Source organism: Saccostrea echinata, unplaced genomic scaffold, assembly GCF_033153115.1.
Source record: "Saccostrea echinata isolate AGI-Se365-2 ecotype Australia unplaced genomic scaffold, CSIRO_AGI_Sech_v1 ptg000024l, whole genome shotgun sequence".
NCBI classification, from domain to species: domain Eukaryota; kingdom Metazoa; phylum Mollusca; class Bivalvia; order Ostreida; family Ostreidae; genus Saccostrea; species Saccostrea echinata.
Window position 1 is genome coordinate 410,852 of NW_026889773.1, and position 61,462 is coordinate 472,313.

A 61,462-nucleotide genomic window follows, 5' to 3' on the forward strand; every position below is an offset into this window, starting at 1 on the left:
AGTAACCACCACCCACCCCACCTCCTTATTTTTTGAATATTGTGTAAATTTATCCAATAACATGTAACTTTGATTGTATTAGTATTGCGGATGTGCCCCATCTTTTCAATCACATTCTGTATATTATGTAAGAATATTGAGCCTACTTCAGAGAAATACTTTATTATGTACATCACATTTTTGATAAATATTGCATAATGGTTTGAGAACTATGTTTAGTATGTTTTGCTTTGTCATAATTGTTGAGAACTATGTTTAGTATGTTTTGCATTGTCTTATTTGTGTTTACATATACATGACTTGTTTGATTATCCTGCCATTTATTTGACTAAATAAATGACCTCTTCTATTCCTATACAGAATGTTATGTGTTGTCTTTATTAAGGAGGTTATGTGTAATCAGGTACCCATAAAAAGTGTTAAATGTTAATATTGGCTCAATTTTTTCCTGGACTTTCAGAATATACATGTATTAACTATATATTTGTCACAATATGATGAAAAAATTCATAAGAAATAATTTAATAGATATTTCAAAACCAGCATAAAACATTTCACTGCAAAAAACAGCTCTGTGTGCAACCAGCATAGAAAAATAGGAATCTAAACTTAACAATACTGTATATATTTCAAAAGGGAAAAATTGATCATTTTCTTCTAAAAAAAAACCTTCCGCCACAAAATATAGTTCCTGGCTTAATCCTATTTGAATGGAATTTAATCGCAGTTTTTTCATTGGATATAGTTTAATTTGCATTGTAGAATCCAGATTTAGTGTTAGAATTTAAAAATGATGCAGAATTTTAGAAATAAAGGTCCAGATCAAAATCTGCTCAAAGCTCAGGATCGAACCTCCTTAAGGTCAGACTATGGAACGCCATTATCACATTACAAAAGTACATTACTTGGTGTGCAGCTAATTTTACATGATTTAAAAAAAAATACATGATGACTTAAATGGTGTCTTTGGAAAGTTTAAATTCCACACTTTTTTTTGATATTCTTATTTTAATTTTGTGTGTGTGTAGGGAGGGGTACCCAAACTAATGGAACGCCTTGCTGTCTTAAGGTGTGGTACATCATATTACATGGTGTGTTGTATATTATAAAGGGTTGATTCAATATAATTAAATGGTCACCACTACTTGTTCAAGGGTGAAGGACACATAATACATGGTGCTTTCTATATAATAAAGGGTCGGTTCATTATCATGTTGAATGATCACCGCTACTTGTTATAGGGTGACAACATAAATGGTGCGTTCAATATAATGAAGGGTCGGTGTACTATGTTAAATGATCACCACTACTTGTTATACGGTGATTGGTGTGTTCAGCATAATAAAAGGTCCGTTTAGTATGTTAAATGGTCATCAGTCCTTGTTGTGGGGTGAAAGGTACATAATTTAAATGGTGCGTTCAATATAATAAGGGGTCATTTAACCACCGCTATATATTTGTTATAGGGTGAAAGGCACAAAATACATGGTGCGTTCAATATAATAAAGGATCGGTTCATTATGTTAAATGGTCACCGCTACATTTTATACGGTGAAGGGTGTATAATTAATTGTGTTCCACAGAATGAAGGTTTAGTATGTTAAATGGTCACCACTCCTTGTAATAGGATGAAAGGTACATAAATGGTGAGTTCAATATAATAAAGGGTCGGTTTACTATGTTAAATGGTCACCGCTATTTGTTGTAGGATGAAAGGCACATAACAAATGGTAATTAACACATTTAAAAATGCGTCAAGTACATTAATCAATGTGCAGCTAATTTCACATGGTTTTAAAAAACCACAGTTCTCTTTCAGTATTCTTATTTTAATTTTAATTTATTGATTTTCCAATTTTATTTTAATATTTCATTTATTTTTTATCTTAGTTCTAACTTCGTGTTTTTCCAATTCAATTTTTCATTTCATTTTGACCTTTTTACAGACGTTCCAATTTTGATTCTTTTAGAATTAACCTTAAAAAATTTATTTCACTATATACACCTGCTTTTATTTCAGTAAAAAAAATGTGTAAAAATACGAATGTTGGAGTTAGAAAGTAAGAGTAAGTAAGTTAATAAAAAGTTAAAATATAAAAGTTAAAATGCATACTCCCGATGAAATTTTCTAAGCAAATTAGGACGAGAGGGGGCGCTGCGACCTCTTATGCACAAGTTGAATATACATTGAGGTCTTGTGCAAACTATCAACGAAACGTACCGTAAAAAATATTTTCCCGGAACATTTTAGGAGTCGGCCATTTAATTCTGAAAGGGAAGCTGGCAAATTTTTCAGTCTCAGATTATTTATTTTTATATCAGTATCGGACAAATTAATTATTTCAAAGATGATCTGGGACAGATTTAATTTTCCTGTTCATGTTAAGTTAAAAAAATCTATTTCAGGGAGGTATCCAAACTCTTTATTTTCTGGGGGACACAACAAGATAAATTTATTTATTTTCTTCCCAATGGGGAACTATTATTTATTTCTAGAATCTCCCAGCAATATTAGATAGGTATTTGACGTCACAGTTGCATCATTGGAAACGTGGATTCAACCTGAATAATAAAGCAAATTTTAAACTAAATTTATGTTTGGAGGTGAAATATTAACCCTGTTTTTGAATAACCATATCATTATATAAACCAATCATTATTTGTTGAATAATATTCTTTAGTGTATCAGTTCTAAATATTTCACAAGGGTTCTTAGCCGATATCCAGATGCTACGGGAGATAACTCTTGAGTCACAAAATTTCATAAAAATGGCGGTCTGTTTTGCAAGAAAACTACTATTGAAAATATTTTTCGCACTGATTTTATTTTTTAAATTGAAAGATGAAAATTTTTTTGAATTAGTTCGGAGTGAATTATAGATTTGTTGAAAATGTATTAGAATTTACAGTTCTTTGTTTCCGACCTACATTCAATGGTTTATATAGGGGAATTCAAGAACACAAAACAAAACGATATTTTAGTAAATAAACTATTTTCAAACAAATCTTCAATTACATTATTTCACATGGACTACATTGATATCGTTTTCAATAAAATATCAAATATTTGTCACATTTGATGTGCCGCCTATTAATACAATTCTGCCTGGTTTTCTGATGGACTGCCTCTTAATAGATCTATTCAAAACCTCTGGTAATGCATGCTGATTTTTTTGTCTGCGAACATCTGATGGTACTATAATTTTAAATTTTAAGAATATCTTGAAAAATTATCAGTAGGTAAGGTACGTTGCGTATGTCCTTAACATCAGTATTTCAATGGTTTACTTTTGTTGTATATCGATTTCTTTTAAATCTCATTATGTACAGGATCAGAATATTGAGTTGTTTAATAAATAAGCTGAGAACCCGGACTTCTCTCTTAGCCTCAACCCAATAAAACCCCTCAGTATCAATTTTCCCTTCGAGACTTAAGCCCAGTTCACATGCGCTTAGAGGTGTAAATATTACATTGCTTATTAATATTATTTGAATAAAATCACCTGCATAAAGCCTTGCTCTCACCAAAAGACTCAGCAGATGTTCATATATCTGGAAATTTTTTTTTTAAAAAATTAACAAACATTTTAGAAGGAGATGATAATTTCTTGTGTCTTTAAAATGCTTTCCAAGAACATACAAGTGCAACTTTAACTGTTTATGATCAATTTATGGTTATGAGAGTACATTTGGATATATATACAAATCAGGAAACTTCATCATTACCTGATGGAGAACAATAATGGCCTCAGTTGACATCTGAAATTAAAAGAAATGATAATTAACATGAACAAAAAAGGACAACAGAAAAAAAACCCATTCATTTCTTTAAAAAAAATGTCTGAAGACACACATACAGTCATTTCTTTATGTGGACTGAGGAGGTTCCTGGTCTGCCTGAAGGTGTTTCTGAAGTGAGTGCTGGGTACAAGAGATGTCAGTAGGCAGGCCGCAGCACTCCTCACTCTAGCACTGTTATTGGCCAGGAGATGTCCATCTGACTCAGGACCCACTGACTGGCCAGTCTGTTTCCGGTCACTCGTACAGACATGCTGAGAACAACACTTTGTCAGCTGAAACATAATATATAGAGAATTAGGTCATGATTGTCCTTACATTCAAAGTACAAGTATGTCCAATAACAAAACTCTAAAATCAACTTCACAATCATTTTGTCTGTGTAATACTAATACAGTTTACTATAGTTTACAACAGTTTGCTACATACCTCCCAGAATTTCTGCAGTACATATTGAGTGAAGGGAGGGAGGCCTGGGGGACCAACCTCCAAATTCCACCAACATCGATATTAGCTTGAAAAATGGCTGCGAGTGCTGGACATTGAAAATCTTTCATGCATTAAGACTCAAAATCTCAGATAAAGTTGAACTGAAAGCAGTAAATTGAATTTAAAATTAAAAAATGTTTACTTTAAATTATTGATTGGTACATCTCCACAGCTAGTTACTTGTTTGACTCTAATAATCATTGATATTGAACAACATATTATATAAAGATGTGAAAGTTATGGAATGAAACTTTGAGTTCCTTACCTCGAAATTTAATTTCTTAATAGCATTGAAAACCATCTGAACCAACTGAAAAAGTATATATGAATCAAGTAAGAAAGAGCATGACGACTTCATTAATTTCAAGCTTTAGTGCTGTAAATCTCATATTTCATGTGACTTTAATTTAACAAGACAATTATTTGCGATACATGATTTGTACTGAAATACCTGGGGTAGAGTGGGGCCACAAAGGGGAATCATTTTTTTCATTGAAATATAATGGAAAAATCTTTAAAAATCCTCTTCTCTAGAACCACTGGGCAACAAAAGCTGAAACATATTTCGAAGCATCCTGGGATAGTGTAAAATCTTTATTGTTCAATTCATGGCCTCTAGGATAGGGTGGGGCCACAATAGCGAATCAAAGTTTAGCATTGAAATATATTGGAAAAATCTTTAAAAATATTCTTCTCAGGAACCACTGGGCCAGAAAAGCTGAAACTTATATGGAAGCATCCTGGGGTAGTGTAGATTTTAAATTGTTCAATCATGACCCCTGGGGGTAGGTTGGTGCCACAATAAGTATCACAAGGGAGAAAATCTTGTGAAGGACAGTAGGGCCAAAGTTACTCAGGTAAGCGTTGTGGCACATGGGCCTCTTGTTAAGTTAACCCTTGGTTTAGACCACGAAGGGTACATTCTATTCCGTAGACAACATCAGATAATTTGCAGTTCAGATTTTCCTAAGTTTTGGTATAAAAGCTTTCTCCAGTATGATTGCTACTAAAAGAACAACTTGTAATCAAAAGATCACAATTTTTACGATTTTTGGCAAAAAATCTCAAATTTTGAATAAATACAAACTGCGCTTAAAATGTGATTTGATTGATTCTTATGTTTATACCATTTAAGCAACGGATTCAGTTTTCCGTCATTGCTAAAAATAAACCGTACTGTATCGTTGATATTTTGCAGATAATGTACAATTTCTGTACATTTTCATAAGAAACGCCCGCTAAAAGTGTTCTGTATCGCAGTTATTTTTTGGTTGCCTTCAAAGGAAAACTCGCCGGGTCATGTCACAAAAGTTACTTCCTATGGTGTTTGGATAGGGCCATTTGCAAAAGCTCAACAGCGCGTTCAGAAAAACACGACATCGCGCTAACACACAACACGCCATCACGCTAACACAATTATACAAAACACGTCATTGCGCTTATACACAACACGCTGTAGAGCTAACACGCTTTCAAACAACACGCTGTTGCGCTAACACAACTTTACACAACATGCCGTCGTGCTGTCACACAACACGTCGTCGCGATAACGCAACTCTACACAACACGCTATATCCTCATTGTGATGCCACTTTAGCGCGAGTTTCTCCGTGTATATTTACACAAAAATGGCTTTCAAACCAATTTCCCCGCCTGGCGAAGTGGTTAGAGCGTCTGCTCTAGAGTCGCAAAGTAAGACGTTGATTCTTACGTCGCGGGTTCGAATCCCACTGTGGGACGTGGAGACCGGTCCTTCGGATGAGACCGTATAAACCGAGGTCCCGTGTCGCAGTAGGTGCTGGCACGAAACAGATCCCTCACTGCTCAATGGCCGTAAGTGCCGAGTATAGGACAAAATTTGCAGCTCTCCACCGGCAAGTGGTGGCGTCTCCATATGAGTGAAAAATTCTCGAGAGGGACGTTAAACAACATACAAACAAACAAACAAACCAATTTCACAGTTGGCTTAGTAGAGAAACACAGCAAATGTAAATATTCAATGATGTGTTAGCGCGATGGCGTGTTGTGTGTTAGCATCACGACGTGTTGTGTGTCAGCGCGACGGCGTGTTTTCCTAAACGCGCTGTTGAGCGTTTGCAAATGTCCCTATCCGGACACCATAACTTCCACTCATATGTCGACTCGATGTATCCCACTGAACTTGAAATAAAAGACACTGCAGAATCTGCCACATCTGTCTCATATTTGGAGGTATTACTGAATATTGACGACAATGGCCAACTATTAACTAAATTGTATAATAACCGAGATGATTTCAGCTTTTCCATCGTCAATTTTCCTTATTTATGTTGTAATATTCAACTATCACCTGCATTTGGTGTTTACATCTCTCAACTTATTCGATACTCAAGAGCATGCTTCGAGTACGAACAATTTTTAAACCGATTAAGGCTTCTGACAGATAAGTTGATATAACAGTGATTTTAACAACCAAAATTGTGAAATTCCTAGCCCCAGGGTCATGGTGTTAGGGCGGGGCTCTATTGATCATATAGTGAAAATGCATAAATTCTTTAAAAAATCCTCCCCTGTACATAATGCAGATAAACTAGGTGCATGGTTATAATGATCAAGGGTGCCTCTTCCAAAATAGTGAAATTTGTGGCCCCAGCGTGAGGGGTTCTGTGGAAGGGGGGCTCAATTGATTATTTAGTGAAAGTGCATTATTTCCTAGAGAAATCATCATCTCCTTCTTGGTATTTAGCAGATAAACCAGGTATATTGTTATGATGAGCAAGAGCACCTCTTCCAAAATTATGAACATATTGGCCCCTGGGGCAGGGATTCTGGTGTTAGGGCGGGGCTCTATTGATTATATATTGAAATTGCATTCTTTGAAAATCTTCTCTGTCCCTGGGTATTTAGCAGATAAACCAAGTATATAGTTATGATGAGCAAGGGGAACTCTTCCAAAATTGTAAAATTTGTTATCCCAGCGTGAGGGGTTCTGTGGAAGGGGGGTTCTATTGATTATATAGTGAAATGGGACAAAATTTTAATAATAATCTACAAAGATTAAGAGAGGCAAATGTGAGGGGGAATGAAATGTGTTAACTAATAGTACTCTAGAATTATTGTACTGTTTAGTCCGCTTGAGGATAGTGACAAAGGGGAAAAGTACAGGCAAATAAATAGATCAACTTTAAGTTTTGTTACTGAGAACTAAATTAATATTTTGCTGATCCCTGATCATCCTATTTCTTTTGCTTTTGGTCGACATAGCTTTATTTATCAGCTTATTTTGTTTTAATCTATGGGTCTTTACATTATATCAGGTGACCATTAAGGCCCTTGGGCCTCTTGTTTATTGTATATTTCATTTTTCCACTGTGTCATATTGTATCAATCAAAACATATTAATATCACTGTTATACTTTCACTTTATTAGTGAGAAAAATAAGAATCTAAACACCGCCAAAAATGCGTACATAAAATACAATTTATTTTTTGAAAAAAGTATCTTTTTTGACAGTAGGAATATTAAAAATTCAGTCGAAGCTGCCACGTTTATTAAAATGAACGTAAAAAATTGGCAGTAATGGAATAAAAGTAAACATTATAATCTACATGTATGTAAACAATCACAAAAAACACCTCTAAACTTTGTATAAATTGAATTAAATGCACAGGAATAAAAATTAAAATTAAATAAAAGCATAAAATATTTCTTTTCAGTAAACTTTTAAAAAACTGAGCACACATAGGAAAAATATGCCTAAACACGTACATTCAAATCAAAATTTATGTTCTCTCTCGCCATATAATAGCTTGAATGAAAAATTACTACCTGAAACATTATCATGAGTTTTGCCAGTCTTGTGGACATTGTTTTTACATAATGATTTCGGACATGTCTAAAAAAAAAACAACGCCTTTAATCACCCTCCTTGCTTGATAAAAAATGCTAAAGAATTATATAAACTAAATCCAGATTTCATTTTTTCTTTTTTTTTTCTTTCTTTCTTTTTTTTTGGGGGGGGGGGGGTGTTTTTGTACAAAATTATTGCTGATCGTTTCATAGACAAGACGGCGGAACATTAACTGGGAAAATAAGGAAATGGGTGGGTACGATTCGGTCCGGGTGAATGAGAAAAATGAGAAAAATGGATAGAAATTCAAGTTTGACATTTTGACTTTAAGAGATGGAAATGGCATTTATAAGTTGCATATTTCCAATCTTGCCAGTTAATGTTCCATGGTCTTAAGGTTCACTGTAACTAGAGTTAACATAATGAATAAAAATAACATGCGAATTATTACATTTGTCACATAATGGTTATTATTTTTTCTTTATTTATTTTATAAGTTAACTTTTTTCAGAGTTCATTGTACACAATTAAACAATACAACAATAATGTGTAAAGCCAAGTTATGGAGGCAGGGAGGCATCAGATGAATACATTATATTACATCCGCATCTATTTTCTTCGGGATCCAGAGCCACCACTTCCTGTAAAAATTTTTAAAAATATTTTAAGAGAGCTCTGAAAAATAGTCTCTGTACCAGTATGGTTATTTTAAATTCGTAAAGCAATATGAAAAAGTCAACTTGATTCCCCGTTTGACAGCCAGTTTTTTAAGTTATTGTACCAGCATTACTCTTCGGTTCTGCAGACTGGGGCCTTGACAATTTCAATATTTATTTGAAAATATCCTTATTAAAGTATATGGTCTATTGCGAAAAAAAGCGGTCTTCCTTTATATCTTGTAGTATTCATACTGCTTTAAGGTATCCGATCCATAATAGCCTCAGATTCAATGAATCTGAATGCATAACAGATATATTTGGCTGAATACTCAGTATATGTAGACATAATCTTCATGTTTTAGTGTCAATATGTAAGAGCGGAATGTGTCCTAATTTTTGACCTTGTCCTGTCCTTGGAGAGTTATCCCCCTTTGCTTTTAATCAATAAAAATCAATTCTAACAAAAAATCTATCGGGTAAAAAATTAGTTTTCAATCGTTTTTCTATTCCTAATAATTGAATAAATCTTTCCACCACAGCATTTTTTTGATATTCTTAGTATTTAAATTTTTATTTTCAAAAATTTACTTGTCCCCATAGACCTCAATGCATACTTCATTAATTGATTACTGCTTAGTTAATTATATTTTTGAAAATTTCTCCTGGTAAATCCTTTTCTACTCTAAAATGCTTTGAATTAATTTCCGAGTATTTAATACAGGATGGATATTTAAGGTTAGAAAATGAAATGGTTTATTGAATGCCGAAGCTTTCCGCACAATTTATAAAGAAAATATATGACTCAGGTGATTCAAGGTATTGATATTACATTATATCACCTTGTAAAACCTGATATCTTTGTATATCTCCACCCTGCTCCGGGGACAAATTTGAACAAACCTAAATCAACTCTTCACAAAATGCCTGCAATTAATTTTGTCATTTTGATTATTTACAATCTATTTTAACCTTTTTGCTGTGATGTATCATCAATTTAACCATCAAAAGTATTTGTCAGTATTTTGAAATGAATTCATTTTTATTTTAATTAAAGTTCTTAATAAAATTTGCTAATGTCGTTTAAACTAGTAAAGTTATGTGAAGAACTTGGGCTGGTCTGACATCAGTATTGCCTGCCCAATGATTGTCAGAGTAATGAAACTGATCATATATGCCATGCCTGTCAATAAAGAACAAGGTTCACTTGGGGCCTTTTTTGGCCCTGTGAATTTACGAAAAATCAAAACCGCTCATATCTAGTTGAAAATACAATAAAGAAGATGGGTGAACAAGGCGTGCAGAATGCCTATAGCTTCAGATATTTTAAAAAACATCAATTTGTAAATTAAGTATTTAAAGTAAAGTTCTCATTATTGAAATTTATGAAATTATGATCAACAAAACTTTTCTGAGAAAAGAAAGATCTCGGAAAAAAATATTCTTTTATTAAAAAAATAAAATGGTATTCGTGGAATTAAAAAACAATAAAAATCTGGAGTATCATTTTGCTTTAAGACTAACACGCTAACCACTACGCTACACAGCTTCTGATGAATAGTGGCATTTAAATCATGTTTGTGATATGACCCTTAATGGACTTCAAGTATTTCTCGGAAAGATGCGAATGCCCTGTCATAAGAGTGTACTTTTAAGGTTAAGTGGGCCTTTGCTCCATGTTTTTTAAACCAAAAAATGTATATTTTTATGTAAACTTTTAGGATTAACTTTCAATTTGTTTAAGTATGAGAAAATGATCCTTTTTGCCCTCTTTAATATGTGTATGCTATTTCGTAGGCAAATAATTTCAGTCACTATGAGATTTTTGTAAATTGTAAGAATTTTACATAAAGTATACTTTAATGTTAGATGAAATATCAAAGAAAATTTCGATATAATTGAGATTTTATTTTTTACTTCATGTTTTTCGCACTATAGGCACTTCGCCCGCCTTGTTCACCCATCTTCTTTCACTTGGACTCTTGGTAACTGCATATCTATTAAAATTGGCGTAATTTTCTCACTAGTCCATGTATTATGGCATCATTAATTTCGTAATTATCCCCAAATTCTGAATTTATTTTTAAAAATGGCCACAAATATAACCTGTTTTTCAATATTTTGCATATACCCCAACCTCTGATCTAACATGTTTAATTATATAATGAAAGAACTGTTTCAGAAGATTATAATCCATCTTTTATTTTTTGGATCACAGGGTGGACACATATTTTAATTCTTTATTGAAGGTGCTCAAATACACCCATTTTCTTCAAAATTAAAAAAAAACCATAGCAATTTCACAAAGCCTGTTTTCCAATACCTGGACTCTCAGGGGAAACTTTTTTTATAGGAGATGAGAGGACTAAGTCTCTACATAATATTGATATTTGAAAGGGGACATTGGGACTTAGTCAGTTAATCGGTATATGGGCAGGGCCATTCTATGGATGAAGTGAACCTAGCTTTTTGTCGATAATTACATGCAGAGTCACGACCAAAACAACAAAAGCTAGTAGATACATAAATGAGGATGGAATGTCGAAATACCCCAACATTTGTTTGCAGATGTTTAAAAGTGCACTATGTCCTGTAACCGTGATTGTATGAAAGTAAACATACCTTGTACAAAATATCCGGTGCCTTGAAAACTTACATTCGGAGGACCTGTATAATGTAATAGAATTATCAAAACCAAACTTAAACATTAGCAATGAACAATGCAAAGTTGTAATTCATTAAACAGAGTCAATTCACTTACCTGCACCTGCTGGAGTACTAGTTAAAAGATTTGGAAAATGAACTGAAACAAGAAAGTTTTATCTTGTTAGCATTAATAAAAGATTTACCAAGTAAATCCTATCACATTATTTTCTCTTTTTTCCCCCTAAAACAGTGATATTTATCGGCGGTAGTCATTCCATTCGATGCGTAAGATTAAAGTATCAAAATATATATAAACCTCATATTACTTCCCATTCATAACATGCGTCCAACAGAAAGTAGCTTCTAAAAAGAATAAGTAGGAAATAGCAAAGACTTTACTTTTAACTGAGTACATGTCGTTCAGTAGACTAAAAGTTGCTTGGGAAATTATTAAGGCGCATCATTAAGTTGATTGCTGACCGACGTGTTTATACTAATTATGGGTTCTATTAACTCAATTTATAATTTAGCAATGTTTTGCCAGTGATAAAAACTACCTTAATTGAGAGTTCTGAAACAGCAATTTTTACGCCATAAAAAATCCCCTGGTTCACTGAAACAAATTTTGTCTGGAAATTGTAATCTTTACAGCCGGTGACCCTTAACTTGATAAATTATTTTAAATCAAGATATACTTTAGTAGATCGAGATCATATGCAATTGCTGACTTCTACAAGACGGCTAGACATAAAAGTCTCATATAAGCTTTTCTCAGTCACCTCATCCTGAACCTACTTCCAATATTTGTTTAATGTAAATCATATACGGTACCAATTTTTATGCACTAGATGCGTATTTCAACAAATTATGTCTCTTCAGTGATGCTCATGCCGAGACGTTGGAAATCCGAATTATTTGAATAAAAAAGACTTTGAAGAGCTGAAAAAAGGTGCCAAAAACTGGAGACAAATACGTAGAAGGATCAGAGGTATGCATGAAGGAGATAACCATTTAAATACTATATAATGATTGAAAAAAAAGAGACAATTTACATTTTTCACGTTTAATTCTATACAAAAGACCTTTTCATTCCATAGGTCCTTGCACACTCATAGTTTTTGTACAGTTAGTGAGTAACATATTTCCCCCCTTGATAGTCAGTAATTTTACTGACCTTAATTTGGGATTGATCTACTTTTACAAACCTTAATTTGGGATTGATCTATTTTTACAAACCTTAATTTGGGATTGATTTATTTTTACTAACATTAATTGGGGTATTTTTACTGACCTTGATTTGGGATTAATCTATTTTACTGACCTTGATTTGGGATTGATCTATTTTTACTGACCTTGATTTGGGAATGATCTATTTTTCCTAACATTAATTGGGGTATTTTTATTGACCTTGAATTGGGATTGATCTATTTGACCTTGATTTGGGGATGATCTATTTTACTGACCTTGACTTGGGATTGATCTATTTTTACTGACCTTAATTTGGGATTGATCTATTTTTACTGACCTTTTTTGGGTATGATCTATTTTACTGACCTTGATTTGGGATTGATCTATTCTACTGACAATGATTTGAGATTGATCTATTTTGACTGACCTTGATTTGGGATTGATCGCTTTTTACTGACCTTTTCTGGGAATGATCTATTTTACTGACCTTGATATGGGATTGATCTATTTTAACTGACCTTGATTTGAGATTGATCTATTTTTACTGACCTTGATATGGGATTGATCTATTTTAACTGACCTTGATTTGAGATTGATCTATTTTTACTGACCTTGATTTGGGATTGATCTATTTTAACTGACCTTGATTTGAGATTGATCTATTTTTACTGACCTTTTTAGGGATTGATCTCTTTTTACTTACCTTGATTTGGGAATGATCTATTTTCAATCGTACCATCAGCAGCATCAACTTGTTCCCTCAGTTCTCTACTTTCATTTCTTGTCTGTTCTAGCTCTTCACTCAAATGTTGGCATTTGTCCTTTAGGTCAAAGCTTTCCTGGTGATATTTGTCACGTTCTCCTTTTAATTTTTCATTTTCATCTATAAAATTAAAAATATTATCTTCTATATAAAGAAAAGAAGTGGCGATATAATTTTTTACTAAAAAATTTCCACCCTGCCATATCATTCAACGGGTAATTTTTAGCATTTTAATACAGTCTGTATCAAAACAATGCAATTTGCGATTGTACATGTTTTATACGGCAAATCCCCATGCTAATCGATGGAATTTTACTAAGCATACTTTTTTAAAAGTTATAAACGCCTTTAAAAAGTTATAAGCACCTTTTGAACATAACTTGATATAGTAAACAAAAATTTCTAGCGTTTGCATAAATATTTTCGCAATGTCTTTGCGTTTACATTCATCAAATTAGTTTAAACAGGACTTAATCATTTGATCATTAATCAAAGCGGATGTGAGTGAATTTCCAACTAGGGGGAATATGGTAATCATTCTATTGTGTAAAAGTTGAACCAAAGGATATGTAAAAAGATCCCTCACTGCTCAATTGCCCTGAGTGCCGAGTATAGGTCAAAAATTTGCAGCTCTCCACCGGCAAGTGGCGGCATCTCCATATGAGTGAAACATTCTCGAGAAGGACGTTAAACAACAAACAAATTTGCAGGATGGGACATAAAAAAACCGAGGCCCCGTGTCACGGCAGGCGTTGGCACTATAAAAATTCCTTACTTCTCCACAGCTCTAAATGGCAAGTTGAATCAGTGAAGAATTCTCGAATGGGACATTAAACAATATACAAGCATTAAATCAATCTCGGTAGACTTGTAAAAAATGGGACTTTAAATCAACAATAAATTATCAATCGATCAATCTCGGTAAAGACTTTTAAAATGAGTCTGAAAAGTAATCAGTATAAATTAAAAAAATATATTTCCTGAAAACAATTTGAACCTTATTCATATACCTTAAAAACTGTTTCCACATTACATATTATACTTACAAGTAAGCCGATCTACCTGCCGTTGAAGATCATGTGCACAATCTTTAAAAATAAGTAGTAAATTGATGAACATATTTTATTGAACTTAAAAATTATTTTTTGTGGGGAATTTGACGTCTTTTATTAACATATCACATCAACAATTCTTTAAATGGAGATGATCTTAAAATAAAAAAGAGAATTTGAATCATATTTTCATCCTACATTGAAAATTGTTTTTGTTTTACCTTTTTTCTCTTCCAGCAATCTCCTGTTGCTCTCCGCGAGAGAACGGTAATTTCTTACATCTGCTGTCATGTTTTCTAAACGGTGGCCATTAGAAGACAATAATTCATTGATATGTCTGTTTTTCTCTAGATAATAAAATATAGTAAAGGTATTTAATTTAGCAATGGTATTTAAGAGTATTTACTTTCAAATATGGTAATAGGCTTTATTATTTTTCAAAAAATTTTTATATCTTACGCCAAAATACAATATCGGTCGGCAATAAACCCGTTTGTCTATACATTTTTTTAATATTTTTGTTGGTATATTTCGTACAATTTATTCTATCTTTCACTGCACTGCAGCTGAAGTCAGATTATTCTTAATACACTTTTCATGATACTTGCTATTAATTCGATAGAATTTGGCATTCCATACAAAATTAAGCTTTGTTTGATATATTACATTACAATGTTATGCAATTGACAGCAAAAAGTAATCGAGTAAAAACTTTACCTTCGTTTCACTTTGATCAAGAGGTAAAGTATTTAGATTAGTGACACGTATGTTCTAACTTATCGTTCGCGAGGATCTTACCTTTTTCCCTCTGTAACTCTAAATTTGTGTCTTGCAAAACTTTATAGTATTCCTGCAAATGATCGCGTACGTAGCCTGATTCTTCCAGACATGCACGCAGACGGGTGTTTTCATCTGAAATGGAGTTTTATCTTTTAAGTTTGGTGACATAAATTTTATGCATATTTGTTTTGCAGTTAAGACACTTATCATAATATCTCTTTGTCCATAAAACATAGATTTCAAAACTATTGCATATATATCATTAAGGGAAAAAAGTGCAAGTTCAGCAATAAATTTTTATTCACAATTGATTTTTTATATTGAATAGATCATGTCAGCATCAACAATTTGTCTGTAGCTTTCGATCAGTCTTATATAAATCCTATTATATCCAACAGAGTATCAGAATAAACGACAAGTGTTTTATGATTTATAAATGGATTAATTAGTGGAGTTTATCAAGTAAAGCATGAAATCGAAGCTAAAAAAAATGATATATACTCAGTATTTCCTTCAGTGCTGCCCCCTAAACTTTAAAATTGTATGGTTATTAGTTTTTTAAAAGATATGACTTTTCCCCAATAAATAAAAAAGGTCCCATGTTGAGCATTAGTTCGCTCTAATTTTATCAAATGTAACCTTTGATATATATAAAAACATAATCACCTAAAAGAGACCGCCTGTCTTCTTCTGCTTGACGTTTCTCCATTTCCACTCTTTGTAAATTTAATATTCGATACGCCATTTCCTGTTGACTTTGAATGGCCTTTTGCATGCATTCTGAAAATGCAATATCTCTATTCAGTATAGCAAATGAACAAAATAAGCTAAAAACTATTCAAATTTATTAAAAGTATATTTCTGAATCTTAAGAGCGATCTTTTCTATCAATATGGTTTGAATTCGAAGAACTTTAAGAACAGATTCAAGAATTATTTTGCAAAACGAAAAACATATTCTAAGTTATAGCGTATCGCCATTGCAATTAACGTTCATGGACGTCATTATTTTAAAACGTTATTTCTGAACCATTAAGGAAAGTTAAAATCACACAACTTAGTTTATTTCAATCATAAGTTGTGTCATTTACTTTTAAAAGCATTACATACTTTTATTCTTAACAGAAACTGACAAACAATAGGCCCATGGGCCACAACATTCATCTGATTCACATTGGTCCTGTTGCTCTTAGAAGAATATTATCTAAAAGATTAAAAGGTTTTCTTTCCTTTAAAAGATTTGTTTTTATACTAAAGTTGAATAATGAATATTCAGTCTACCTGATCAATACGCAGGGCTCACTGAGGGTTAAACCGGTCAACGGGGGATTCTTACGCCTCCTAGGCATCTGATCCCACCTTTGGATTTTCCAGGATTCCGTGTTTTATGCCATGTTCACAGATTTGTATGGTTTGAAGTTTTATTTTTGAGATATCACTTTCGATATCTTTACCTTTTTTATTGTGGTTCAATCCTACCCCCTTGGGGTCATGATTTGAACAAACTAAAATACTTGCATATTTTAAATATCACAAATCATGGCTCTGGTATTCTTGAAAAAATTTAAAAGATTTTTTTTCTTCTGTGACTCTAACCTTCCCAAGACAGGGAATTGTACAAATCTGAATCTGAAATTCTAAGGATGATTGCATATCAATATCACTAATTATTGCCCTACTGATCTTGAGAAGAAGAATTATAAATAAATATATTTTTTCCTATATATTTCTATGTAAAATTTTGAAATCTTATTGTTGCCCAACCTTATCCAAGAGGCAATGATTTTAACGTATCTGAATCTGTACAACCTGAAGATGCTTATAATATCAATATGACTGATCAAGATCCAGAAGTTCTTCGAGAATTTCTTTAAAAGACTTTTTCCTAAACATTTTCATGTAAAATTGTTGTCAACTTTACTCTCAGGAGTCATGCTTTGAACAAACCTGAAATCTCTATTACTGGAAGATGTTTGAAAATTAAAATGGCTGATCATGGCTCTGCTGTTCTTGAAAAAAGTTTTTTCTCTATTTATTCTTATAAAACAGATTTGAGCCTCTTATGGGGTTCCCCCGAATACCCTATACAGCATCCTATTTTCACTATATCTCAATTACTTTCTCTTGAAAGATTGTGTACCTCATCGTTTTAACACTGAATACCTTTTAATAATAATGGTTTTTGGCAAGTTTGATTGAAATTGACCCAGTAGTTCTGGAGCAGCTGAAATTATGAAAAGTTTACAGACAACAGCCGTCAGGAAAAATACTGATCAGAAAAGCTCACATGAGCCTTTGGTACAGTTGAGTTAAAATGTGAGGACACTAGATATAAAAGTTCTCTGACAACAAGTCTTGTACTATATCCTGTTTTAGATAAGCAGAAAAGAAAAGAATAAACTTAAAATTTTATAAGGACGGACAGTAAATGTCCTTTCTTGTTTATGCAAAATTTAATTATGCTAAAGTCAACATATTCGTACCATTGGCATATGTTTTTTCGGCCTCCTTCATTGCTAAATCGGCGTTAAGCTCCATTATCTTCTTATCACGCTTATTTAAGTCTCCTGTTGATACAGTAATATATAAAGAACAAGTTAACAATGAATTCTTCCTCTGATTCATGTAAATTTATGCTGGATAAATTTGCTTTTGTAAGTACATATAACAGATTTACCACTTAAATGAAGAATGTGGTCTTCAACCTGTTTCTTCTCATTCATTATGTCCTCCAGTTCTCCTGACAATGAGAAATGATAGAAAAATACGTCTATATTTCTCTTGAAAACAAAGAGTTTATATACTAGTTTACAATGATAATTATTAATTATGATTAAATATATCTTGAAATCCATTTTTTACACCCTGTCCCCTTTCCTTGTCTTTACATTATTCTAAAACAGAGCAAATAATTTCTCTGAAATCCTTAACTGATTTCTCAACGGAAAGTAAGTAAGTGTCAGTCAAAATGGCTCCAATTTAAATATTCATTTAGCTTTTAGACAGCCTTGACTTGGTATACTAGTATTCTGATTTTTTCAATTAGATCTAGTAACTAAATTCATTTACACACACTAAACAGACTTTTCTTACTTATATTAAAATATCTAATAATTTACACTCACAAACGTTTCCTTTCTTTAAATTTGTTCATAATATGATTACTGATAAATATCCAGCATCTTGGGCTCTCGTTTAACATATCGTTATTTTATTTATATATATACTAATCGTCATTAGATGTATTTAAATCAATAACACTTATACTAATAAACAGCCATTACAAGGTAATAACTTACGCTTAGTTCGGGTGAGTTTAGATTCCAAACTTTTATTTTCTACTTTTTTTCCTTCCAACTCACCTGCAAAATTTATATTGCATCATATGTATTAGATAAAATATATGCAAACTTATTATTATAATGAATAATGATAGGATATATACAGAATTACACACTTATTGTTTGCGCATTTTGGTTCCGTAAACGCCGAATATCATCCGTCAGTTTATTTATTTGTTGGTGTTGGTTTTCTTTTTCTTGATTTGATTGAGCTGAAAAATGAAATTAAAATGTTTAAATGCAAATGCATTTTCTTAAAAGGAAGAAAATATAAAAGTGAAAGCAATGGTAATGTTAGAAAATACAAAACAATTCGTTTAATCTACCACTGTAGTGCTCATTAAGTTCTGTTAAAAAATTCAATATTTAAGTGCATAATTGACGACTAAATCAAGTCATAATTTTCTCTTTTTGAATAGGTCTACTTGATATTTGTTACTAATGTGTTATTGATTAAGAGCATGTTTTTATTAGTAAGCTTTACCTGTCAGCATTTGTAATGCTTCGTGTAGTTTTGATTTTTCTCCTTCGTGCTGTTCTTTCGTTGCTGTCAGCTCACTTTCTGTTTGAGCAAGTTTTTCTATGACATAAACAAAACATTTTTATATTTCCATCCCTTTTCTCTGTGATGACTCTGAGAAAGTTTAAGTGTGTTGATTTCTCGATAATTACAACAGAACGTTAATCGCCGAGTGAAAGGTCAACTGCCTAATATGAATGTTAATTTCCCGCGGTTGCTACTGTGTTCGACATCAGTGGGCAGTGACTTTGGAAATTAATATTGAATGCCTTCTGTACTTCATATCTATTACCCATCTGATACCTTTTGTATTTATATTTAATTTTTAATTCACATATAATTTTAAATATATATTTGATGGAAATGCCATTTACGATAGTTGGAAACAAGGGATAATTTATGAATAACGGGCTTCGACTATTTTGCAAATTATCCAATTTTTCAACTGTCGTTGATGCCTTAGCATACCTAACAAAGTAAACAATGATTCCTTAAACATTTTCAAACAAATTCTATATAAAGCAGTGTAAAATTTAATTGTTCTCTTTCTTCTTATCTCTCTGAATCACGAATAATACTGGCATTATATTTGTAGGAACTCATATTTTACTTTGAATACTTCAACTTAGAAAAAAATTAACCCCTCCCCCCTTCCAATCCCCAAAATGAAAGAGTAAAGAAAAAACAAAGCAAACAAACAAAAACAAAACCAACAATCTTTCCTCTTGGAAATCCCCATACACAGGTCTTTTATCTAAGGTTTACAAACCTTTGGATAAATGGAACTGTCTTTCTAATTGCTCTTTCTCTTGTCCCAATTTCTCCAAAGAAACTTTCGATAGAAAAAAACGAATCAGAATTAATAACATAAAAAGAGATGTCAGTAAGTATTATAAAATGAATAAAAACTGGGAAAAAAATTATTAGCAAATTTGAAAATAGTTTTTAGTTTAGAAGTCTCTGATGGAATACTGATGACAATGTGGGAAACTAAGAAATGTAATAAAGAAAAAAAGTTGTTTTTTTTTTAAATAAAAATCATTTTGCTTAGTTATTTTATTTAAGAACAAAAATCATACCTTTAATTTTTTTTGCCGCCTCTTCTTCTTCCAAATATTTGTGAAGAATACCACCGTTGTCTGCTGTAATCATCAACAGAACAATACCTTCATGCATTATTATTAAGAAATCCCAATCCCAGCTCTTGAGAAATTCAAAGCATTAGCTATTTACTTCAAAGGAACACGTCAATTAAAAAAGTTCATTTGTTGTAATAATATTGTATCTTTGGACTCTCTTGAAATTGTTAATACGTTTATGATGCAGTACACCATGACATTATATCGAAACAATTAATAAAACTTAAGAAGTACTAGTAGATGATAGGACATACAGATCTATCAAATCAATCCTTGGAAAAAAATCCTTCGGGAAAAATATTTTTAACAGTGATGGAAGACGGAAAATCCAAGAGGATCAAGTGTATAATACTCGAAATTTTAAAACAAATTCTTCATTCTACCTTCAAATTTTAGTAGTACGGTATGCAATTATAATATGAAATTCCTCACCACATTGTTTCTCAATCTGACTTTTCAAATTTTCCATTTCTTCATTAGCCTCCTCTAGTCTCTCTAGAAATTATAATCAACTTGGGAGATTAAATAAACTAGAAAACTCCTTTTCTTCATCAAAGAATTTCACTTCTACTTATGGTAATATAAATCAAATACTAATTGAAGAACACTTTAAAATAAGTATTTATATTCCATATTTTCTTTGTATTCAAATGTACTCAGTCTTTGAGATTTTATTACTCGATATGGTTCAAAACATCTTGAAGGCGTAAAAAATGAGTAGAAAACCCAAAAGAGACTAACACACAAAGAAGTACTCAAACGTGGCTTTTTTGCCTTTAAAACAGGTTAAATTAGACATAAAAATTGTAATTTATGAAGGCAGCAAAATATTCTAAAGCAAATTTAAAATATCATTTAAAGCGAAAACATACGCTGAAAATTTTCTTCTCTTGTTTTATGATTATGTAAATCCTCCTTCATCTTCTGAATTTCTGTTAATCTTTTTTCTCCAATGCTTCTCTCTTGGCTGAGAGTATCTGTTTGTATTGATAATTAAAAAACACAATGTAGCTATTTTGTCAAAAACAAGATTATTGTTTACTTAAAAACCTGAAGAAATATACGAGTTTATATTAATGATTAATGTATACCTGCTATTTGTCCCCCCTTCTCTCTCTCTCTCTCTCTCTCTCTCTCTCTCTCTCTCTATATATATATATATATATATATATATATATATATATATATATATATTAGGGATGTCAAATCTGTCAATATTTGATAATCGGTTACTTGGACGATTTTCCGATCGAGTACCCGGGTACTCGGAAAAAGTGTTTATACATGTAAAAGTTTGAGACCTGTTTACCACATCGATGTTTTCTTTCGTTTATAACATGTTATAATGCATGTACATAAACATGAAGACCAAAGAAAACGATTTTTTTTACTTAATTTATTTATTAAACAAACACAAAAGATATGATCAATTAATACACCAATAATTACAAATGCTTTACAGTTCTTATTTATGAAGACAATTTGGTCAACGGAAGAGAAGGACGCAACTTTGTAATGATTAGACTAGCGAGAGAGAATATCTTTGGGAACAGTGGGGAATGGACTCTGTCGTGATCGCGAGTCGTATATTATTTACGTTTGCTAATGTTTTCTTTGTGATAACTCTGAAAGATAAGTACAGTTGTATGTTAATTTCTCGATATTTACATCTCCATCCGTTATGCATAAATTATTCCACGTTTCCAACTGCCGTTGATGCCCTGGTATGCACAGCAAACTAAAAAGTGATCAATTCCTTTGATTCCTTTAATATATGGTTGTTTCCACCCTATACGCTAAATTTACTATGCACATGCAGGTGCCTTTTAACATTTTTTTTTAATCTTCGGTTATTTATAAATATTTCTTCACTTTTGAACAGTCTGGTGAATTGGTAGCGGTATTTCTATGTATGTCCGATTTCGTTTCCGTATGCTAATTGAATAAGCATAGAATAATTAATAGATCATAATTAAACGATGTTCATTGAATACAAATAAAGAAAGCCATCTAAAAATTAGGGTCACAAGAGGTGAGAATGGCTGTGTGTAGTGTCTAGTGATTAATTACATGTACTGTATATACACGAACACAGCCACAGGCGATAACGGGTATTAACTGGTGTAGGTGACGGTAATTACTGTGTAGACATGGACAATGCATATTTAAATCACATTTTTTGATAGGTTTTTAATAAATATATGCACTTTGAAATATGAAAAATATACATCGGAGTAACCGAGCACCGATTTTAGTATTCGATACTCGGACGTTGACATCCCTAATATATATATTCAAGAGGCAATGATTTTAACGTATCTGAATCTGTACAACCTGAAGATGCTTATAATATCAATATGACTGATCAAGATCCAGAAGTTCTTCGAGAATTTCTTTAAAAGACTTTTTCCTAAACATTTTCATGTAAAATTGTTGTCAACTTTACTCTCAGGAGTCATGCTTTGAACAAACCTGAAATCTCTATTACTGGAAGATGTTTGAAAATTAAAATGGCTGATCATGGCTCTGCTGTTCTTGAAAAAAGTTTTTTCTCTATTTATTCTTATAAAACAGATTTGAGCCTCTTATGGGGTTCCCCCGAATACCCTATACAGCATCCTATTTTCACTATATCTCAATTACTTTCTCTTGAAAGATTGTGTACCTCATCGTTTTAACACTGAATACCTTTTAATAATAATGGTTTTTGGCAAGTTTGATTGAAATTGACCCAGTAGTTCTGGAGCAGCTGAAATTATGAAAAGTTTACAGACAACAGCCGTCAGGAAAAATACTGATCAGAAAAGCTCACATGAGCCTTTGGTACAGTTGAGTTAAAATGTGAGGACACTAGATATAAAAGTTCTCTGACAACAAGTCTTGTACTATATCCTGTTTTAGATAAGCAGAAAAGAAAAGAATAAACTTAAAATTTTATAAGGACGGACAGTAAATGTCCTTTCTTGTTTATGCAAAATTTAATTATGCTAAAGTCAACATATTCGTACCATTGGCATATGTTTTTTCGGCCTCCTTCATTGCTAAATCGGCGTTAAGCTCCATTATCTTCTTATCACGCTTATTTAAGTCTCCTGTTGATACAGTAATATATAAAGAACAAGTTAACAATGAATTCTTCCTCTGATTCATGTAAATTTATGCTGGATAAATTTGCTTTTGTAAGTACATATAACAGATTTACCACTTAAATGAAGAATGTGGTCTTCAACCTGTTTCTTCTCATTCATTATGTCCTCCAGTTCTCCTGACAATGAGAAATGATAGAAAAATACGTCTATATTTCTCTTGAAAACAAAGAGTTTATATACTAGTTTACAATGATAATTATTAATTATGATTAAATATATCTTGAAATCCATTTTTTACACCCTGTCCCCTTTCCTTGTCTTTACATTATTCTAAAACAGAGCAAATAATTTCTCTGAAATCCTTAACTGATTTCTCAACGGAAAGTAAGTAAGTGTCAGTCAAAATGGCTCCAATTTAAATATTCATTTAGCTTTTAGACAGCCTTGACTTGGTATACTAGTATTCTGATTTTTTCAATTAGATCTAGTAACTAAATTCATTTACACACACTAAACAGACTTTTCTTACTTATATTAAAATATCTAATAATTTACACTCACAAACGTTTCCTTTCTTTAAATTTGTTCATAATATGATTACTGATAAATATCCAGCATCTTGGGCTCTCGTTTAACATATCGTTATTTTATTTATATATATACTAATCGTCATTAGATGTATTTAAATCAATAACACTTATACTAATAAACAGCCATTACAAGGTAATAACTTACGCTTAGTTCGGGTGAGTTTAGATTCCAAACTTTTATTTTCTACTTTTTTTCCTTCCAACTCACCTGCAAAATTTATATTGCATCATATGTATTAGATAAAATATATGCAAACTTATTATTATAATGAATAATGATAGGATATATACAGAATTACACACTTATTGTTTGCGCATTTTGGTTCCGTAAACGCCGAATATCATCCGTCAGTTTATTTATTTGTTGGTGTTGGTTTTCTTTTTCTTGATTTGATTGAGCTGAAAAATGAAATTAAAATGTTTAAATGCAAATGCATTTTCTTAAAAGGAAGAAAATATAAAAGTGAAAGCAATGGTAATGTTAGAAAATACAAAACAATTCGTTTAATCTACCACTGTAGTGCTCATTAAGTTCTGTTAAAAAATTCAATATTTAAGTGCATAATTGACGACTAAATCAAGTCATAATTTTCTCTTTTTGAATAGGTCTACTTGATATTTGTTACTAATGTGTTATTGATTAAAAGCATGTTTTTATTAGTAAGCTTTACCTGTCAGCATTTGTAATGCTTCGTGTAGTTTTGATTTTTCTCCTTCGTGCTGTTCTTTTGTTGCTGTCAGCTCACGTTCTGTTTGAACAAGTTTTTCTATGACATAAACAAAACATATTTATATTTCCATCCCTTTTCTCTGTGATAACTCTGAGCAAGTTTAAGTGTGTTGATTTCTCGATAATTACAACAGAACGTTAATCGCCGAGTGAAAGGTCAACTGCCTAATATGAATGTTAATTTCCTGCGGCTGCTACTGTGTTCGACATCAGTGGGCTGTGATTTGGAAATTAATATTGAATGCCTTCTGTATTTCATCATCTATTATCTATCTGATATCTTTTGTATTAATACTTAATTTTTAATTCACATATAATTTTAATTATATATTTGATGGAAATGCCATTTACGACAGTTGGAAACATTGGATAATTTATGAATAACAGGCATCGCCTGTTATGCAAATTATTCCATGTTTTCAACTGTCGTTAATGCCTTTGCATACCCAACAAACTAACCAGTGGTTCCTTAAACATTTTCAAACAAATTCTATATAAAGCAGTGTAAAATTTAATCGTTCTCTTTCTTCTTATCTCTTATATGAATTACGAATAATACCTGCATTATATTTGTAGGAACTCAATTTTTACTTTGAATACTTTAGCTTAGAAAAAATATTACCCCCCCCCCCATTCCAAGAAAAGAAAGAGTAAAGAAAAAACAAAGCAAACAAAAAAAAAAAACCAACAATCTTTTCTCTTGGAAATACCCATACACAGGTCTTTTATTTAAGGTTTACAAACCTTTCGTCAAATGGAGCTGTCTTTCTAATTGCTCTTTCTCTTGTCCCAATTTCTCCAAAGAAACTTTCATAGAAAAAAAAACGATTCACAGTTAATAACACAAACCAAACAGATATCAGTAAGTATTGTAAAATGAATAAAAAATGGGAAAAAAAATGATTAGCAGATTTGAAAATAGTTTCTAGTTTTAGAAGTCTCTGACGGGATTTTGATGACAATGTGGGAAACTAAGAAAAGAAATAAAGGAAAAAGAAGTTTTTTAATTAAAATGATTGAGCCAACTTATTTTATTTAAAAGCAAAAATCATACCTTCAAATTTTTTTGCTGCCTTTTCTTCTTCCAAATATTTGTGAAGGATACCACCGTTGTCTGCTGTAATCATCAACAGAACAATACCTTCATACATTATTATTAAGAAACGAATTTGTGTTCAATACAAAAATATCTATTGCTTCCATTAAAAAAGTATTTATTTTAAACAAATATTCAGTCAATAACCTATATTTTACTTTAATAGTGCACACAATCGCAGTTCTTAGGAAATTCAAAGCACTATTTACTTTAAAGGAACACTCAGTTAAAAAAAAAGTTCATTTGTTGTAATAATATTGCCTCTTTGGACTCCATTGAAATTGTTAATACGTTTATGATTCAGTACACCATGACATTATATCGAAACAATTAGTAAAACTTAATAAGTATTAGTAGATGATAGAGGCATACCTATCAAATCTTTGGAAAAAAAATCCTTTGGGAAAAATATTTTTAACGGTGATAAAGGACGGAAAATCCAAGGGGATCAACTGTTTAATACTCGAAATTTTAAAACAAATTCTTCATTCTACCTTCAAATTATAGTAGTACGGCATGCATTGATAATTTGAAATTCCTCACCACATTGTTTTTCAATCTGTCTTTTCAAATTTTCCATTTCTTCACTGGCCTCATCTAGTCTCTCTAGAAATTATAATCAACTTGGGAGATTAAATAAACTAGAAAACTCATTTTCTTCATCAAAGAATTTTCACTTTTACTTATGGTAATATAAATCAAATACTAATTGAAGAACACTTTAAAATAAGTATTTATATTCCATATTTTCTTTGTATTAAAATGAAATCAGTCCTTGAGATTTTATTACTCGATATGGTTCAAAACATCTTGAAGGCGTAAAAAATGAGTAGAAAACCCGAAAGAGACTAACACGCAAAGAAATACAAAAACGTGGCTCTTTTGCCTTTAAAATAGATTAAATTAAACGTAAAAATTGTTATTTATGAAGGCAGCAAAATATTCTCAAGTGAATTAAAATTATCATTAAAAGCGAAAACATACGCTGAAAATTTTCTTCTCTTGTTTTATGATTATGTAAATCCTCCTTCATCTTCTGAATTTCTGTTAATCTTTTTTCTCCAATGCTTCTCTCTTGGCTGAGAGTATCTGTTTGTATTGATGATTAAAAAACACATTATAGCTATTTTGGCAAAAACAAGATTATTGTATACCTTAAAACCTGAAGAAATATACGACTTTATATTAATGATTAATGTATACCTGCTATTTGTTCCTCATCTCTCTCTCTCTCTCTCTCTCTCTCTCTCTCTCTCTCTCTACATATATATATATATATATATATATATATATATATATATATATATATATATATATATATATATATATATATATATATATATATATATATATATATACACTTTCTTATAATTATTGTTACAAACATTACTTTAAAAAGGTATGTCCCCTGTGGAGTTACGTACCATTCAAAGAACGTAATTCTTTTTGTAGTTTCTCTATTTCAGCCTCCTTTAAACCCTTTTCTGTTAAAAAAAAAGAAAGAATGAGAACCTGTGAGATCAGAAAGATCAACATTTTATTTAAGTACGTTTGTGTATTGTTAAATGTGCATGAATGCATGAATATACCTGGTAGTCCTCTTAAGATATACCCGGTAGTAAAATATGTAAAAACAGAAGAGGAAATACACTAAATACTAGTAGTAAATGGTTTTGTAAAAGAATTGAAGTATAAACATTTGCTGGCTTTTTAAACTTAACCCATTAGGAAACAAATTTGAAAGCCATTTTCGTTTAGAGTCATGCATAAAAATAAACACGGAAAAACGATAAATTGATGTAACAGTGAGGCGACCGAGATGTAAACACTAGAGTTCCTAAGGACTATTTTATAGCTTCATTCAAGTAATAACTGTCCTTTTTTTGTTTTATGATATGATCAATAAATTTGCTCATGTGATAATTTGCGTAAAATTATCACGCCAGCAAACTGAGTGAACATCATTAAAAAAAACAGACAATTTTTCCTAATATAACATTTTTACCTGATCCTTGATTCAATAAAAAAAAATATTTTTATTCCATTATAATACATGTAAATCTCAGTATTCCCGCCAGTAGTATTACTAAAGGCCCTTTCACAATTGGCGCACGAGTAGAAGAGATAAAATATTCGTGCGACTGAAAAATTTTAATTTGGATCGTAAACTGTTTCCGAAATAATCGCATATGAAAAAGTATTCATACGAAATTCGCATAAATCTTGCGATATATCTTGCGTCTATATGCAACTGGTGTACAATGAAAGCGAGTGTTGTAAGATAATGCGATAGGATCGCGCGAGTGATCAGGTTATCGGACGGTTGAACGAGTGCCAATGCGATTGTACGTGCAGCGCTCGTGTGCTCATGCGTTCCATGGTACGAATGCTCGTGCGAGTCAGAGAGGATATATATACCGCCCGTTTCCGGCGCTCTTCAGTTGATATTATTGAATGCAAGAGAAGATGCTTACACAAGGTATATATACTAGTGGCAAAGCATGATAAATTATGCAATCATAGTAAAACGTTACAAGATTACATGAGACACGTTGGGCAACAGTCTCATATTCGCAAAACACACGCATACACAGCTGTGATTCATCTTATGACCTTTAAAAATCGTGCATCACTCTTGCGAGTACACCAAACGTTGTAAGACGTTCGTACTAATGTTCGTGCGCTGCATTGCGAAAATTTGGATCGCATTCGGTCGCGTCTGAATAGTGTGCACGTCCACTATTTTGAGGAGACTTAACTCGACCTCTAAAAAGCATGCAACGAATGCGAGACCTCGCACAACGTATGCGAGAGCTCGTGCGAAGCTAAAACATTCCGATCGCAAAGTGTTGTAAAGTGCTCGTGCGCCAATTTGAAAGGCCTTAAGCAACACACAGCGAGAAATCATTCAGTTCTGTTCATGCTGAGCAAATTGCTTTATGAGGTAATAAAGTTATTACCTTACTTGTGGTTTTATCTCGGACAAAGACATTGGAACATGTAAACATCAACAAGAGGCCCAAGGGCCGTAATGGTCACCTGAGTATAATACAACACTGTTAGTATCCATAGAAGTATAAAGCAAAATTAACTGAAAGATGAAGATATGTTGCCTATGAAATTAAACAGATATGCTTTATCACTTGCCTTGTGCTACAATTTACACAGTACACTTGGCTATTTTGCTACATTAATAATCTCTATATCAATCTTTTATATTGTTTTGCAGACAAGAATCCGACTTTGAGCATGTGTTGCTCATTTATTTTTATTTTGTCCATATATAAAACATTTTTTCTTGTATTCTCATTCAATCAAATACATATGTAACCTGCTAATTAAATTACATGTATATACTAAGATGGCTTGATTAATACAATTTAGCAAAGGGGAGTAACTCTCATTTGTTTCATTTATTACAAGTGTAAACTATGTTTTTCTATGATACCCAAGAGCAGAGAAGAGACACATTTATTTATATTTATACATTTACATTAATTTTTTTATTATTGCATTTAGTTTGCTTAATACTCAGGATGAAAGGAAATTTTCAGAGCAATTAGGCATTTTCGCAATCATCAGAGCCCCGCTAAAACGCCAGGACCCCTGACCCCCGGCTATGAAAATCACAACTTCGGAAGAGGTATCCTTGCTCATCCAAAACATGCCTTAGTTCATCAGCTTAAGACCCAGGAGCAGAGAAGATTTTAAAAGAATCAATGCATTTTTACTATATAATTATTAGAGCCCTGCCCTAACACCAAAAAATCAAAGCAGTAATTCATTTTCACTATATAATAAATAAGCACCCCCCATGGAACCCCTGACCATGGGGTCACATCCTTAACGATTTTGGAAGAGGTGCCCTTGTTCATCATTACTATGCACTTACTTTCATCGACTTTCTACCCAGGAGCAGAGGAGAAGATCTTCAAAGAATGCATTATCAATATATAATCAACAGAGCCCTGCCCTGACACCAGAACCCCTGACCCAGAGGCCATGAAATTCATAATTTTGGAAGAGGCACCCTTGCTCATCATAACTATGCATTAAGATTGTTTGCTTAATACCCAGTAGCAGAGAAGAAGATTTGTTTCATAAATACTAAATAATGCATTTTCAATAAATATTCAACAGAGCCCCACCCTAGCATCAGAATCCCTGACCCTTGGGACATGAATTTCACAACTTTGGTAGAGAGCTCAATGTTTATTACAATCATGCCAATAGTTTGACTTCTTGATGTTCGGAAGTAAAGATGAAGATTGCATTAATTTTGTTGGTTTTAGCCCCCACTCCTCAGGGGGCATGGGCTATGAATTTCACAATTTCGTTCCCCTTCACCAATACATGCTATATGCCAAAATTGGTTCAATGATTGAAGAGACTAAAGTTGAAAATGTTCAAAGCTGAAAATATTTAAAAGTTTACCACCGACGGACGACGACGAACGAAATCAGATAGCAATAGGTCATCTGAGTGACTCAGGTGACCTAAAAATTCATGGACCTATGCATCACCTGTGTGTTAAAAAGGTTACTTTCGTATATTTACATACCTTCATGTGCCTTGGTCTTCATTTCTAAAAACAAATGATACATATCATTTCAAACATAAAAATTATCATGAGATTATATATGTTTTGATCTAATGCAATAAAATGCACATATAGCAGATCAAATTTGCAAGATATATTAGCATACCTAAACATCATAACACAATAGATAATAAGCAAATATAAGTAACACACGTCAACTAACTATTAATTGGAATGGGAACTCGGTAAATAATGAATCTCTACTTACCATTTAATTGTGTTTCAGCTGTTTCCAGCTCCAGAATTCTATGCAGTAAACGGCTATTTTCATCTAGACAAATCAAAATCAATTTCCTATTTTTACACAGATGAGAAAATATCTTCTGAAGTCTGTTACATATCGTAGGATTTATCAAAGGATAAGCATTTATTACAATCATTTATCCACATGTAGATTGAAAATTGAATTAACAAAGCGATACTGTTCACTGAAATCAAAAAATAGTGTGCCAGATTTTATTGAAAATGAAAAAAAATGTTGGAAGTGATGTATTTATAAACAGTCAGATGGACATTTTACTAAAGTATATACCGGAAAAGTCAATAATTGAGAATTGTGTACAACATATCATAATTTTAGTATTTCCATAAAAAAAATGAATCAATACCAGTCTTTTTATCGTTCTCTCTGGTAAGTTGTTCAATTTGTAATTCATAATCCTCCATTTTTTCTGTTATTAAAAAAAAATACTTTTTAAGTGTAAGTAAATTTGTAGACTTGATAGAAAGTACAAAGAAGGGAAAATTTTCATTATTTACTTAAATTCAATCATACACGTACATACCTTGCTGTAAATTGATATCGTTATGCAAATCCCTTATAACTCTTTCGTCTGAGGTACATTCTAAAAAAACATAAAATAATTATTTTAATGAGGTTTTTTCCTGACTTTATTTCAATAAGGTATTCAAATTTTAATGAACTGTAAGTGCGTGTGGATGCTTCTATTGTCTGTGTGTATAAACGCTTCTTTCTTTGTCCAAGTTATTAAGAGTCGTTGAATTTAAAAAAGAATCTCACCACGATCTTTGTTTTGTAGATTATTCAATTCCTGTGTCCAAGCAGACATTGCATTATTCTGAATGAGACGATCTGTTTCCTGACTTGGTCCATGGTCAGATGCGAGGTAACTCATACCTGCATTTGTATATTAAAAAATATATTATTACTCTCAGCAGTGTGGCTTCGACTCATAGGAATACATGGTGTGGTCGCTACGACCAATGTATTACATGTAAATTTGTTTTATAGGCTATACCTATATACATATTTATGGTATACGTGTTTTATTGTTAAGGATGACAGAAATTCTCAAAGCGTGAAATGTAAAAACTGCAGTGCACTACTTGAAATATCAATTCACAATCATGAGCTTTATTTTTTAATATGTACATGAACCTTTATCAGTTATATGGGTTATTTCTTTGTTTACTTGTTTGTAAGAGATTGTAAGAGTATTGCATTGATAATATATCATGATGATGGTGATACAAAATTCCTCACCACATTGTTCTTCAACCTGTCTCCTCAAAGTTTTTATCTCTTCATCGGCCTCCGCTAGTCTCGCTATAATTATAATATTTTTTTCAACTTTTACTTTTGGAATTAGTTATGATTATCAACAATCTGAAACAAATCATACAATTATTGAAGAAAATCTTTATATCACTCATAGTCCCGATTCTCATCGGATGCAATAGACCTAACCATTTTGTATTATTACTTGTTGTATTTGAAGAAAAGTTGAAATACTGAATAGATGTAGTTTAGAAAAATGATATCCACAAAGAAGAGGACCAGCTGTGATACAAAACATATATTTTTTTCGTTATAAATAAAATTCAGTGAATTTACGTTGCTGTATATATCCCGAAGGCTGCATAATAACCTGGAGTTTAATATCAAATTCAAATTTTAAGGCAAAAACACACCATAGAGTTCTTCTTCTGTATTTTGATGTTTTAGTAATTCCTCTTTCATCTGTTGAACGTCTTTTAACCTCTCTTCTCCACTGATTCTTTCTTGGCTGAGACTATCTGTTAAGTGTGTATATGAGAAAACTACGATACAATTATTTGTCTAAAAAAGACTAAAAAGTTGAACTATGGTATATCGAAATCAAACATCTATATCTCCTTTACCATTAATATGCATATAATCAATAATTTTGTTCTGCGTTATTATAATTGTTATAATTATTTTAAAAACAGAATGTCTGCTGAGGAGTTAATACCTTTTAAAGAATATATTTCATTGTTTAATTTTTCTATTTCATCCCCAACGAGAATCTCCTCTGAAAAAAATACCAGAAGTTAAATTAACTGATATCCATATATATGGATATACAGTAAAATTTGACTTATTCGAAATAACTAACTGCAAAGAATTGGCAGCAGAATTAGACAACATTCCAGATAAGACAACATTTTTAAAGGACAGAATTTACTTAATGAGACAAATGAGACAAAGTAAACATCGTGTTTTGCAAGACTTTGGAATATAAATCATATAATTGAGAAAAGTTTTACTGTAGTTTTGTGCATTAACAAATGTTAGAATATTTAAAAAAAAGAATCAAACTATCAAATAGTTATATAAAGAAGTCATTTAAACATAATATTTCACCAAAAAAAATCCACATAGGAATCAATTTCTTTAATATCTTTCGTTTAAAACTTTTTTAATCGCTATATTCTTAAAATCTTTTTATTCATTCAGATTACATGAAAATTAAAGAGGTATCTAAGAAAAATAATTTTAAGGTTCTAGTTTTTACTGTTTTAAGGGAAAAAAGGGGGAGTTTCGATAAGGCTGTTTTTCGGCCCCTCAAGAAAAATAATGAAATTGTGATATGTTGTAGATAAAAGCGTTATCTTCCTTAAAATATGAAAAAAAATTATACTGCACATTTTCTGGTCACGTGATAATTAAAAATTTAAGTATACCCTCTTCCCCATATTTTTGGAGGGGTGATATTTAAAGGGGGTAATGAAGTTTATTTAACGTCAAAATCATAAATGAAATATTACGAATGTGAATAAAAACATCAAATAACCAATTTCAATATTTGAATTTACAGAAAATTAATGATGTTAATTTTATTTGAATGCGTTTTAAAGTGCAAGATTTTTCTCGTATTTTAATTGTAACTCTTCTTTCAAAGAGGATGAATGTAACATATAAAACGTATATGAATAATAAAGACAGGAATTTTCAAAAAATGAATTAATCGACAGTTTATACTTCCACTGAATAATCAATATTTTACATTTTCCCGTACGTAGAAAAGCAAATGTAAAGATATATAGACAAGAGATAGATAAACTTAAACTGTCATTGACAGGTGTTTGACACTGCTTGCAACACATTTTTATCAACTAAAGTTATTGTGCTAAATATAGTATTAATAAAATGTACCGTAATTTCATTAAATTGAATTTTTAAAAAAATCTTGAAATTAACAGATTTCGGAATTCGGTACGATTAAAAAATGCAGTTATTTATATTTTTAAAGTATATTTAAAAGAATCATACTGCAATTTACATTGTATTTAATAATACCAGGCGTATTACTACCAGTCAAAATATTTTATCAAGCTAGTAATTATTAGTCCCATACCGGTGAAGCCGGAGGGGTCTATAAGTTTCCTCATCGTCTGTCCGCCTGTTTGTCCGTCCGTCTTTCTGTCTATCTGTCAGTCTGTTCCACTTAGTTTTTTGCACTTTTCTCTAAACTCTTGCAGATATTGAGCTGGTTTTGGTATTTATAGTGTATCCTGATGAGAAACAGAGTTTGAAATTCAAGTTTGAATTTCGTTAAATTCTGCTTCATTGATTTTTGACGGAATATTACAAATTCAAAAAAAAAAAGGGGGGGGGGTCGGCGTTTTTTGTTTTGTTTTGTTTTGTTTTTTTTTAAATCGCATATATTGAGCTGATTTTTGTTTTGGTATATGTGTTAAACTTGGGTTATAGATCAAGTTTGCATTTTCTTCCGCTTCAATGATTTTTTTAAATAGGGCATTTTCAATTTTTTATGGAAACCAGGTTATACTTGGTGTGCCGATAGTGGACTATTATTGCTAATGCAATGCTTACAGAATGTATGAATAAATAGCCAAATGATAAAAAAACTAAAATACATTGAGTGCATGTCTTCTATTCATTCTTAAACTTAAAAATATTTACGCACATAAAGAGGTGCATTATGTTTTCAGCAAAATGAGACAATCCAGGCAAGCGAGGACCTACATGTAATTCCTCGCGCTTCCCAACTACCTTTTGATGCTTATGTTGTTTCACCAACTCTAGTCACTATTTGATTTTCTAGACCATAGCCGCAATTTGTAAATACCAAATGTATATGTTAAATCATATCCTGCAGAAACGTACAAATCAACATCAACATCCAGTCTTAAAATTAATCTACGCTCCCTACATGTAGACCACACGGAAATATATATGAACCTTCTCTAACAGATTGAAGCGATGAGAGTTTCTATTCAAAGGAATGGCTATAACCATATCCATGATAAAGAACGTTAATGAATGGACTTATTCTTAAACTTCTCTTTAGTTCAGTCAGTCATTCGGAAAATGTCAGATCCGGCATCTGTTACAGTTCTGGTAATGTGTAATGCATCATCGGTGCATATTTCTTCAAGATAGGGATTATAGTTACATGAAAATGAGACATGTTCCAAAATATATACCCTGAGCATTCATCAAGAAAATGTAAGTCAGATCTAGCATCTGAAGGAAGTCTGAAAGTGTGCATCCGAAGATGCATCATGAAGCACGTCTTCTCAACAAGTGCTATGGCTGCACTGCTCCATAAACATTAACCTGCTTTAAAAACATTAACCTGGACATTCTTTAACTGAAAATGCAGCATCTAAAACCCTACAGATGACAAGAAAACACACTAAATCAGGCGACTCTGATGATATGAAAAAAAATGATTAAAAACTTTTAATAACCTATACGCCTATAACGATGGTATTACAAAAGCTCCCCCAACTTCGTGTAGGTGAGCTAAATATGTGACGTTAACGTTATACGCGAGCGACGAAATAAGTAGGGAAATAACTATAGGATACGATTATTTTTTCTTATTTAATATTTTCGAGAGTTCTCTTTGGTTTAGAAAAAATATGCTACTTTTGGCTTAGTATTTTAACACGGTGTCAGATCAAGTAACCAGGAGCTTCTAATTTTAGATATGCAAATTTTAGACAATTTTCAATTTTTGGATATGAAGTGCACATGCGACACTCATCATATTTTAAGATATTAGTGTGCAGAGTATATTCTAATTACTGAGCAAAACTAGGTGAGTGTCCCTCATGCACTTCATATTCTAACCATCGATTTATAAATGCCACCCTCTTATATTTTCCCATTAGCCTAATGTTAAAGCATTTGAGGGTACATCTAAGAATGTGCCAACTCTTGAAATATAAATAACAAAAATTAACATATATTTCTTGAATTCTAAACAATTTTGAAAAAATAAAACGAAATTTATTTTTATGAAAATAAGTGGGCCGATAAGCGGCCTTATCGAAACTCCCCCTTTAGGATCCAATCATTTCATATTCCGTATTAGATTTTAACCGAATTAATACAAACATTTGTTTTGCTGTTATTTGATTAATTGATGAATTTATTCATTTATTGGTGATTGATACGAGAATGTTATCCATAAGATTTCTATTTTTGGTGTTTCAGGGATAAATAGTTGGAATTTCTCAATATGCATATTTTGATCGTCAATAATATGAACCAATGCTCTGACGTTATAAGCATTATAAATGGTCAAGCCAAATATATTTTTGTGTTTACAAAACGGATCAATTACTACACATATTAAGCGTCAAATATTAAGTCATTCACAGTTTATCCGAAATACTAGTATATTGTACGGAGCGATTCTCCATAATGACTTTAATCTAATAAAGGCACGCATACATTAAAGTCCTGGAATTTCTCCAAACGTCATGACAAAAGTCTTAAATACCATAAACTTAGACCAAAACAAAAAAAATGGTTGCTATGCGTCATGGCAAGATTGAAAAAAGCATTTTAAAACAAGTTTAGAATCTATTAAGTTTGAAGCTATGCAGAAAGTGACAATGACTGCTTCTTAGAGTTTAAGACCTTATGTTTTAACTACACGGTAAATGTATCCTGGAAACCAACTATCACATATGTTACTATGGAAATAAAGTATTGAAAAATAATAACTTTTTTCACTTATTTTGATGAAATCATACACTGAAAAAAAGCAATTATAGGTTGAAAGCTCCCAAATATTAAAGAAAGATTCCTGTAACATATTCAAAGGAAAAATGTGATATTTCTCATTGGTTGGGATTGGTTGCTAAAAAGGTGAATTTCTTTGGGGTGGGGGTGGGGGGATATGCATGTAGATTCCCAAAACTTTTACGATTGATATTAAAATTTGTATCGTTTCATTGGTCTTTCGAGAATGAATACTATTCGTTATCTTCATATTTCATTTATGAGTTTAATTATTAAATATGTACATGAACCTTTATCAGTTGTATGGGTTATTTCTTTGTTTCCTAATGTGACTCAAATTGTAAGAGTATTAAAATGATTATATATAATGATGTTGATAATGATGTTGATACATGTATAAAATTCCTCACCACATTGTTCTTCAACCTGTCTCCTCAAAGTTTTTATCTCTTCATCGGCCTCCGCTAGTCTCGCTATAATTATAATATTTTTTTCAACTTTTACTTTTGGAATTAGTTATGATTATCAACAATCCGAAACAAATCATACAATTATTGAAGAAAATCTTTATATCACTCATAGTCCCGATTCTCATCGGATGCAATAGACCTAACCATTTTGTATTATTACTTGTTGTATTTGAAGAAAAGTTGAAATACTGAATAGATGTAGTTTAGAAAAATGATATCCACAAAGAAGAGGACCAGCTGTGATACAAAACATATATTTTTTTCGTTATAAATAAAATTCAGTGAATTTACGTTGCTGTATATATCCCGAAGGCTGCATAATAACCTGGAGTTTAATATCAAATTCAAATTTTAAGGCAAAAACACACCATAGAGTTCTTCTTCTGTATTTTGATGTTTTAGTAATTCCTCTTTCATCTGTTGAACGTCTTTTAACCTCTCTTCTCCACTGATTCTTTCTTGGCTGAGACTATCTGTTAAGTGTGTATATGAGAAAACTACGATACAATTATTTGTCTAAAAAAGACTAAAAAGTTGAACTATGGTATATCGAAATCAAACATCTATATCTCCTTTACCATTAATATGCATATAATCAATAATTTTGTTCTGCGTTATTATAATTGTTATAATTATTTTAAAAACAGAATGTCTGCTGAGGAGTTAATACCTTTTAAAGAATATATTTCATTGTTTAATTTTTCTATTTCATCCCCAACGAGAATCTCCTCCGAAAAAAATACCAGAAGTTAAATTAACTGATATCCATATATATGGATATACAGTAAAATTTGACTTATCCGAAAACAACTAGCTACAAAGAAATTGGCAGGATTAGACAACATTCCAGATAAGACAACATTTTTAAAGAACAGAATTTACTTAAAGAGACAAAGTTAACATCGTGTTTTGCAAGACTTTGGAATATAAAGCATACAATTGAGAAAAGTTTCACTGTAGTTTTGTGCATTAACAAATGTGCATTAATTAAATTATTTCCAAGAAAGAATATTTAAAAAAAAAAATCAAACTATCAAATAGTTATATAAAGAAGTCATTTAAACATAATAATATTTCACCAAAAAAACCCACATAGGAATCAATTTCTTTAATATCTTTCGTTTTAAATTTTGTTAATCGTTATATTCTTAAAATCTTTTTATTCATTATTGATTCAGATTACATGAAAATTAAAGAGGTATCTAGGAAAAATAATTTAAAGGTTCTATGTAATTTAAGCTATAAACATTTTATATTACATATTAGATTTTAACCGATTGATACAAACATTTGTTTTACTGTTATTTGATTAATTGATGAATTTATACATTTATTGGTGATTGATGCGAGAATGTTATCCATAAGAATTCATATTTTTTGGTGTTTCAGGGATAAATAGTTTGAATTTCTCAATATGCATATTTTGATCGCCAATGTTACTCGCCAATGCTCTGACATTGTTTTTTTTAACCTGTCTCCTCAAAGTTTCTATCTCTTCATCGCCCTCCGCTAGTCTCGCTAAAATTATAATATTTTTCAACTTTTACTTTAGGAATTAGTTATGATTATCAACGATCTGAAACAAATCATATTATGATTGAAGAAAATTTTTATATCACTCATAGTCCCAATTTTCATAGGATGCAATAGAGCTAACCATTTTAATTTGAGTTATTACTTGAAGAAAAGTTAGATAACTAAATACATCTAGTTTAGAAAAATGATATTCACAAAGAAGAGGACAAGCAGTGATACAACACATGGAAAAATTTAATAATTTATATTTTTTCCGTTATAAATAAAATTCAGTGAATTTATGTTGCTTTATATATCACGAATGCCTCCATAATAACCTGGTATTTAAAATCAAATTCATATTTTAAGGCAAAAACACACCATGAAGTTCTTTTTCTGTATTTTGATGTTTTAGTAATTCATCTTTCTTCTGTTGAACGTCTTTTAACCTCTCTTCTCCACTAATTCTTTCTTGGCTGAGACTATCTGTTAAGTATGTATATAAGAAAACTACAATATAATTATTTGTCGAAAAAAGGCAAAACAGTTGAACTATGGTATATCGAAATCTAACATCGATTTTCCATTACCATGAAAATGGCATACTAATCTAGATGTCCCAACAGTTTTTCTTTATGCATGTTATTAATAATTTTGTTCTGTATTATTATTATTGTTATAATTATTATTTAAAACGTTTAAAAACAGAATGTCCCCTAAGGAGTCAAATTCCTTTTAAAGAATATATTTAATTTTTCTATTTCATCCCCAACGAGAATCTCCTCTGAAAAAAAAACACCAGAAGTTAGATTAACTGATATCCATATACTAATATATGGATATAAAGTAAAATTTGATTAATCCGAACGCCACTATTGCAAAGAAATTGGCAGGATTAGACAACATTCCAGATTAGACAACATTTTTAAAGGACAGAATTTACTTAGAGAAAAAGTTAACATCGTATTTGACAAGACTTTGGAGTATGAAGCATACGATAGAGACAAGTTTCACTGTCGTTTTGTGCATTAACAAATGTGCATGGATTAAATTTATTTCCGAAGAGTAGAGTATTGGAGAAAAAAGTGTCTTTTTTACATCTTCCTTTTTTTAAATCGCCATATTCTTAAAATCTTTTTATTCATTATTGATTAAAATAACATGAAAGTTAAAGTGGTATCTAAGAAGAATAATTTTAAGGTTCAATGTTTTAACTATTTAAAAGGAATAAAAATTCTTGCAGCAAACATTTCATATTCCATATTAGATTTTAAGCAATGAATACAAACATTTCTTTTGTTGTTGTTGTTTAATTAATTGATGAATTTATTTATTTATTGGTGATTGTAACTAGAACGTTATCCATAAGAATTAATATTTTTGGTGTTTCAGGGATAAATAGTTTGAATTTCTCAATATGCTGTTTTCATCATCAATGTTACGAACCAATGCTCTGACGTTATAAGCATCAGACATGGTCAAGCCAATTATCTATTGTGTTTACAAAACGGATCAATTATTACATCTATTAAATGTGAAGTATACTAATACGACAGGCTTTTGAGAAGATCCACAGATAACAATATCACTGAAAACGGCTTTTAAATATGCAATTTTTACATCGATTTGTACAGCTATTTTAGGAATGACTCTAATTCTTGGCCAAATTATTCGAGTTTAACCTGGTTTGGGTCAGTTTACGCTTTATATTCCGCGAAGCGGATTAGAAAACAGCGTAAACTGACCCAAACCAGGTTGTACTCGAATAATTTGGCCAAAAAGTAGAATCATTCCTTATGATTTAATTTTAAAATCATTAAATAACTATGGGTGTAAAATTTCGTTGCTTTTTATTAGTTCAAATTTGCCGCTCAATAATACAACCGTTGTAACGGAAGTAACGGAAGTGATGGGAAGCGAGGGGAGGTAAAAACTGATACATAGGCCTAGCAGCTTTGTTGTTTGTTTACATGTGGTAAGATCGAATTATTGTTTAAAGTTAAAGGTGCATTTATTAAATCTGGAATTTTCCATGAATTCCGAGGACTGGAAATGAGAGGATTGTATGGATACAGATGATTCAGCTGGTTGTCGGGGGTGGGGTGGGGGTGGGGGGGTGTCCCCATACCAAACCAGGTTATACAGAAATAATTTGTGTTCCTTTTTGGATATTAACCAATCAGAGGCTAGAATACAAAATTAAATTATATTTAGGTAAAACCATCATGATGTACATTCAAGCTAAAATGAGACCTTTTTTACATTCAACTAGAATACAGTCAATGACTAGGTTTTGAAAAAATATACATTGCTTAACGATGCTTAATGATGATTTTTTTCTCTCCTAATATGCTCAAATTCCTGCCTTATTGACATCTAATGTGTCCACTTTCTTTGAAATCACAGTTACATATTCTCAATTTTGAACCATTTTTCATTTAAACAAATGAAAGAGCTTATAGGAGAAATTGTATTTTAAGAATAATGAAAATTAGTAAAACGCGTTAAAAATGTATCAAATTTAATCCTCGATATCAATTTAGAAGTAGAAGAAGCATTTAAATATTCAAACCATTTTTATTTTCAGCAACAACAGCTACACAATTTATCAAAATTAAAATAATATTGTTAATCATGAAACTGGACGTAGTCAAATTATATAAACCTTTATTCATAGGTCAATGCTGATACGTTAATGAAAACATCGACAACTTATTTATATTTACTAAAGATGAAGTAATCTTTATATTTTGCATTTTTATGACAAAGACACATGACTAGACACTGTATAATACATACCTTCATTTGTAGTGAAATTTTTGGCATCACTCCCAGTACTAGGCTTATCATTTGTTGCAATGTGTGGTTTGCTCTCTGATGGTATATTAACTTGGTCTGATCGGATCAATGTAGATTTTCTATCTGTTTCCTCTTCACTTCTTGCACTGCCTTCTTCATCATTACTAGGTTTTGTTTCTTCAAGAGAGACTTCAAATTTTTCACGTGTTACAGAATTGTGGCTGTCAGAATTGTGGATGTCACTTTTGTCTTCTCCACTTACCTCCTCCTTTTCAGAAGTTTGAGACTGACTGGATGTCAAATCTCCTGTGTCACGATTTCCTGTTTTAGCATTACCCATAGATACAGTTTTCCTTGTATCTTCAGAATAGTGATAACTAAACTGCTCGTGTGTATCCCAATTTGGGTCACTCTCGTTTGAATTCATATCCTCAAGATAAGGGCCCTCTGAATTATCCGTCTGTAATATAAGGCTTGTTTTGATTGAATCTGCAAAATCTCCATTCCTAGGCTGTTCTGGCCTTTGTATATCCTTACTTGTATCATTCTCATTTGATTTCATATTTTTAACATCTTGACTCTCTGTTTTATCACCATGTACAGAATCATTTCTATCCGAGTCTCCAAAAACAGCTGTTTTATCTGAATCTGCAAAAGCTCCACCCCTAGACTGCTCTGACTCTTGCAAATTCTCACATGGAGCGCTCTCAATTGCATTAATATTCTTAAAATCTTGACTCTCTGTATTATCTTCCTCTTGTGTATCCCGATTTGGGTCATTTTCAGTTAAATTCCTATTCTCAGCACCTTGACCCTCTGAATTATCCTCTTGTTCAAGATCTGTTTTGTTAGCGTCTGCAGTAGCTCCTTTCCTAGACTGCTCTGCCTCTTGTGTATCCCCATTTGAATCATTTTCATTTAAATTCCTATTCTCAGCACCTTGACCCTCTGAATTATCCTTCTGTTCAAGATCTGTTTTGTTAGCGTCTGCAGTAGCTCCTTTCCTAGACTGCTCTGCCTCTTGTGTATCACCATTTGATTCATTTTCATTTAAATTCCTATTCTCAGCACCTTGAACCTCTGAATTATCCTCTTGTTCAAGATCTGTTTTGTTAGCGTCTGCAGTAGCTCCTTTCCTAGACTGCTCTGCCTCTTGTGTATCCCCATTTGAATCATTTTCATTTAAATTCCTATTCTCAGCACCTTGACCCTCTGAATTATCCTTCTGTTCAAGATCTGTTTTGTTAGCGTCTGCAGAAGCTCTTTTCCTAGACTGTTCTGCCTCTTGTGTATCCCTGTTTGGGTCATTTTCAGTTAAATTCCTTTTCTCAGCACCTTGACCCTCTGAATTATCCTTCTGTTCAAGATCTGTTTTGTTAGCGTCTGCAGAAGCTCCTTTCCTAGACTGCTCTGCCTCTTGTGTATCCCCATTTGAATCATTTTCAGTTAAATTCCTATTCTCAGCACCTTGACCCTCTGAATTATCCTCTTGTTCAAGATCTGTTTTGTTAGCGTCTGCAGTAGCTCCTTTCCTAGACTGCTCTGCCTCTTGTGTATCCCCATTTGAATCATTTTCATTTAAATTCCTATTCTCAGCACCTTGACCCTCTGAATTATCCTTCTGTTCAAGATCTGTTTTGTTAGCGTCTGCAGTAGCTCCTTTCCTAGACTGCTCTGCCTCTTGTGTATCCCCATTTGAATCATTTTCATTTAAATTCCTATTCTCAGCACCTTGACCCTCTGAATTATCCTTCTGTTCAAGATCTGTTTTGTTAGCGTCTGCAGTAGCTCCTTTCCTAGACTGCTCTGCCTCTTGTGTATCCCCATTTGAATCATTTTCATTTAAATTCCTATTCTCAGCACCTTGACCCTCTGAATTATCCTCTTGTTCAAGATCTGTTTTGTTAGCGTCTGCAGTAGCTCCTTTCCTAGACTGCTCTGCCTCTTGTGTATCCCCATTTGAATCATTTTCAGTTAAATTCCTATTCTCAGCACCTTGAACCTCTGAATTATCCTCTTGTTCAAGATCTGTTTTGTTAGCGTCTGCAGTAGCTCCTTTCCTAGACTGCTCTGCCTCTTGTGTATCCCCATTTGAATCATTTTCATTTAAATTCCTATTCTCAGCACCTTGACCCTCTGAATTATCCTTCTGTTCAAGATCTGTTTTGTTAGCGTCTGCAGAAGCTCTTTTCCTAGACTGTTCTGCCTCTTGTGTATCCCTGTTCGGGTCATTTTCAGTTAAATTCCTATTCTCAGCACCTTGACCCTCTGAATTATCCTTCTGTTCAAGATCTGTTTTGTTAGCGTCTGCAGAAGCTCCTTTCCTAAACTGTTCTGTCTCTTGTGTATCCCCATTTGAATCATTTTCATTTAAATTCCTATTCTCAGCACCTTGACCCTCTGAATTATCCTTCTGTTCAAGATCTGTTTTGTTAGCGTCTGCAGAAGCTCCTTTCCTAGACTGCTCTGCCTCTTGTGTATCCCCATTTGAATCATTTTCAGTTAAATTCCTATTCTCAGCACCTTGACCCTCTGAATTATCCTCTTGTTCAAGATCTGTTTTGTTAGCGTCTGCAGTAGCTCCTTTCCTAGACTGCTCTGCCTCTTGTGTATCCCCATTTGAATCATTTTCATTTAAATTCCTATTCTCAGCACCTTGACCCTCTGAATTATCCTTCTGTTCAAGATCTGTTTTGTTAGCGTCTGCAGTAGCTCCTTTCCTAGACTGCTCTGCCTCTTGTGTATCCCCATTTGAATCATTTTCATTTAAATTCCTATTCTCAGCACCTTGACCCTCTGAATTATCCTTCTGTTCAAGATCTGTTTTGTTAGCGTCTGCAGTAGCTCCTTTCCTAGACTGCTCTGCCTCTTGTGTATCCCCATTTGAATCATTTTCATTTAAATTCCTATTCTCAGCACCTTGACCCTCTGAATTATCCTTCTGTTCAAGATCTGTTTTGTTAGCGTCTGCAGAAGCTCCTTTCCTAAACTGTTCTGTCTCTTGTGTATCCCCATTTGAATCATTTTCATTTAAATTCCTATTCTCAGCACCTTGACCGTCTGGTTGATCCTGCTGTCCAAGATCTCTATTCTCTGAGTCTTCGGAAGCTCCATTACTTGACTGCGTGTCTGACCCACCATCAGTGCATTTCTTATTCTCTCTACGTGGTTCCATTAATACCTCCTCGTCTTTATTCTTCTTATCCGATTCACACACAGCCTCATCTAACTCCTTTGATTTCGTTTGGGCGTTTTCTTTCGATTTGCCTTTTTTGTTTATCGTATTTCCTTTATTTTGATTTTTTTTATGTTTATTATGTTTTTTTTTTGGCATTTTATTTGCCCGGATCAATGAAAAAAGGGAAATTTCAAAATGAAATGTTTTCCTCTTCCTGAGATAATCCTGAAAAGATTATAAATCAAATCTTGAATAAATGGATAACCTTACAGATGTTTCTGTATGAATAATTTTAGAATCCATGCATTTATGTTCAATCATAAGATTCTTTATACATGCATATCAAAATATTACACAAGTGTAAAACTATATAACATAAGTCTAAAAATTTCAGAGTAAATCTCCAAAAAAAAAAAACAAAAAAAAAAAAAACAGACACTACGCTTCTAATTTTAACACATACTAGTATTCTACTGACAAATCTTAAAACCATGGTAAATCTTGAGGTACAGAATAAAACTTAAGAAAATATAATGAGTAAAGGTTTTCTTGCACCCCCCCCCCCCCATAAAAAAAGTCTAATGAATTGAAATGGAGATCACAAAAACCATATAACAATAACTAATAGAAAAGTTAAGACCTGGATATGACTGTATCAAAATGAATACTAGTATCAATATCGTCATACGATAAACAACAGTCATGTATTGTACGTCACCATAGCATATGCACGTCTGTATATTTTCAGTGTACCTGTGTCAAAATAATGAAACCTTTCTTTTAAAAAGTTGATTATTTATTAAACACTTCCATAAATTTTTTTCATCGTCAAACATCACATTGAAGATCAAATATTTGTACCATATTTGTGCAAGATGATACTATTGGATCTCTGCTTTCCAACTTATTATTCCTACTAGAAACTTTGCTTCAATTAGATTAAGAGAGCAGGAACTCTACGCCATTATAATATATGACTATACAATATTAATCTTCCCGTCAGCGTTTTTTTCCCTTATATAACTGGTACCGATAAACGGTACCATTCCCAATGCCAAAATACGTTAATTCTTCCCAATTTTGAGACTAAAATTTCCCAATTCAACTGCCAAGCAACAGACTACGATGACATCGTATTTCTTTGTAAATGAAACATTGTACAAGTTGACTTATAATTTCACTTCCGCTGAAATCGAAAGTAGAGATTAGTCGTAATATGGCGGGACCTGTGGTGTAAACAGTGTAGTGTCATATATTTTGACAAATTGAAAGCATGAAAATGCAAAAACAAAGGCAGTTGATATGAAAAACAATAAATACTTGTTGTTTATTCTTTGAAACACGGAGTATTAGGTGATGAGGTTGGAATAAACGCAAAATACGTTTCATTTGTTTAAATCACAGAAAATTCTCCTTTTTTCTACTTCGATGCTATTTTTCCCAATTGAACCGGTACCGGACCCTTTCCCAATGGGTAGAAAAAAATCGCTGCCCGCTTTTTAGATTAATAAGGTGAGATGACTGCATGTCTCGTATTCATGCCAAAAAAGAGAGAGCATTTCAAACGTTGCATAGTAAATTTAATAATAAAACTGGGAAGTTAAACCTAGGAGATTAACTTAAAATTAATATCAAACAAAACCTGAATGAAATACAGTAGAGAAAATAATGGATCAAATGACCTTTATTTTTTCCTCGCAGCATATACTACATGTGTACAAGTCTATGCTTGTATATTAATCTTTAATGTTTATCGTAATTAATAATGTACAATGTATGAAAAAAATCGTTTAAGAAGATTTTTTTCATTGCACGAGACATACTATCATCCTCTGTATTCTTGTCCAGGGTGCAGAGTGTACTTTACAAGAATAAAGAAATCTCACTATCTTTATGAGTATTGTACCAACTTTCGAATAACATTACACGAGACACAGCGAGACTTCTTGAAGTTCTTCCGGCAAAACTTATACCAACCTTTACACAAGACACCTGACACGTTATTGCAACAACATTCTCATAACGTCAAGGTCCTGAGCAAACTCTATACAGTGTCAATTCTCCGGGACTACTTCCCCAAGGAATAATGCTATGGAGTTGTAGCGTAACGTAATACTGAGCTGTCTGGAGTTTGGGTCCTGAGTCAACATGTTGCCGTTGGACCCCTGACAAATTTCATTCGATATCTTCGGACTTGCTTCTCTCATTGAGTAGCACCAATCAAATTGAAGTAGACAGATAATGTAAACAGAAAGGAATCAGTTGACATGTACACCTAAAATGCAAGTGTTACGCATTGTTTATCATCGAAAGGTTGAGAGATAGGAAAAACAAACAAAATTTGTAATTTTCCCGACAGACGTCACTGCAATCAGCCTGCAAGATAAGGAATGAAATTTGTCAGGAGTCCAACGGCAACATGTTGACTCAAACCCCTGACGTTTAGAATATAAAATAGGCAAATCGATCCTTGACCAATTAATTGTATTGGTACGGTTTATAAATTTTAGAAGACTGATTCTATCTGTTGAATCACATTAAGGCCTTGGTAAATAATATCGTCGTTTTACGGTCTTTCATTCTTCTAAATTATACTCTCCAGTCCGGCTACCCCACCCCCAAAAAACACACAAAAAACCACCATCAACAAACAAATTCCAAAGAACACATTCAATAATGAGTAAAGATGTCTGTCTTTCTTCTTTTATTTCAAATACAAAAAAAGAAAAATTCAGGACTCGATTTTTTTAATATATTTTTCTAAATCAAACTAAATAAATGTTAGATACGAACATTTTTGTGCATTAATATTTTGCTTTGTAATGCTATAAAATCTTCAATAAACAAAGGTTTTCATCAAAACATTAAAAAATGATACCTCATTCTATTTTTACTTTGACCTTAGATTTCACTGAGATATATGCAATACTTTATGAATTATTAAAATAAAAAAAAGATGTTAAAGGTAACATAACGACAAAACTTTAAGATAAACTTGATGACTTCATCATTTCTATCGTCAACTTATCATATTTATGTAGCAATATACCCTTATCACTTGCATATATAATGGAGCCTCAACTAAATTTTATTTGTCTTAATTATATTTTGATTTAAGATCAATGTTTTAGGTAATGTGGAAAGAAATCTTGGCTTCTACTACCAGAGTGAATGTAATTTAACGAATTTATGAAGGAAGTTGTTTATGATTACAAAAGTATCCCGGAATACATTTTATGGTTTAAATTGCCCATTTCCAAATTCATGTGATAAAAGTCTTTAAGGAAATATTGACTGTGTTCATTCAATTTTTTGCAATTTTCTTCTCAGTCTGATATGAATTTTATCTTAATCACATATGCAATTGAAATTGTTCTAAATGTAATAGATATATATATATATATATATATATATATATATATATATATATATATATATATATATATATATATATATATATATATATATATATTATAGTTTATGTCTTCTAGTTGATTCGATAGGCAAGAACATGCTCTACAAACGAACATTTTCTAAAACGAGGCAAGTTATTGACAATTAAACAAGTTGATGAAACAAGGATATCAAGAGTCTTGTTTAAAGTCAACATTTAGCAAGTTCTATGTTCGAAACAATGACCTTGTCAGCAAATACAATCTATCATTCAGTCGAATGCTTACTTAAGTTTTTGATAAAAATTGTTGTCATTATTTACACACTGAATTGTCTACGGCTTTTTCTGTTTGCCCGATCATGACAGGGTGCACACGGTCAGTGAGACCGGTCGACAGGAGATGCTTACTCCTCAATGGTACCTGATCCCACCTCTGATGATTTTAGAGGTCCAAATTAGCTCTGCTCCCGATTTGTATAGCTTCAATGGAATTTTGAGCTTGATTACTGTTCGTTATCTCCATATTTTATTATTTTAATGCAGTTAAAGTTTTGATATGAGTAAAGTATAATGTTTAAAATCGTATTCCATTGCAAATCTTGATGTCGCTTCATTCATTTACAAGAAATTTTCGGCCGTATAAGCCTTCCGAGTAGATTGCAAGGAACGTTTTAAAGAAAAGTTTTTTTCCTATGTAAAAAGAAAACAAACCATTTCTCGCAAACAAATGCATGGATCTTCTTTCATGCGAAATCATAACATGTCGCTAAAAATCAATTAACGTCCGTTACGATTTTGTTTTAAATTGCACTGACAGAATGCAGATTTTACAAAGAATTGAAACTTACCTGCAAGTGACCATGAAACCTAATATCATCGATTCTAGTTGCGAGTCAACTACTTTAGACAATTACATTTTCGACATAACAAATTGAATTAGACAAAAACAGTTGTCTCTCTTAAAAATTAACTTCCGTAACGGTAATTCAGGAATGTTACTGCGTTAAAGTTATAAAAATTTTAATTGTTTTGGGAGCGAAATACTGCATACTTTTGATTAACATCTTAAAACAAACTTAAATTTTATCTATTGCCGAGCATTTCAACTTTTCTTACTGGAAATTAACTTCCGTAACGATTAACTTCCGTAACTATATTTTCTCCATAATTTTAACTTAAGGGGGCCTGGACACATATTTGAAGTTAATATTTTCTCAAATTTTCTGTATAATAACATTACTTTTATGTTGCTATAGCATTTCACGCGGAAATATTATTAAAAAAAACTTATTTTATCAGGAAATTATTGAAACGTAAACTGTTTTTGTAAACAGGGCACGAGCTCTGTTATTGTCAATGTTTAACGTTTTACCGGGCGTGTTTAATTTGTTAAACTCTGCACACATCATTAACAATACTGGTGAGTTGGTTTTGCTTTCGAATTTTCTGGATTATAGTTTTAATATTTTTCATTAATACACAACAAAGTTTCTACTTGTCTTAAGTATTAAGGATAAAGTTAACTTTGTGAAAGTGCATAGATGTGTCAATCAAACGCGTCCTGAAATTCGTAGTTTCAATAATTTCCAGATAAAATAAGTTTTTTATTATATTTCCAAGTGAAATGTTATAACAACATATAAGTTGTGATATTATACAGAAAATTTGAGAAAATATTAACTTCAAATCTGTGTCCAAGCCCCTTTAATATCGGATTCATAAGAGACTACAAAAATCATACTTTAGCGTTCTATATGAAAATCATAAAAAGAACAAGATGTGTTTGTGAAACACTATGCACCCGGCGGCAACAAAGTTCGAAAAAGCTATTTTTAGCCTATAGGTCACAGTCAAGGTGTCATTTGAAAGAACTTAATTAGTGGAGTATGCATACCAAATATGAAGTCTCTATCTCCTATGGTTCAAAAGTTATGGCGAAGGTTAAAGTTGACAACAGACAGACAAACAGACAGACAGGACAAAAACAATATGCGCCCCCGATCTATCGATCCGGGCGCATAAAAATGGGTCAAATTCAGCTTTATCTAAAGATATAATAAGGCCTGTTCAAGCATTGAAATTGTAGTAAAAAAATTAACGATACGAGATTTGTAGATCATTATTTTTTTTTCAAATGCACTGATATGTCCCTTAGTGAATCATGTAGTTCAACTGGCTATTTGAAACAATTATTTTTAAAAAAGTTATATACCCTGAATTGGTCCTTTTATCGTAGAAACCAATGCATGCATTTAATTCGGCAATTTACTTATCAAATACTTGATATGTCTAGCGAGGAAAATACGTGGCTAAGGCGTACCATCACCCTCCTATACACTGTGTATCGAAATAAATAATCACCCCCCCCCCCCTAAAACAGGTTCAAAATCTTTTCAAAATAATGTTGTTGTTTTTTTAAATTAAATCTATATGTATATATTATCTCCACTTTAATGCTAGTATACAGTATTATTATTTTCATTATCATATAATTATATTATTGAAAGAAATATACAGAAAATAAAACTTTCGTACTGCTTACCTGGCTGGTTAAGTTGGTGTGATTGTTGGGTATGGTCGTGTATATATAGTCGCAAGTGTCGATATGTATATAACAGCATGTCGAGAAAAAGAAACGAAAGTAGATATAACAGTTTCAGAAAATTAACTGGCCGAGAATAATTTCCTGATATAATTAGTGCAAAGAGTATAATAATACATTGTATATACAGAAAAGGACTGGTTCGATGTTGCTTTCAGTGCAAATAGAAACAAAAGTAAAACTAAAAGTTATATAGTTCTTTCGAAAAAAAAAAGAAAGAAGGAAGGAAATATGTCCTTACAATTCTTTTTGTTGATTGACGTACTTATTTTTTTTTCTATACATCAACAGAAATAAAACTGCATGCTAATAAAATTCTTCAATATTACAGCATTTTCCTGTATGTCGATTATTAGTTTGTCTGTCAGGTACGCTTAATGTTCATGAGGGAATTTTGAAAGTGAACATGCCATAATGGCCTTCTGAAGCAAATAAAAAATGACTTTGGACCCCCCTCCCCTTTAGAAAACGTGGACCTCACCACCACCAGCATAAAATAGGTTTTGTTTTGTTTTGTTTTGTTTTTGTTTTTGTTTTTGTTTTTTCGTTTTTTTGTTTTGTTTTATTTTGTTTTGTTTTGTTTTTTTGTTTGTTTGTTTGTTGTTTTTTTGTTGTTGTTGTTTTTTTTGGCATCACACGAAATTTTCTGGGTTTGATACGTTTGGGAAAGGAGTTAAGGTTTTTTTCTTAGAATTAGAGACGTGTTTTCTCGGGTTTTTGGTCTAACCCAAAATGGGAAAAACTTGAGCTTGACGATAATTTTTAAAGTTTTGATCCTCAGCATGTGCGAATCCAATTGCAAGAATCCAGGAATTTTTCCAGAGGGAGAGAGAGAAGGGTGTGGGGGCTTCAAACTTACAAGAAATAAATTATTAATTCAAAAAAAATGTCAAGAAAAAGAAACGAAAGAAGACAAAACAGTTGCAGAAAATTAACAGGATCTACAACGCTCTGATAACTTTCAGGTGTCCTAATGTGGTTAATATACACTTTATAAAAAGTCTTGCCCTTAGTGGAAATAGAAACGAAAGTGAAAGTAATATAACAGTGGAATGACATATTTTTCTGTACTTAGAAATTAAAATGAAAGTAAAAATAATCATGAAGGAATTGCAAATAACCGTTAAGGTATTAGAGGTGTAATAAGCAAAGTTATAATGGACAACACTTCAGGCAGTATCTCCTTAAGTTTCGTGCAATTCTGTCCATACATATTTTTTGTATACTTATTTATACTGTACCCTCTTGCCAATGGTGCACCCTTAATAGAAAAAAGGGTACAGATATAATTTTTACTTCTACTCTAGTTAGTTACAGAACAGTTGAATGTTTCATGTATTCAACATTTACACTAAGCAGTATAGATTGCATATAATTATGCATTCTTTTTAGTTCAAATTCATCAGGTATGATATATGAATACTTGTAATCAAGAGAATTTGCCTACTTTGAGTGACATTTGGCAATGTTTTGTTACGGTTTATAATATTCTGCCAAAGAAAAATATAAGTTCAGTACTTGTTTTTTTTTTGTTGGTTTTTTTTGTTTTTGTTTTTTTTAATTTTGACACAAATCAACTTTTTCGTTCTTGACAATTTTTCGAGGGAATAATAGTCATCCCAGAGAGAGTACATGTATCTCTTTTATCAAAAGTCACGAAGCTTAATCGTACACGTAAACCTTAGTTATTTATGCCATTTAACTAGAGATGCGTTATTATATTTACATTTCCAATGTCTTTGTCCGAGATAAAATTGCAAATTGTAAAAATACTTTATTTCTACATAAATCTACTGGTTCATCGATAGGCGCGGTTAAAAAAAAATCACGTGCGGGGCGGGACAAATAGAGACAGAAGCGGGGCTATTAGCACGGGAATTTGCAGAATCAGGAGCATGTAAATATAAGGAATAACTGTCAGATTTTTCGGATTCATGACGATGATCAATCGATTGGCTTGCGTGATAATTTTATGCATAAACGCCTTCGGCGTTTATGCAAATTATCACGCAAGCCACTCGATTGATCACATCATGAATCCAAAAAATAAGACAGTTATTCCTTAAACGTTTTCACCCCCTCATAGTTTGATCTTATTGCAAAGGAGGATCTAGTTCCTCTCCCCGATTGAGACTTTTTTCCGTTTGTTTGTTAACTTGTATATATGCTCTTAATTTAGTCCCCAATTAATATTCTGGCACTTAGGATAAGGGCTTATTCAAAAAGTTTTCCAAAACGTCTACACCCCCCCCCCCCATTTTCCACGAAATAGGTTTAAGAATAGATAACACAAACCAGCATATTTTCAGAAATCAGCAAAATTTCTCATATATTTAAATAGGTAACCTGAATAATGTTTCCAGGTAAAATGGAAAAATTACGTAAGATTCTTTCACGACGTTGAAAATGTGTGCAAATTTTGTACAGAATTTCATAGAAAAGGACAAAGTCGCATTTCTAAGCTTCAAAGAAAACTTACGATTTCTTTCTATATTTTAGGGATTTATTATTCATTTCACCTCTAATCAAAATTAATCGCACCGATTCCCTGTTCGCCCTGAGTGGGTTCGCCCCGCCCCGTGTGGTTCAATGTACTTGATGTTTATTTCAGCAAAAGCTGTTTGATAAGCGCAGGTTTAAATAATATTAATTATGAGCACTTTAATTAAATTCAGTTATAAGTTGCCCATCAATTATTTCAGACTTTACGACAGTCAGATGATACGAACTTTTTCTTTACAAAATCATGAACACGGGGAAAAAAATAACCTAATCTTTGTTTAAATATGTTTAAAAATATGTTTAGTTAAATCGTTTCAATTTTATTCCAATAAACTCCATTTTCCCCTAAAATTTTGAACAAATATTTTCTTTATTAAAAACAGAATTGTGTAGGTCGCTTTGGATACAATAAAAACATTTCCCATAGCACACACGCAAAAAAACAAACAAACAAACAAAGAACATGGCAAACTGCCAAAATCCTTTAGTTAGAGGTTACAGGTATAATTGGGGCGAGCCCACTCAGAGCTAACATGTAATCGGTGCGAACCCATCCGTTACCGTTTATCGGACCCCCCCCCCCCCCCACACACACATAAACGATAAATACATGTGCATATACCAGCAAATGTTAGCCCCAAGACCCCACTAAACGTTTCTTCTTTTGTTGTAAGTGACCCCCCTCTCTCTCTCTTTAACTAAAGGAGCCCCCTCGTCAAAACAGCTATTGAATTATTTGCCTGCAAGGAAATGTGGGAATTAGATTTTTTGTTTTTCACAGTTCCTAAATTCGCTATTTTTTTTTATCATTGTAAAAAAAACTACGCACGCTAAATATCGATTTAATTCAATATTAATGGGAATTTGACTATTAAAATTTGTTTGAATGCAAAGAAAAGTTCATTAAAATTGAATAAATAATTCTAAAACCAGTGAATTGGCAATGGACCTCGCACATCATTTTGAAAGATGTATACTGTAGACAACGTGCGTGAATATTTCTCCAATCAATAAAACTGTGTCCCATAGTCATGCTGTTGAAGCTATATCCAAGACATTCCATTGAGTCATTCAATTTAGTTGTTTCAATCAAATCTGGGCCACTACTTAACATTACAAAAAAAATGAACCGAAACAAGTATGTAAAAATTAACTTATTAAAACAAAACTTTATTTGCCATGACATCGCCATTTAACTAAATAATAGCATTATGTCTTATCAGTTTTAATGTAGATCACATTATCGAGGAAAACAATTTAAGATCTGCATGCATTTAAAATAATACTCATGAAAATCATTCTTATTATCTGTTACACCTTTGGGAAAAAATATATAAAGAACTGCAACACTCTCTTTGGGTGGTCTCAATTTCAGGCTTAATGTCAGACAACACGTTCCTCAATAATATCATGATTTTCCCCAAGAATTTGTTATTATAGTTTTGCTACTCACAAAAAATCGAGGTACCTTACCAGATATTTGCGCAAGATACAAGAGGACGGTGTTTCCTACATAAACCTGTTGGAAATCACAATAATTGTCAATATCATATTTTTTGGCGGTATTTCTCTTTAAGACATTTTGAAGTAGTTTAGAAATCACAAGATGATGATAATTATTAATATCTTTCCAGGGATTGTCTGACTTTTTTTCTCATTTTTATTAGTTTTTAAGACATAGAACTCTTTTAAAAATACTTATAAAAATGCCTAGGATTAATGAATCAGGTTGAAAAGGAAACTTCTAGCAATAATTTCTTTTTGATGATATTATCATAATAGAGAAGTATACAGAGCACAATAATATTCATACAACAAACAAAAATGATGATAAAATAAGTAAAATTCGATAAGATTCTGGAAGGGTTACACTAAATACACATAACTAAGAGATACAAAACAGTTATTAGACGTGTCCTCTGACCTTAACAATGGTTATGGGAAATGTTTTGTTTTGGGAATAGTAAAAGAATATATTAGGAAACCGCGGTTAGTAATATTTTTAGATGGCAGTTTGAATAAACGCAGAAATACTTAGAAAGTCGAGAGACAGCGCACTTTTTGTGCGTAATAAGTATACACTTTTTACAAAGGATGGCATATCACTGTATATACTATACTATATTCCTTGTCTGAAGTTAAAGCAAGTCTCAATTTCTGAATAGCCGTTGTATTTGATATATTTGTCAATTAATATTAATGTATTTCATATGATTAGCTATATATTAAAAGCTGTATACATATGATGTAATAAATTTTATGAATACACTTTTTTCAATATTAGCTTGAAATCTAGCAAGTCATTTCAAACAATATTATTAAACACATACCTTGTGTCCTGGTGTGGTTATAACTAGTGCAAAGAGTATAACCAGTACACTGTATACAAAGGGATTGGATATTGAAATCGAAACAAAATTATGTAATAGTTCTTAGAAAATGATTACGGTTTGCGCTTACATTTCTCTTTGTTGAGTGACCTATTTTCTAAACAAATTACGGTGGCTGCTATAGGACATATGCTTGAGATATTTTTTTTTTTATTTAAATCATTCCTACCAAAAAAAAATTCGTTCGTAAAAAATAAAATTCGTACGAAATAAAATTCGTTCGTAAAAAATAAAATTCGTTCGCACGAAATTAAATTCATTCCCGCGAAATTAAATTAATTCCCACAAAATTTTTTCCCACGAAATGAAAGTTGAATAAGTATGTGGCGCTGTGATATTGTTTTTCAGTAATACTTTGCGTTCGAGAAGGTTGGTACCTTCTAAGAAATAAATCATTGAATTACTGTATCATCAACTCCTCTCTCTTTTTGGGAAAGTCTTCCATTGTCATCTGAAAAAGATTAGATTTTTAATACAATGCATGTGTAAGAAATACTAAAATAAAATGCACTGTAAATGACAATTAAGATGAAGCGAGTACGACATGTAATGTACGATACCAGGGATCTGATCCGAAGTTTTGGAACTGTGGCTGAATCCATTAAAATTTGGAGATTTTTAAAAATTGAAGCTGGTCAATAAAATTCAATTTAAGGATATCAATTGGGAAGTACATATTATATTTCTAAAATTACACATTGACAAATGTCTTGGTCTCTAACTTATATTTCAATTTCAGAAATAAAGTATCATTTTTGATGTGTATGGGGATATGACTACAATTTGGTCAATTGATCAAAATCCCACAAAGCAGCAGGGGCTTGATATTTATTTAAAATAATCATATTTTTTTTCCTTTATAACTTTTAAAGATATATTTTTAGCATCAATGTAGACTTCATATCTAAATCGAGCTCTGTTACATACCCTTAATTACACGTACATTAACAATGCAAATCTAAATAAGGCCAATTTTTTTTTCTTTTGGTGTACAATTACGCCTACCCTAATTTTCACCAATCATGAAAATAAAAATAATGTCTTTGTACCGACATATTTTTCCGTATTTTTCTCAGCTGAACTGGTGTGTTTTAAATTTTAGAATGCATCTTAATCAAATAAGCGAGGTATAATATGTATGCTAAACAGCATACATATTATACGTCTCAATAAGCGCATATTTATATTATGAGACCTTTATAAACATTTAGGTGACCGTAAATAAACACATGTGCAAACCAAAAATGGTGGTTCTGTCATGTAACAAGGTAATTCCTCACTGAAAGCAATGACACACACTTAAAGAACTTTTTCTGCATGGAAAAGTGAATAAAATCTTGGATGCATGATCTCTTTCTCCAATTGCAATGTCTCAATTGGCTAAATTCAAACTGTAATATGTTGACGGTATGACCGTTAGGGCGAGCGCAGATACCTTTAAGTTTTAATAGCGATTCTCTGTAACCACTTAAACTTCTTTGCCACGCATGGTCACCGATTTTGATGAAACTTTGCCCATTATTACAACTTGACACCAGAAACATATATCAAATAAAATTTCGTTGCTATGTGTCTTGGTTGTCATGGTAACAGCCAGAAAAGTTGAAAAAATTGAGATTTTCAGCTACTTTAAATCTTTATTAAGCCTAAATAAAGACTAAGAAAAACAAACAAACCATTCTCCCAAAAACATGACACCTTGTTGCCACTTATGCTATAAAGAAACTATTTAGAATTTATCTCTAAGTAAGTGGTTACCATGGGTACATTTGGAATACATTTTAGATGCTGAAAAATGCTGAAAAACGCTCTATAGTCACAAAAGATAGATGTTACATGATCAAACTCAATCAACAACGTAAGAAAAACAATGAAAAATATTTGACCTCATGTAATGAGGTATTGGCAATATTATTCTAAAAATAACTTTCATGGTTGCCATGGTAACACAGTGTCACCATGCAAAATATGTTGTTCTGATTGGGTTAATGCTTCTATCGTGAGGAAAAACAATAAAATTCATGACTGGCACATATGCATTCTTAGGACCTTGCGACACCGACAACATAAGAAAAATTGAGATCAATTGTTACTTTGTAGTGTAACCATGGAAACAACGTACTAGTTGTTTAAAGTGATATTTTTTTGCTGCTTTAGGAATTTACTAACCTTTTAATCAAGAAAAATGTTATTTGAATCACCTTGAATAGTACTTATCTCGTAGAACTAAAGTTGATTATCATATATTGATAAAGGTTGTTGAAAAATACAACACTGTTGCTATGGTTACCAAGAAGAGAAAATGTTCGATTTTGTTAATTTTTTTGTCAGTATTAGACCCATGTGCCAGCTTTTTGCATCCAGTTAGAGATTGGGTGATAGTCAAAATTGAAAGTCAGGTTAGTTGTTCACATATATCAATCATTAAAGTTTTGGGAATCTACATACAACAGTACGTATCCAAGGAAACAGAGTATTTTTCAGATTTTTATGCATGTTTTTTCGCCTTATTTCCATAGCAACGCACTATTTAAAGAATTGAAATTGAATTTTTTGAAATGTGAAAATTAGGGTCACACCAAGGCCTTTAAAAATTGATCATCAGTTATATAGAAATATGCTTTTTAAAAAGATAGGATAAGATTAAAACACTAAGAGAGTAAATTTAAAATCCCTTCGTGGTATTAAAACCATGGCAACTATTGCCAACCTATAAGAAATATCATATTTTGTCCTTGGTATATGTTACAAGGATCTCTTCTCTATTATTTGCTTGCATTTCAACCTATAATTGTTTTTATTCTTAAGTGTATGACTTTATAAAATTAAATGAACAAAATTATTACTTTTGAATACTTTGTTTCCATAGTAACGTATGTTATAGATGATTTACCAAACATGTTTATCATGCATTTAAGATACCAGGCCTTCAACTTTCAGAAACAGTCATTGTCACTTGTTTGCTTTGCTGCAAACGTTATCTGTGGGACTCTGAATATGTTGAAAAATGCCATTTTCCAAACTTTAGGACATGTTGCTATGGTAACCATGACACGTAGCAACCAATTTTTGCCTGATTTGAGTTTACGGTATCAAAGACTTTTATCATAGAGAGTTTGGAGAAATTCTGAGACTATGCGTGCCACAGCTCCTATATAAAAGTTCAAGTCATTACAGAGAATGGCTCTTAATTTAGATCGGGCTCGTCAAACCGCACGTGACATTTGCTACGTCTAGACTCTGACGTCATATGACGTCGTATGTATGTTGCATTACCAAAACGAAGTCTGAACAGTGCTATTTTTAATCAAAAACGTTTAATCTACTTTCTGTCTGCTATATATCCATTAAATCAAGGTGATTTTATATTTTGTTGAATTTTTGTTGCTACCGCGAGAACGTGGTTTGCGGCGAGATGCAATTCGCTAAGCATTATGGGACCACAGGTAACTGCGGAAAAAAATTCACTTGGATCAATGTGCAAAGTCCGAATATTTTCTCTTCGCCCAGGCGTTGCTTTAAGAGCTCGCAGTGACGAGCGGCGGCTTCGCGCCGCTCGCTGCGCTCGCTAGTATTGGCATGGCCTAGAAACCGGGGGGGGGGGGGGGGGGGGCACGAAAAATACTAAAAATAATTATTTTCCCGATATATAGATACCTATAGAAAATATAGCTACTACACTAGCTTGTGCCCCCTCAATAAAAACGTCTGGTGACCTTTTTCTTTTTCTTTTTTTTTTTTGCTTGTCAAGGATTTTTTTGTAGTTCATAGTGCCTCCCAACTGAAAATGTATGGCTGTGCCTCCCCCCCCCCCCCCAACTGAAATTGCTTCCTACGGGTCTGATTGGAGAGTGCATCCGACAACAAATTCACAACGAGCGAGTTTATTGGTCTGTAGAGACGTCTTTAGAGAGTTAGGAGGTGGATAAAATATACAGGTTGATTATAGAATATGTCTTGAATTGGGGAATGAAAGGTCGTTGATTGACCAATGCTGGAAAGTGGCGAAATACATCCCCAAAGTGCGCAGAAAATCTTGCTCCGTGAAATGCACAATATTTGCATTACGGAATCTGTAGCGTTATGGTCAAAGACTAAATTATAAAACCATAATGCTACAGTTCTGCAGCTAATGCCTAACCCAGACACGGATACACCTATAGACAATCAATAGTTAGGTCAACTTTGGTGTTGAGAGACACATCTTAGTAGAAGTAACATTGACTGGTATTTCACTGGTTAAATTCAAATACATGGCCGTAGGAACCGGGGGGGGGGGGCACGGGGGGGGGCGTGCCCCCCAATAATTTTTCCGATATATAAAATACTACAGAAAATATAGCTACTATATGCTTGTGCCCCCTCAATAATAACGTCTGATGACCTTTTTTTTTTTTTTGCTTGTCAAGGAATTTTCGTAGTTGATAGTGCCCCCCTCAACTGAAAATGTATGGTTGTGCCCCCTCAAAGTGAATTTGCTTCCTACGGGCCTGAAATATGTATAAAACATTTGTTAATTTATAGAAGTACATTCAATATACAAATCCTTGCAAATTTGATACTCAACTGAGATCAAAGCCCTTTGAATTACTAAGTAAATAATGAGCATTGCCTACTGTACAGGTACATAACAAAAATTTAAAGAATGACTTAATTGAGAAATTATTAGGATTTTGAGCCGCAGGTTGAACAAATTGGATAGCTGCATGATCAAATTATTATAACCTTTATTTCAACGTCAATTACTTTTAATATTGTTAAACAATTAAAGTGTACTTTTCTTCAATCTAACTTTAGCTTAAATTTGGACCCTTATTTTTAGTTTGTGGGGATACCAAGGTTTATAACACATCACATATCACTGAAGAGCACATAAAGAAGTTGAACATCATGAACCAAGCACTGATTGACAAACAAAAATCAGACATTCAGTCTAAAGTTAGAAATGAAATAAAATTAAATAAAAAGAGTTATGTGATTTATACAATAAAACTTTAAAGTACTATTGACGGGTATTATTTTTTTTTTATTAAAATCATCATTGCTGGTATTTTAAAATGAAATTGTTGAATCCTAAATTATTTTTATTTTTCGACCACCCAATGCTTTTTTTCGAGACAGAAAATCGTAAACCAAAATAAATAAATAAATAAATAAATAAATAAAAAAATAAATAAATAAAAACTTTGGCCTAGGTTACAGTATAGGCTACATGTATTTATTCATAAATGAAAATGATGAGGATGACTCCAGGGGCTCCATTAATTCATGTACTTCATCTTTTGCTTGTACAGTTATGAAGAGTGAAGATCCTATCTAACTGCTCATCAAAAACATGTGCTTAGTTCCTCTAAAGCTACACAAGGGCGTAGTCACAAACTGAAATGTGGGGGGAGAGACCTACATGTATAAATGTGTGTGGGGGGGGGGCACAATCCTCGATACCTTATCCTAATATGTAGCATAGATCTTGACAAGCAAAAGAAAAACTATTGCACGAACGAATTTACTTTCGTGCGAACGAATTTTATTTCTTAAAAAAAATCTCAAGCATATGCGCTATCACAGGTGCCTGAAGTGTGGATCGATAGCCCCCCTTTTTTTCTGATTGGTCAAAGATGTAAACTGTATCACTGTTAACCAATCAGATAAAGTGAGACGGATGTGCGAACTCTAAAATTTTATGTGTCCGATTAATAAATCGTCCGATTACAACATATAAAACACTAACGATGGGGTTTAGGTTAGAGAGATTAGTAAAAGAACGTCTTCTTGACAGAGTGCTTACAAATTTATGATAGGTAACACTGTTATTACCTTGGAAATATGTCTCGAAGCAGGGAACCCCCGTTTGTTTACAAATTTTGTTTCTTACCTTGTGTATTTTTATTATACCGTATAAAGCCATTCTCTAAACGTAAGAAAAGATATAATCTGCTTGCATAGAACGACATATGGATATATGGGGAAAATTTTTATATTTTTGAGAAATTACAAGCTCTTACATTCTTTTTTTATTAAAGGGGGGGGGGGGGCTATCG

General features: G+C 32.2%; 1 protein-coding gene and 1 long non-coding RNA gene across 2 annotated transcripts; both read right to left on the minus strand.

Annotated features, from left to right (window-relative positions):
* Window positions 1-3,500: 3,500 nt before the first annotated feature.
* Window positions 3,501-3,983, minus strand: LOC133191778 (uncharacterized). The gene is made up of 3 exons (XR_009721739.1): window positions 3,858-3,983; window positions 3,727-3,759; window positions 3,501-3,552 (listed from the first exon to the last, which is right to left on the minus strand). It is a non-coding gene; the product is annotated as an uncharacterized LOC133191778 (long non-coding RNA).
* A 4,501-nt stretch (window positions 3,984-8,484) lies between these two features.
* On the minus strand, window positions 8,485-44,530 carry LOC133191729 (uncharacterized). Its single transcript, XM_061327466.1, has 29 exons — window positions 41,356-44,530; window positions 38,938-39,042; window positions 37,410-37,514; window positions 36,982-37,044; window positions 32,239-32,343; window positions 31,811-31,873; window positions 31,328-31,444; window positions 31,092-31,151; window positions 30,915-30,977; window positions 30,515-30,577; window positions 30,268-30,291; window positions 27,131-27,190; window positions 26,691-26,795; window positions 26,250-26,312; window positions 25,665-25,727; window positions 25,355-25,417; window positions 19,027-19,122; window positions 18,659-18,754; window positions 18,501-18,563; window positions 17,879-17,941; window positions 17,685-17,768; window positions 15,869-15,982; window positions 15,221-15,334; window positions 14,644-14,769; window positions 14,417-14,458; window positions 13,311-13,490; window positions 11,535-11,576; window positions 11,396-11,440; window positions 8,485-8,758 (listed from the first exon to the last, which is right to left on the minus strand). Exons 1-29 carry the CDS (start codon window positions 44,528-44,530, stop codon window positions 8,727-8,729), a joined length of 5,394 nt encoding a protein of 1,797 aa, XP_061183450.1. The 3' UTR covers window positions 8,485-8,726.
* Window positions 44,531-61,462: the final 16,932 nt, after the last annotated feature.

Bases quoted from the DNA above. Each gene is read 5' to 3' on its own strand.
- LOC133191729 (XM_061327466.1), bottom strand. From the start codon at position 44,530: ATGGAACCACGTAGAGAGAATAAGAAATGCACTGATGGTGGGTCAGAC. The intron at 14,459-14,643 runs GTAAAACAAAAA...TTATTTTTAAAG, and splicing joins ATTGCTGGAAGAGAAAAAAG to ATTGTGCACATGATCTTCAA. The intron at 13,491-14,416 runs GTAAGTATAATA...TTAATTTTATAG, and splicing joins GCAGGTAGATCGGCTTACTT to ATGAAAATGAAAAATTAAAA.